Here is a 59,166-nt window from a genome sequence, read left to right on the forward strand (position 1 = left end):
AGCTGAAGAGTTTCTTTTGTGGTGAAAAGACACATCAGAGCAAGATAAACATCAGCAGACATGACAGGTATTGATGCAATGAAGTTTGTAAGTCTTCTAACACGCCTCAAATGCTTTTCTTACTTTCCAAGCTTGTCAAGTGTTATGTATACGCCATTTAGCAGAAAGAATAACTGAAAATGAAATGTGCACAACACAGAAGCTGGCATCTTCGGTCTGCAGAGAAAGTCCTGGGGTCAAAGCTCTGCAAAGCTTGATGCCATCAGACCTACACTAGTATCTCTTCCAATGAACAGGGCTCGTACTCAGAAGCAGTTCTTCACAAGCCTTCGTGAGTATTTGAGTGCACCACCTCCCCCAGCGCAGGCCGCTCAGCTTCCAGAGCACCCAGAGGGCTCTCACTGAAACAGGCCAGCCCACACAAACCACAAGCCCACACCCTGACCCAAGCGCCCACCTCTACCCTCTTTGACTCCAACAGTTTAAGAGTGCCCACTATACTTGAAGCTTACAGATGGAGAAGATTCAGTGTCCAATTCTGGTGAAATACAGGAAATATGCATGATATTTCAAACTAACCCTACTTAAACAAGGATTCCAAGACTGTTAAGTCAATCAGTAGCTTGTCAAAACCTCCACTGAGACAAGCTGCAGTGTAGTTACACCTTGAAGTAACTCACTGAAGTACAAGCTACTGTAAATACAGCATTCTGCTGGGGGAACAAAGAAAGCGAGAGGCAGCTACAGTCAACAAAAAAGTAAGAACACTCACAAACCTATCTATGGCAAAAATTAAATTATATAATATTCTGGGGAAAAAACTACATATTCTGCTGTGAAAGTCAAAGAGGGAATGGAGAGATGAATTTTGACAAGCCAGTTCTTGGAGTTGTTACAGACCTGTCAGTTACAGCTATGCTCTCTTTAGTTTCAGGTCACATTTTCTGTGTTTTCATATTAAGAGAAGTTTCTAGCTGCCATTATCCAACTACACCTGCTAAGGGTTCAGTTCTTTGGCACAGTCTGATTTTAGGCTAAAAAAAAATAAATTAAAAAATTCATTAAAAGCCCATTACAGTGATGTAAGCTGACTTGCATTGCTCCCAGCAATCACGTTTCAAACCCTTGGCCTGAGAAGAACCTTTTCATAGTAAAATGAAAACATTTGGTCTCTAAGGATTGCTTGAGTAATTATTTTCAAGATTTCATGGGAAGAGTGCAATAGCTATATGAATACCAATATAAAGAGCATCAAAAAAGCTTGTGAATCATCAGATACACTGGAATCTATTTGCATTACTCTATGCTCAACAGTTCAAAAAACTGATGATTTCATAACTTTCTTGCACCAAAGATAAAACATTTCTGCCTGTCTATAAAGAAACTTCACTTGTGTTTTTTTGGATGGCTTCCTTAATTTAACTTCAAGCTGGTGTAGTCATACAGTGGAATGAACACACTTGAGTATTTACAAATACTAAATGTAGGCTACTCACTACCGCAGTGTTCAAGTGACAGTCATTTTTTTAGATAAGCTAATGTAATACACATCAGTGTATTTATGGTTTATAAAACAGCAGTTCATTTTAAAGCAAAATTCCAGTCATTCTACATACGCACAGTACTATGCTGATTTGGTGATACAGGGACACAATTTAATGTTTTTCTTTGCATTTGTTTTTACAAGATTCAGATGCCAAAAACAAAACAGAACATTAAGTTACCTGATTTAAAAAAGAAAATCACATACGTTTACAACATCAAAAGAATAAGACGAAATATAAACCTTTGCTACTTACAACTGATCTATACAGATTAACCAAATCACAAATCTGTCACAATATAAACGTTTAATTGTTACAATGAGTAAGAACATACAGAAGATGATTTATTTTTTTTTATAAAATCTTCCTTTGCTTTTTTATTTTAAACTTACCATTAACTAAATTAGCTATGCAGGACTTGTGGGGTACATGACTAAGAAGGCACCAACAGTACAAAGCAAAGACAAAGCAGTTTGAGTATTTTTAAGAGTGCTCTACACTGATACAACACAAGAAAAGGCAACAATAGTAAGTAAACCAGCTGCAACCTTTAGAAATTTGTTCTAGATTTACAAAGGTAGTCCAACTTTTACATTTCCTCCAATGTTTCACTTAGTTTGATCACAGCACATGCTACAAAAACCACTGTAAGCTTCACTTTACTAATGTGCACTTTTCACTAATTTAGTGTCTTGATTTCAATCGTTAACTAAACCATTTTGAACCACAAATGTATTTAAAACTTAGTAAAAGGATTGTTTGGACTTTTTTGTTTAAACCACTGCATTTACAAAAATATTTCCCCTAAAATCTGGGATTGCTTGAAGACATTGCTGTACAAATATAAAAGTACTATGCAAGGGACCAAATTTGTGGTATATGGTGTGTATGTATAGACCTATATTTATACCATATCACTGTGCTGTAACAACACAATAAATTTATCAATAACCAAGGACTATATAAACTACACTAACATAAGCAAATATATATTAATAAAGTTTAAATCTATAGTACAGTTGCTCAGCAAACAACTTCGACATGGTATAAATATATCATAGCATATTACAGTGGGCAGCAACAACAGGTTTTTCTTTTTCTCATTCTGTAAGGAAAACCATGCTCAACTCCTTGGGTTTCATTTGGCCACTGCTGCATTACGTCATCACTGCTACTCCTGAAAGCTCCTAGTGCACCACACCGCTCAGCCCATGTAGTGTGTTGTACACTTCAGATTTGATATAACGTGCGATATTGATGAGGAAGAGTCCGGCGACAGTCAGGGCAGCAGTAAGATGCTTGTTTGCCAAAGCATCCATGAGAATTTTATGTTTGCATATTTTTCTTCAGCTGTAAGGTTGGAATGTTTTTGACAGTGAACCGTTTACATTCCTTATTCCCAAAACATCTTTACCATGAAATATGCATGTCACTTTGATTAAGAGTTGCTGTTCTCCGCTCTAAAATATAAAAACTACATGAAGGGAAAAAAACCCAAAACAATGTAAAATGATGAAATAACCGACCTAACACAGTGTTGTTATAGGCACCTTCTTTTAAACTATTTCCAAAATCTGATAAAAAAAAAATCATGTTTCTGCATTTGATGCATCAACAAATTCAACCCAACAATGTTTACTGAATTCAGTAGAAGATTGGTGAATGTGGTTACCGATAGTGATGGATGCCAACTGGATTCAGCAAGAATAGCTAAGGAAGAAAGCCCCAAAGCACCAGATGTTAGGTAAAGCAAAGCCTCGGCTTCTCACTCGGGGAGACAGAATGGAAGGTAAGTCTACACCTCCCCAAAAATCCAAAATTAAAGAAAGTATTAAAAAAAGAATCAGGAAAGAGAAGGATGAAGTAAGCTGCCAAAGTTCTCCCTTAATAAATTAAAACTGAGGTGTTACAAACTAATTTCAGTAACAGTCGTCTTTCCAACCATGCCAAAAATGACTCCTGTAGTAATGATGATCGTACAAGTAGCAGAGATTCTAGAAATATTTCAACTTTTCAAAACTGAGTGAGAAAAGCATTTTGGTAAAGAAGTGTAGAAATGTCAAGAGAAATTTCTACACTAGTATCAACAGTCAAGTGCATATTTCTATAGAAATGTTTTTCGCATAGGTTCCATACCACGATTCCATGATCACTTGTGCAGTGTCCTGACAATGCTCTTAATATGCTCCCCGCAACAGAGATTTATGTACCACAGGAACTTCCTAAGAGAAAATGCCCTTTAATGATGAACCCTTGCTTATTAAAAATTAGTTTTGGCAGACTAACACTTAAACTAGAGGAAAAAGAAAATTTTGAAATGGAATCTTGTAAGCACCCTTATCTATTGAAGTCTATAGTTAATGGCTTTCTAGATTTCTTTGAAGAGCAGACTAAATGGTATGAGGAAGCCTGGAGTTATTAACCAGCAAGCATCCTTATATACTACAGTAGCAATTGAACCTGATTTCCATTCAAACACATTACCCAAGATGAAACCAAAAATTAATTCTTAATGTTAACGTGAAGATATAAGATTTAAATTTATTTCCAGGAATTACAAGTGCATTTTGTTCATATTAGCAAGCAGTCTTTATACAATCCATTCTTCACTGCTGCCAAAATAAAATGAGAAAAAGACAGCAGAGATATGAAAAGCTAAAAATAGAACTATTTTTCCTAAGTTATTTGTTGAATAGCATTTCAGTTGAACACAACTCAGAGGTAACAATAGATTATTTTTTTCTCAATCATAGGCATGTGGCACTTAGACAATCATCTTTGCACAGAAAGCTTTAACAGTCATGCGAGGGCACAGTAATTATTTTAAACAAGGCAAATTTCTCACCACAGAGAGCAGTGGGGAAAGAAAAGGAGGCACTGCACTGGAACATAACACCTAGTAAACTCCACATTATACAATTTCAGTAACAAATACTTGAAAAGATCATTAAAAGGTATACAATTTTAAACATTATTTAGTGCTAGCTTTGTTTGGTTGTCCTAACTCAGCATTATCAGAAAAGTTTGATAGTACTTGACAACAGAACAGTACTTCATGTCACGAGCTCATGGAGGCTTGATTACAAATCACCATAGTGTAGGTTGCAAGAAATGAACTTGAGATGCTGACATGCTGTAGGAGCAAAAGTAAAATCAAACTTTCTCATTTAAAGATGCAGTGTTCCTCTCTGCAAGAATTCTGAATGTCAGTGATTAGATTCAAATGTAAAAACTATCAATCCTCATTTGAAGCATTTCATTGGTATGCAGGATGCAGACTGAGTTTATTAACATCATATTTTGGTTTCTCGCTTGCCACCACATATGGATGCCTTCCACAGAGAAAAGCATTCACCATTAGATCATCATGCCATTATGTTCTTTGTTAATCTTCCACCACACGGTGAGTAAATACAAGTTGGCGAGCTGCCACTCATTCTCTTTGCACAAGTCTTCTAAACACTACTACGTGGTATGAACTTTGGAAGTACTATGCCTCTAACATGGTTAAACTTTAAATGATCTCTTTTAGAAAAGGCAGGGAGAAAAAGGTACAAATTTTGTCAATACATGGAAAAAATGTGTCTTAGATGAATTCAATTAAGTTGGGTTCCTATGTGGCTCTTACGCTGTATAGAATACCTGTATGTACAGCACAGGACACCCAAACAAGTGCATAAGCAAGATTAACATGAACACGACTTATGCTGTAATCCATAGCATAATGGTATAAACTCCGCTGGATGCTAACCATTTCTATTTAAAAAGGAAGTGCAAAAAAAATCTGGGATGTCACTGACTTAAAGTGCCCTGAATAGTAGCTTTTCTAAAAAAATGCCAGCGACTTCAGTAAAGTCAGAAAAACATAGTTCATGGTGTAAACTTCTTACAGGTTAATGAATGATCTTCTTGGATATTGATCCAGGAGTGAAAGGAACCACTGCATCTTTCAAACCAGAAAGCAAGCAGTTAAAATACGGCCAGCAGTAGGTGCACTTACAGTACAGTACTGCAACAGGTCAACAATGGGCATTACGCATAGGAGTGTCAATTACAATTCTTCAGGCTTAAAAGATTCATTGAAAGCATGAAAAGCCAAAACTACCAGGAACTGCCCTCCTGAATGGCTCAAAGGAGTTAGTGGATAAGCTGAGAGAGGCCACAAGACATGACCAACAATAAAGAACTGGGAAGAGGAACAGCAACGTTTGAGCATGCCCAGTCCTTTAAGTCCTTGCCCTACAAAAAAGAGCAGAGACATATTTCAGTGAAGGAAGTTTTAACATCGCCTTTTAAAACAAGCATATTTTCCTATTTCTATGCTTTAGGTACACTGTGTTTACCATAGACAGCAGTACCAATATATGTTTAAAAAAAAAATAAAAAAAATCCAGAGACAGTGAGTATCAGTACATTACATTTTAAATTAAAATTTTACTTCTTCAAATGATTAGGAAGATTAATCATAACTAATGAATAAAGTATATTATTTGGTTATCTGAAGAATCTGTTATTTCCACAATGCCTCTCAATTCCAAAAACTACAGCCAAGGGGGAAGTTTTGAACCTCAAGAAATAAACACACCGAGAAGGGCTAGCTGATAAAGTACTGGGGGGGGTGGGGGTGGGGGGTGGTGTAGGGGATGCAGAAATGCACAGGAAGAGACCATTACTGTCCATTTTAAGCCAAATCCTGGGGACTGACCTTCCCTAGGATGTCAGCTACTTATGTTTAAACTGTTGTGATGTGGAACAGCTAATAATTCTAACCACAAATGACTAGGACAAATTACCAGCATATCATTATCAAGCTGAGTATAATATTTAAACTTCAGAATCGCATCAGCCAAATCAACTCTTCACAGTACCATTTAAAGGTAACATTTTTAGCAAACCAGAAATTTCCATTAGCACCAGATCACTGATATCTTTATCCCTAATCCCTTTATCCTTTAATCCCTAATACAACCTAGGTAAGTATGGTCTGTGGGCAAAGAGGCAAGCAGGAGAGATCATAAACTATGATTTACCACAATGTTAGCTATTTGCTCTCCCCTCCTTCACACTATGACCCATTAGTAACAGGTTTCATCTTACTCCTCAAAGTTTATGTAATTTTCTTCCAGAACATGTACAGGTACTGCTAGCGCCTCTGGTACAGAATTAGCTTTAGAAAACACAGATGGGAAATAAGCACCACGCATGTTACCGTGTCCCAGGGACTAATTCTATTGGTAATGCCCAGCTAATAATAAGAGCCAGATTTACCTAACTTTTAATTATTAAAATAGTTTCAAATGTTAGCTAGTAAGCTGAAATAAACAAAATACAATATTTCTAAAGATCAAAATGACTTCATTTGTGAACTTCTATACATTTGAATATTCAAACCAGTGGCAACAGAATTTACCCTATCTAAGTAAAAACTGTATTTTTCAAAAGCTTCCTTCACTTCCCCCCCCCCCCCCTTCTTTCACAGATTTCTTGCAGTGAGGAAGTTCACTGGCTCAAAACTTAACCTTTCTGCTGGAACCGCCAACCAAAAAAACAGTGATTGCAGAATGCTGCTGTTGACGAAGAATAGCACAGAAACTACTTTTAAGACCATAAAACAGGCAACCTAGATTAGGCTGTCTTCTTTTGTTTGTTTTTCTTTTCCAGTCACAAAACTTTGATACCTCAAACTATTAGTATCACAGAAGTTTCACAAGACCAGATATAAGGGAGACGTTTTCTACGATGAGGGTGGTGAAACACTGGCCCAGGTTGCCCAGAGAGGTGGTGGATGCCCCATCCCTGGAAACATTCCGGGTCAGGTTGGACGGGGCTCTGAGCAACCTGCTCTAGTTGCAGATGTCCTTGCTCATGGCAGGGGTCTTGGACTAGATGACCTTTAAAGGTCCCTTCCAACCCATACCAGTCTATGATTCTAAGTATTACAAAAATTATTCAAGTCAGTATTTGACCAATCTTGTATGAAACTACTGAGACTTCCAAGCATCATGGTATATGAAGACCAGTTAAGTTCATTGATTAAAAAAAGAAAAAAGAAAGAAAAATAAAAAGTCAGAGACAGTAAATATCGGTACATTACATTTTAAATTAAAATTTTAAATCTTCAGTTTAGGAGGATTAATCATAACTAATTTATGAATATTTAGATACCTATTCCTATTTACTCACACTATTTCAGAGGTACTTAAAACTGAAGTTAAATCATACTGAAGGTTCAGAGGGTTTTTTTTCCCCTTTAAAATAATTTAGGAGATTTCTCCTCTGTACGTTACATTTAAGGAAGAATTTTTTTTAAAGCATTTGAAGCCATATCACAAAATAGTCTGTAACATATGAAGAACATTGCCCCCTTAAAATGTTTTTTGAATAAAATTTGCATTTCAAGGTGTTGAGATAGCTTTTATTCTAAGAAGCACTATTTAAATGTAATTCTTATTCCTTAAATGTAACCTAAAAACTAGGTAAACATCTCAGGCAATTGCTTGGATTCCCTGTAAACACTTCAGTGTTGCAGGCAAAACTAAACACTTTCTTCAACAACAGAACAGGACCGAGGTCAAATGAATAAGCATAAAGCTATCCTTTAACAGGTAGTTATCCTATCAATAGAAAAGGTAAGTTCTACATTTCACTAGTGGTAAGAAAGTTCCAAAATTCTTCCCCCTGCCCAAGTGGTTTCGTATTGCTGTGACTTTACCTATGCACAATTTAAGATCGATATCCTGGCTGGAATCTAGCAGTTTCCTCAAAAATCAGTTCTTTCAGCTTTTCCTTCGGCAAGTCATCCAACTCCATATCAAACTTGAAGGGTGCTTCAGCTACAGGCTTAATAATATAAAGAAATATTATTACTTTTTTTAATATTACTGTTCTGTTGAATCTCATGTAGTTCTTGTATGGGGAAAAAAATCTGAAAATGCGCTTCACAAAAATATCTAATACTGTGCAGCCTTCAAGGAAGAACCCATTCTGTTAATCTTTTGTGTGCATTATATATTAGTTTATCAAATTTTAAATCAAACCATAGTAAGTAGCTACTCAAATCTAAACCACAAGTTAAAATAGTTAAAGGCTAATAACTTAGTATCTACCCAAAGAAAAAATTATCTGCAACATTTGTATTTCTTGGAATAAACATATCTTCCTTAAGGAAAACTAGCTTATTTCCTCCTCCCCTACTTCTTCACTAAAAGTAACCTGAAATCTCATCAGAATTGCATACTGAACTACAGTGAGTTCAGATTTGGGGGTTTTAAATGTGTAATCTGATGGCAAACTCAGTTATTCTTCTCCTTCATCTCAGACATTATGAAACAAGACCATAGCAAGCCAAGAAGTTCCATTTTCAGGAGAGTACACCTTAGCATCTACTTATTGTGTTACGCCTCCAAAATGCTGTACTAGAATAAGAACTACAAGATTTTGGTATATTGATGCAATTCATTCCTCAACTCCATTAGAGCTGTAGAAACACTGTCCTTAAACTAATGAAGAAAATAACCTCTTGCATCATTTAATCAACATTTACATTTTAACAATGTCTTTACCTCATCACTTGGATCATAATACTGCTCCAGATACGGATGGGCTAAAGCTTGCTCCACTTCAATCCGCTTATGAGGATTAAAGGTCAACATTTTATCCAACAAATCAAGTGCTAAGAGGAAAAAGTGAGCAAGAGTTTAATACAGACTCCAAAGTACAAAAGTGTTATGAACACTGGTATTACACAGAAAATACATGCTACCCTAAGTTTTGCACTAATTCCAATGTACATCGGGAATTCCCCAGCTGTGGTAGCAGTAACAGAAACAGCAGATTGCTTCTTATAACTTGGGCAGAGTATCTTCACCTGCCCATCTTATTGACATTCCCTGGTTATGGTTTCCTTTGGCACGATCTGGTCTAATGGAGACATACCCTTTCAAAAGCTGTTCAGCATAAGAATGAATGTCGAGGGAAGAAATGCATAGAACCCTATGGTATAATCTATTTTTAACTACAGCAGAAATGGAATAGGTAAGGCTTTTTCTTCACTCAAATAGATGCTTTGGATTTTTGTGCCAAAAATCCAAACCAAGATAGAGCTTTTCTGAAATGAAAAAGTAATCAAGAATATGTTCTTATTCTGAAAAGAAAACTTGGCTGTTTACTGACAAAAATGTCATCCAGAAGTCATTAGGAGTTCTAGACCATCACAGTGAACTATTCTAGCATAACTAGCAGCCCAGAAGGTACTCTCCACCTAAGATGCAAATATATTCATGTTGATGAGATTCAGGCAAAATCTGTTGAAGAGAACTCGTAAAGAATCCATAGAGAACTTGAAGATCCAGTAAGACAGAGAGTGAGGTCTGATGAAATTCTGGACAAATGTTACAAGTCAGAGTTACTGCAATTGTTCAGTTACTTTGATTGTAACACATTTTCCCTTTCCAAGACAAGGAAACAGAATGATTATAGCAACAAGAAGCCCAAAGATATCTGCAGCATCCTAAATTCCACTCCATTTCTTCTCCTCACCACATCATTTATGACACAGAACTTACATAGAGGCTTCTTACTGCGGCAAAGTAGTGGTAGCTTTGCATCAGAATGAGACGCGTACCAAGCATTGCAGAAGAGACAGACCTTACCACTGCATACAATGGCAGCTTGGAAAAGCTGCAAACTGGCACAGCAATTAATGTTAAATATTCTGACGAGGTTTTCTCAACACTGGAAACTCACATGCTCACTCCGTGCTAAAGCATGTCCCGCACAATGCTTTTTACTGAAATGATTGACAAACAGCTTTTTGAAAAACTGCTCTGTCAAAGCTACTCTGAAGATCTAGATGAAAAGGTGTTGCAGAAGTCATGCAAACGGCATGTTCCCCTAGCAGCTAAGTGCATCAGCATTGCTACAGTTTCAGCTGTCAGAAGCCCACGGTAAAAATTCTCACATTGATGAGCACTATTATGAAAGCAGAATAAATCACTTCTGTTTCTCTCAATGACAAGGATAATCAGCTCTACTCAGTTCCATCTGCAAAAATCAGCTTTTACATGGTAGTTCAGTACCTGATCATATTCACTAAGAATTATCTAAAATTATCGGTTTAAAAAAAGGTGACTTATGAATTGTGTCAGAGCAGGTAAAAGAGCACTGTACTGTGAATACAACCACCCTTAAACTGCGTGAAGTAGAATTTAAAACGCAAGTCAATAGCTATCTAGCAAAACAAAATCATATTTACCCTCTAATAAAGCCTTGTTAAGAAAGGCAACAATTATTACACTCCTTGCTTTTATAACTTTTGCTCCACTTATCATAACTGAATTTTTAACCCATTAAATTTTAACCTTTCATACTACCTAAGGACCCACACTTCGATTGATATTATCCAGTTTGATCTAGAACTGACATGCAGTCTGCACAAACTATACTGAGTTCAGCAATAAGCAGCTATCTCATATCTGATTTTAGAAACAAATTTCAAGATTTGTTTGATGCCTCTCTCAAAATCCAATACCTACGTTCAGTACTTGAGTAATGTATCATGCTTTCAAAGACAGTAACAAGAGTTAGGATTTACGTTTTACACGTAAGTTAATGATCAAACAGCACAACATGTAATCTTAGAGTTACTAAAAATTGCTTTAAAAAGATAAGCTAGTATGAGGGTTTCATGCTGGTTTATGACTTAATATTAGATTTATACTGCCATTTTAAGGGACCTACATGTTCTATTTCCAATATAGATAAATTCTTAGGGTGGTTTTAAAAATCCCATCCTGCCATTACTTTCTGATACAATGTAATAGAGCATAAAATACCTTTGGGGTCAGCATTTGGGAACAGCCTGTTCCATGGTACCTTGTTTTTGTGTGGTAGGGAAAGCAAGTAGTTTCTGGCCTTTAAATTTATTATACAATTCAAATCTTCTTGGGAAGGGGATCCAAGTATACCTAAAAAAAAAAAAAAAAAAAAGAAAGAAAGCAAAACCCACAAACAGTAATGCATTCTGTGAAAAGCATATTAAAACAGTTATATCGCATTTGCTAAAACTCAGTATTAAAACTGCTGGGAAGAAGATTTCAGACTAAATGTTTTAAGAGTACAGGATACTTTAGAATTCTTTTAGAAACCTTTACTAAAGAGGTTTAAGTTATTTTTTTCTTGTAAACAAACAAATGCATTTGATTTTTTTTTTTTATTTTAAAAACCTCTCTGCTGGTGTAGTAGATAAATTGCTAAGTATCCTCTAGTTGCCCCCCAAATCAATGATTTGTTGTAGAAATCACCGCAGATATAACTACAGGGAACAGATGATACACCTACAGAGCCATACGTTATATACTGACCAACAAGAGAAAGAAATGAGCAACCAAGACCACTCTAGCTGGTAGAAAAGGTGGAGAGAGACAGACGGATGTGGAAATGCTACTTTTCTATAAAGCTTACCAAGGATATGGTTAAGTTGGTCAAGGTAGTGTTTTCCTGGAAAGATGGGTCTGTTGGAGAGCATCTCTGCCAGAATACAGCCTACTGACCAGATGTCAATAGACTTGGTGTAACCCTGCAAGTAAAGGGAAAACACATTTTTGTCAAAGAAATTTTTGCATAATTGCAGCAACATGTTACTTTAGTACGTGTTACTTTAGTAAATTGTGAAAGTGCAGGCAAATAAATATTTTTTTCTTAGATGAGTCATGCTTGTTCATGCTCTTTGGTTTTTCTGTACAGAATGAAATAATTAAGAATTGTATATCAAAAACACTAGTTGGAAGGGATAGCAAGAACTGAAGTATGCCTTTCCAGAAGCATTCTCTAAATTTAGCTAAACATATTACCAACCGCAAATTTCTGAGGCTCCCTAATTTTATAGCAAATTTAAACTAACAAATTTTGGAAACAAGCTATTCTTCTTAATTCCATAGCTCCTAACAGTATGCTAAACGTGGAAAAAAAGCCATCCTTCTTCCTAATAGGATATAAATATCACTAAAGTAAGCAGCCTTCAACAAAGGAGTGAAAGTGCAAAATTAGATTGTTCGTTAGCTGATTTGTAAAACATGACAGGCAAGTAAGTAGTAAAGATGATGTGAGAAGGCCAACAATGGTAAATGGAATATATATATAAGAAGAATGGAACAAATGGCCATATTTTCCTGTGTATGGATAACCTGTGTTATCTGTAAGAAAAGGCTCTCATTCAGAGGCACGCTAGTTACACTAGTGCCTGGGTAGCACAGGGACGAGTTTACCTCAAGAGCCCCTGGCCACATGAGCTCCCTTGCCTTACTCTCCCATAGCCCGCTGCCCCCTACTCCCTCTCCCATTAGTAGGGAGCTTCCAACAAAAGCTAGTAACTTTGCTGAATCCACAGCCACCTTGGCTCCAACTTCTCAGGACATGATCACTTGACTTTATTTTCAAGGCACTTTAATTCTAAAAGGAATCAAGCTATATGCCAGAGAAATTGTAAGTTGACCACCTCTTAAGAAACACACAGAATATTTTCTTGTAAAAGCTGCTGATAAAGGATATCCAGAAATAAGGTTAAGTTGCCCTATGTTTATGGCCTCAATGTGAGTTTAAAATACAAGAAGTTGGGAAAAAACCTCCTCGACTGGTCAGATGACTATTTTCTAAAAGCACGTTAGACACACTATTGTCACAACAAATCAAATCCAACAACCAATGAAGCAGTAATCCTACAGAAACAACAAAGTCTTCAAGGAATATAAAATACAGACACAGATGTCACATAGGTATTTTGCTAATGAGCATATGGCTGTAGAAACTAATGCAAAGGTTATGAAGGATACCCATTACTCACACCATACAGGGACTGGATACACCTTAAAACAGCCACAGGAGAACATAAGAATAATTCCAAGTATAAAAAAAAAAACCCAAAGGGATGATTTCATTAAGACTACAGGAATGCAATTAAGATTGACACACAACAAAGATCACATGCCTTCAGAATCAGTTTCACCCTCATTATACATTCTAAACCTAAATTAAGATGTCAAGATAACATTAAGGCAACATTTGCAAGCCTTGATGAAAGCAGCAGTAAAATGCTCTCATTACTAGCACTTCTGTCCTGCTCTGTGGAAGAGCATTTGATGGAAAGAAGCCTCATGATTGGCAAGGAACTAGACACACATGGGAACTCACGCACATGATTATTCAGTTATAGCATCCCATAATTGTATCTGGAATCACAAATTTATTGCAAACCAGTAGCTGTACTGCAAATCCATTACCGCATTTCCTCAAGACTATGCATGCGTTCTGATCCTAAAAAGATGGGGCAGGGTGGGGAAGCAAAACTGGTACTTGCAAACGAATAACCACCAACAGAAGCCTCATAGCAGCGCACTATGGTTCTCACCTTAGAATTCAGCATGATTTCAGGAGCCCTGTACCAACGTGTGGCCACGTATTCTGTCAAGAATCCTGTGTGATCATGATCTGGATCTGCAACACGAGCCAGTCCAAAGTCACAAATCTGGATTTAAAAAAAAAAAAAAAAAAGCAGCATATTAGACATACAGCTTCCAATACTACAACATTACTAATTCACCTTTCCCCAACCCATGATGTAATACCTACAAATACAGTGATCATAACCTGTATTTTTAAAAACAAATTATTGCACTAAGGTTAAGAAAAATGTTTTGGATTAAGTACAAAGAGCATCCGATTAGGCCATGCAGGGGCCAGGAAGAATAAATGGTTTAGGAAAAAAAGATGTTCCTTGTGCACAATTTATGTTGCACTACTTAACACTTTCTCTGCCAGATAGGTGGCAAGATACACTTCTCCAACCTGTTATTAGAAATTTACCAGAAAATGAAAAGAGATTAAAATTTCCAGAGAACAAAATTACCAACCAACACATTTGTAGCAAAGTTCAATACCCTTTTTTACAAAAGCTAGCATCATAACTACATCTTTGCACAAGAAACATCCTATCCAATCATGAGATAATGGTAGACTGGAAAGATTATAGGTTGCTGAAGGAAGCATGAGCTTAAAAAAAAAAACAAAAAAACAAACAACCCCACAAGAAAATATTTCTCAACCTTTATCAGGAATATAGTTTTATCTAACTATGAAAAGAAAAATAAACTCTGATCTAGACTAGTGAGTTCAGCAAAAAAGAAGTGTTTTTATCTATACACTAGTAAGGAGGTTCCATGGCTTTCAGAGCTATTTAGTGTCCTCTCTCCAGAGAGAAATTAACAGAACTGAAAATGTGAAGAAAGACAGTGTTCCTTTCTTACCTTCCAAAAGGTAAATGGCAAGCTTGTTGAGCGGCACATTAGACACATTCATATGCTTTTGCTACCACCAAACAAATACCAGTTTATGATAATGATCAATTTCCACAGAAAGTGTATTTGCATGAAAGAATATGTACTCTCAGAAAAACAAGGCATCAAACGTAGGAGTGCCAGTTAGGAGGTTCCTCTGATGCATACCTTTTATAATAGTTTACTCTTTGATAGTTAATTGTGTACACTAATTATATTAAAAATGTGAAGTAATAATACGTTGTAGTCAATAAATACTGTAATTGATAATCCCACCAAAACCACAGAAACCTCATTGTACCCTGGCAACCTACTCCTTTATTATCCTGGAGGGACAGCGTGTGAAACAATTGATAGATCAGTCATGGAAGAAGTGATTCAGCTGACTAAAAGCTACATCTGAAAGACAAGATTCAGCAGCTGACTGTTAAACAGAGGGACTGAAGAAAAGGCAATGATGAAATTCATAAGTCAGGCTGCATGGGATGACTCCTCTGACTTCAGCTACATAATAAAACAACCCCAAACCCTGAATCCTTAGAAAACAAAACCAAAAAGAACCCTTTTAACCAGGTCAAGGTTCTCCCAGGCTACAGAAACAGAGCAGCTGCCTTGTGTGCAATTAGCAGCTTACATAAAGAGAATCAGTACAAATAATCAGAAGAGTCTCCTATAAAGACAGAAGCAAAGAAACTGTAGAGAACAGCTTTATGGACTTCAGAAAATAATTATGTGGGCAGACAAAATTGTTGCAATCTCTTCCTCCTAACCTCAGAAAAAAAAGTTAGATAAGACTATAGGCAAGGAGGCTTGTGCAGAATTATACTATTACACATGAGCAAAGTGCTAGAATTTGTTATTACTAAGACAAAAGAAGACTGACATTCATGAAGAGAACAAACTGAATTACAGAAGGTGTCTGTGAATCTCTCAACTCAAGTAGAAAAATGCACAAGGGATGGAAAGTAAGATTAATGACAAAGAGAGCTCATTAAAATGACAAAAAGCCCCTGCTGACTAGAGCAGAAGCAGGTTAAGCAGAAAAGAAGAAACACCATTAGTGAGAAAGGCATCAAGGTTGAAGCTGCAAGAAAGAGGCTTTTGGCTGTTAGCAGTGTTTTCACCAGCTGCAGAGCTGACCAGGAGCATTAGCAGGGCAGAATAAAAGAGAAGGTGGAGAGGCCAGCATCCTGCCTGAAGTCCTGGGTGCAAGGGACAGAGCACAGACACTGACTGTACCCTGGTGAGGGCAGACGGTTCTTGCCCTGTGGCAACAGAACACATTTAACAAAGCAACTACCCTATTTATGGGAGGGAAAAAGAGATTGCGAGTCCACTATGCCTGTTCAAATAATAATTGGTAAAGGTCAAAGCACCAGAAGAAGGTAGGCTTCTCAATCCGAACTTAAACAAAAAAAGAAAGAATCTGTGCCAGCAACATAACGACAGGCAAAATATTCTTGGCATTTTGACTAAGTCACAGCAGATAATAAAAAACTGCATAATGAAAGACCCAGGTATGTCAGTCAGTGCTTCATGCCTTGGAGAGACAGAACAGATGCTACTGAGAGAGATGGAATAACCTCCCCACTAAATAAATAAATTTAAAAAATGCCAGCATCCTATTTATACATTTAGCTTCCATTTCTTGAAAACAATGTTCTTGTAATCAGTGTCAGGTATGCTTTTTTTTTTTAAAGAGATGGCTTAAAATTGGATGAAGCTATCAAGCAGATGGGAAGATTTATGAGGATCATGTACATATGGCCATTTACTAAGCAAATGAAATGACATCCAACAGTGCTACTAATATACTGAAATATCTGAAGTTGTATTGTTGAGTAGCCTGTGTGTATGTATATATTTATATAAAAGGAAAAGGAGAGACTTCCATTAAGTTTAGGTGTTAATGATAAGATGATAGGTGAAACAGTTGCATCTCTAGAGTAATTGGTAAAATCCTGAAACAAACAATAACTTGTAATCTTCCTCAAAAAAACCCTCTCATCAGCCTCCTTTCAAGTCTTTCAAAGTCTCTAACAATTCTTGAATGTTTAATACTTGGCAGTATTCACTATGTGGATAGAAAAACACAACTGTATTGGGTTTGTGTGGCAAGGTTTGGGGGGGGGGTGTGTGTGTGTGTGTGTGTTACAGAGGTGGCTTCTGTAAGAGGCTGCTGGAAGCTTCCCCTGTGTTTGAGAGAGCCCATACCAGCCGGCTCTAAGATGGACCCGCCGCCAGCCAAGGCCGAGCCAATTAGCGATAGTGGTAACGCCTCTGTGATAACATTTTTAAGAAGGGAAAAAAGTTGGGACAGATGGAAATGGCAGCCAGAGAGAGGAGCGAGAACATGTGAGAGAAACAACCCTGCAGACACCAAGGTCAGTGAAGAAGGAGGGGAGGAGATGCTCCAGGCGCCGGAGCGGAGATTCCCCTGCAGCCCGTGGTGAAGACCATGGTGAGGCAGGCTGTCCGCCTGCAGTCCATGGAGGTCCACGGTGGAGCAGATCTCCACCTGCAGCCCGTGGAGGATCCCACACCGGAGCAGGTGGGTTCCCGAGGGAGGCTGTGACTCCGTGGGAACCCCATGCTGGAGCAGGCTCCTGGCAGGACCTGTGAATCTGTGGAGAGAGGAGCCCACGGAGCAGGTTTTCTGGCAGGACTTGTGACCCCACGGGGGACCCACGCTGGAGCAGTCTGTGCTCCTGAAGGACTGCAGCCCATGGAAGGGACCCACACTGGAGCAGTTCATGAAGAACTGCAGCCTGTGGGAAGGACCCACAGTGGAGAAGTTCGTGGAGGACTGTCTCCCGTGGGAGGGACCCCACGCTGGAGCAGGGGAAGAGTGTGATGAGTCCTCCCCCTGAGGAGGATGAAGTGGCAGAAAATAACGTGTGATGAACTGACCGTAAACCCCATTCCCCGTCCCCCTGCACCGCTGGTGGGGGTTGGTAGAGAATCCGGGAGTGAAGTTGTGCCTGGGAAGAAGGGAGGGGTGGAGGGAAGGTGTTTTAAGATTTGGTTTTATTTCTCATTACCCTACTCTGGTTGATTTGTAATAAATTGAGTTAATTTTCCCCAAGCTGAGTCTGTTTTACCTGTGACGGTAATTGGTGATCTCTCCTGTCCCTATCTTGACCCACAAGCTCTTTGTTTTATTTCCTCTTCCCTGTCCAGCTGAGGAGGGGGAGTGATAGAACGGCTTTGGTGGGCACCTGGCATCCAGCCAGGGTCAACCCACCACAAAAACTTATAAATAAAATTGCTATAGTGTGTTAATGTTTTAACCCAGTCAGAGGAGTAGATCCTCAGGCAGAGTAAACTGCTACACTGAAGACACTGCAATATACTAGTTGAGAACCTGTTTAAAACAACTTTGACCTCATTTTCTGAAATATCAGTGCCACTGGTCTAGGATAATTATATGGTCATGAGAGTTTTTATGTAACTTATTTCATTTACAGAACTGCAAAACAGGTCAAATTGTTGGGTGCAGATAATCATGAAAGCATGTGAAAATATTCCTAAAAATGTTAGATACCATTTTAGAGTATATTCCAGCCTGCAGCATGTCAGTATACATTAATCTCATTCATGGGAAAGATGCCAGGATGCAAAAGAGAAGAACAGTATCTTTATTACCCAGGACTCTCGTTGGAGAGAGATTCCAAGGTAGTAGTTTTCATGGACTCTCAAACCTAATCTTTCACTGAAAACATGTAACAAGAGACAGTAGTTAAATCAAATGATGTACTTTCACAAACTTTCATTCACTATGTGATAAGTCATATTTAAGGTCTCATTTAAGTCTGTAGCATAGCCTAAAGAAACAGAAACAGCTTTAGGTTCTGCCCTTCTGCCCTGAGCCTTTCAGCTGCTTAGGCCAAGCTATAGGGTTCACAGACAAATTTTGTCAATAGAGACTCATACATTCCTTTCCTGGAAATGGAATCTGTGATCCAGAGGTCAAGATCATGTTCAAGGGAGAAGAAAGAAGGAGCTCTTGTTACAACCTGTAGGATTCTGAGCTCCAGAAAAGATCAACAGCTTGCTCTCATAATGCATTAAAGAAGCTAACAGCATTACCACTGAAGATGAACAAACTTTCTATTTTCCTTCTTCCAAAAGTGTGATTTGAAGTTGTTCATTTTCACAGTATGCTGTGTTTTGAGTTTATGTACAATAAACAACTTTGTAAGCATGCATATGTACATAGCTGACACAGACTTGCAGAACGGCCCTAAAAGAAACAAGTTAGTACAAGTTCAACATTCATCAGACAAGGCCTAACATGTACTAGTTTTCTCTCCAATTCTATTGTTTAAAATTTAGATGTGGTATTAATACAACACCAGAGTTCCCTTTAGGTTATGAAAAAGCATATGGTCTGTCATACAGACTACCATATTCTGAACTAGGAAGCACATATTACAGTGGCATTCTGTTTTTTAAATCTTATAAAGAAATTGTAACAGTACTCACTAAGGTCATATTGTATTATTTTGCCATACAATGAACTTACCTTCTTTTTCATGACCATCTTACTGGTGTTAAAACATTGCCTTTTATTATTTCATTGTCTTTAATTGCACATAACACAGAGCTACACTCAAACTGTTCTTTCCTGCTTCTATCACACAGTCATTGTAGATTTTACTCCATTTCTTTCATGAAGAGGTTAATGCCTTGAAGGGATCTGATGTAATAACAGCTGCTGAAATCCCATAGCAAGAGTCAGAGGTGACCAGTCCAGCAGTACGATACATTAGGAAAAGCTGACAAGTAGCAGTGGGAATGTAAAGCAAACTGATAGTGTAACCAGTATTTAGAATGGACCAGCATATGAACAGCAAGGACTTTTCTTGGAATTGTGACAAACTTGTACAGCCAGCAACTGGTTTACATTTTGAAGAGGGTATTTTTGGTTTGCCCCTTTTTTATTTTAAATGAGAAAATTAGAGCTACTACAAAAAACAAAGTGTAATTAGGTGCAACACAGTATGCAACAAACACAGTTGTACCACCTCAGATCAAAGTAATGTAAGTTCCGTAATCTTGCTCCATTAGTGGCCAACAGCAAATACAAAATGTAAAGTGTAAAAGGGAACATACTCCAATGCTTCTCTACTAGCCTCTCTCATCTTCCATGGATTTGCCACCATAGGACTCTCAACCAGAGACAGCATTCAGTAGCTTTTTCTTCTACTAACTTGCTTGGTGTTAAGTCACATTATCTGCAATATCTACAGTGCTCTGTGGTACCAAATACCACAGCTTAACAATGCTGCAAGTTAACTACTATGTCCTTTCACTCTGAGCATGCCACCTGCTCCTTTCATTCCTCCCCAGCCTTTTTAATAGGTAAAGACAGTGAACAATTGTTCTGTATTCACCCTCCCTATGCCAGTAACAATTTTAGCAAATTCTATTGTATTCCTTCATTTCCTCAAGCAGTATCTTCCAGCAGGTGAGACCTAGGCTAAATAGTTCTTCCTGATACAGAGAGAAGTACCTTTAAGTCCTGGTCTCCTCGTTTTAAAAGGATACCATAGGGAGAAGTGTGATAACTATGGTCACACAGAACTGAAGACTCAAAAACAACAGAAAGTTACAGAATGGCATGTTTTCTGTTTTATTCCCTATTTCTGTTCTAATTCTTCACACTTGGTTTCCTTTACTGAATGCCACTAAGCATTGAGCTGACATTTTCCAAGAATGATAACAGCTCTAAGATCATCCTTCTGTAGTATTAACTAGTAGAAAGCCCATTACAGGAAATATAAATTAGGAACGTTCTCTCTCCAAGTAATTGCTAGGCATTTAATCAGCACTGAATTTCACACACCATTTTAGTTGCCCACTAATATGAAGCCCTTTTCCAACAATGAACACTTAGCAGTTTAAACAGAGAAACCAAGACTTGAAACATACACAGTTTTGAGTTTACTTTCTAGGTAAACAAAATTCTGCTTCAGATAAGTATTTTCACCTAGCTTTCACTTCTACTAACTTTGCGTACTGTGTTCAGTTCTGGGGCCCCCAACCTAAGACATGGACCTGTTGGAGCAAGTCCAGAGGAGGGCCACAGAGACGATCAGGGGGCTGGAGCACATCCCCTAGGAGGACAAGATGAGACAGTTGGGGTTGTTGAGCCTGGAGAAGAGAAGGCTCCACGGAGACCTTATAGCAGCCTTCTGGTACCTAAAGGGGGCCTGCAGGAAAGATGGGGAGGGACCCTTTAAAAGGGAGTGTAGGGATAGGGCAAGGGGTAATGTTTAAACTGAAAAATGGTAGATTTAGATTAGATATTAGGAAGAAACTCTTCACCATGAGGGTGGTGAGACACTGGCACAGGTTGCCCAGAGAGGTTGTAGATGCCCCATCCCTGGAAGTGTTCAAGACCAGGCTGGATGGGGCTTTGAGCAACCTGGTCTAGTGGAAGGTGTCCCTGCCCATGGCAGAGGGGTTGGGACTAGATGATCTTTAAGGTCCCTTCCAACCCAAACCATTCTGTGATTCAAAGAGGCTGTTTCAAAGTCAGCCTCCAGATGGAAACAGTGATGCACTCATTAAGATAGCATAACAGTGAGTTCTTAGTCACTCAAATCTTAATAATTATTTTATCAAAACCAATAAAGTTTTGACAACCTTTCCACGATAAAAATCACATTAATCCCCAGTAACAAAACCACATAAATGGTTATAGCAGGTAGTTTATGAAGACCATGGGAGCAAACTTGTAAGAAATTTCAACCAACCTTGAGATCACAAGTGGTGTTAAGCAGCAGATTTGAAGGTTTGAGGTCACGATGAAGCACATTGGCTGAATGGATATATTTTAACCCTCTCAGAATTTGGTAAAGAAAATAACAAATGTGGTCGTTGCTGAGGTGTTGAGTCTTTAAGAGCTTGTAAAGATCTGTCTCCATAAGATCTTGCACAATGTATCTGTAAGGCATCAGATGTAAGGCAGCAAAACAAACATGGTGTCATATTAGATATCAACATACAGTACCCCAGTGAAACTTCTGTAACAATTTTTCTCTTTTATTTTCCTGTTTCATGACAATTATGAAACTATGTAGTTGCTTCTTGCAAATCAATCCTGTTACATTATGCAGCCCTTTACAGAATTAGGAAGCACCAGCATGTGGTCCTCTCAAATTAATCATCATAAACCTCTATTTCTTTATATTAGAGCCTGATTTTTATTGGAATCTTGATATGATCAGATTCCTATCCTGCTTGCCAAGAAATAAAGGCTGGGTTTCAGTTTAATGAGTAATAAGCTTCTGAGGTACTTGCTTCTGGTTGCATAAAAGCATTAAGGTAGAAGATCTGATCATTTCTGATGAGTCTTCTCCGCCACCTCTCCATCTCAGAAATTCAGCTGTTGTTCTCCTTTACTATATATTTATTATGCTACATTGAACACAACAGTCCTTTGCTTATCAAAATTAAATCCTAATATTTTTCAGTCAGATAATTTTTTTTTCCTCCCCCTAAGATTGAAATGAACTTAAAGAGAAGGGAATTTTTTCTGCTTTGTCAGGAATGAGTTAAGTAAAATTTGCTTCTCCCTTAATTCAGTTTGGCTGCAAAACCCTTGGGGTGTAGTTCCATGATCACTTTTCACCAAAATAGGATTTTGTGAAAACACACTACTATTGCCATTCCAGTTGGGCGTTCCCATCCTATCCTCTGGGTATTCAGATTGGATCACACAACTAGGACATCTTTTTACAGGCAGCATGCACTTATATTAGTCAAAATGGCCACAGAAATCCAACCTGAGAACCCCTAAGACCAAGTGAACTCAAACAATATCTTGATAATTTATGAAGTGAAAACATTTGACCTAGATTCAATTCAATTTCTGCCTGCATGCACTTATGCCTTTATTTGGCAGATATCTGCAAAGACCCGCAAAACCGATAAGAACCAATGCACACGGACTTGGGGAAATTAAGCTGGTTGACTCTAAACTAGGCCTTGTATCTCACATTGAGTCTCCCAGCTAAGACTACTTCATACATTAGATATCCACATGAAGTCATACCTACACAAAGCCAAGTTTACCATGAAAAAACAATTAGTATAACAAAAAAGCCAGATCTGCACATATTAATCAAGCATGTTTACCTGCCCACATGCAGTTTCAGACTTTTCACATATGCAGAAAGCACTGCAAAACTGCAGGTTGTGTTTTGCTTTACTTTAAATCCCCCCCCCCCCCCGATGTATTGATTCTATTCTTTAAGAAAACTGTAGACAATTATAGCAGAGTCTGGCCGTTTGATTTTCTTCTCAAAGCAATCAGTTCTAACAACAGCTCTATTAAGAGCAAATAATAGTTTTAGGATTAAGAGACTAAACTAAGTCATCTCCACAATGTTGAGTTCTTTGCCTTGGAAGATAAATTATCATTTTTTAATTTTCCTAAAAAAGAACAAACAAAACTAGTGTTCACCTACATATCAAATCTATCTATGTATCTATAAACTGATCAAACACTAGGAACTTCCCTCTAAATTTACAATAGTAGAAGCCAACTTTTATTAAAATTTAGTAAGGAAGAGGATGAAAAGGAAGAAATAGTCAAAACAGAGAAGGCAGCAACCATCACTAACTACGCAGGATAGCTTAAAACTTCAAAAGGATACACATCTTTCATTTGTTCAATAGTTGGAGCTCTGATAATATCATTTATTCCAATAATATTCTCATGCCTGAAGCGCAGTAGGATCTTAATCTCTCTCAGAGTTCTCTGGCAGTATGTCTGATGCTCAAAAGGACTGATTTTCTTTATAGCAACTCGAACTTTGTTGACGTTATCATAGGCAGAACTAGAAGAGAATCAATAACGTTAGTTAAAGGAATATTAAATTCATTCAATTCAGAAAGCCAAGAATGTGAATTCAACTGAATATAGGGGTGGTGCATTTGTTTTATGTTTATTTTTATCAAATAAAGAGAGGCGACAGCAGCACATATCTTTTTGTTTGATGAGCAGACAAAATACTGTTGTTCTATCACCAGCCAATTTGGGTATCTAGAGGTCACTAGCTTTCCCAACTTACTTAAAGCCTGCTGATTCTCAGGTACCTAAACAAAGAAAGAAGTATTCATCATCTTTATCAGCCTGCGGAACAAACAAGTTTGAGTCTCTTTCAATATGCTATAATCAAGAAATTTGAGAGAAAAAGTTCATCTTGAGTTAAGCCATTGACTTTGTGACGCAGAAAAGCCTTCAGAAATCACCTTTCAAGCAGCAGAATTCCACATCCTGTATCTAACTCCTGCAAGTAATTCCAATTGTCACAACCTTTTACTCCTCCATCGAGCTACACTGTCGGCACCTCCATGAAGAACATGGAAGAACAAAAGGGATGGAGAATTTGTGAAAACACCTTTCCAAGTTCAATTCCAAAGATAACAGAGTTTGAGAAGAGAAAGAATGTATCCAACTACACACATTAAGTGAAAGCAAGCAGCAGTACAACAAGGTAATATGCTGATTGTGACCCACATTAACAAACATGCTGGCTGCTACATTTACAGCACTGTCATTTCAGAAGCTCAGAACAGCATTCCTAGCTATACCAATAAAGCAGTCTCAGCATTTCTGTTCAAAATGCCTATGCATTTATGAAGAATATCACAGCCTGAGCCTAATAAAAAGGCTCAGTAAAACATACATAATTGTCTAAAATTTGGACTCAGGTTATTATTTAGTAAAAATGTTATGAAACCTTACAAATTTTAGGATGCTTTCTATGGTCTTGCTTACATGAATGAAAAAGTATCTCATAATAATTTCTCTTTGTATTAAAAGTATATGGTAATTTAATTAATTAGAATTTAAATGTGTATATATGATTCTTGTTCCTTTCAAATTTCTTTTTGCTCACTACTGCATTGTTTGGAAATTAAAAAATGATCAACCCTACATTTAAACATTTCTGTTAGCCTCAACAATTTAATATAAAAATATAAACATACTAGCCAAACAGGCGTTACATTCCACCAGTTTTCTATAATCAAGTCCCAGAACATTCTTTGAAACTCTCTTAATTGGCCTTTGCTTAGATGTCCAGGTATCTGGTGATCAGGTAAAGCAGAATGAAATATGAAAATCCAATTAGAAAAGAAGACCTAAAAGGAATTCAAATGCCTGGCCATGTCAAGTTTCTTCTACCACTAAGCAGATTTATGGTACAACAAGCTGTTTTTGAGACAGTACTGTTACCACTGTAAGCAAAAGTGTTTAACATTTCCCACTTTCATTATTAAAAATGACATAGAATTTGTGCCGCCAGTAAGATCTTCATACAGCTCATGCATATGTAGTGACATCCTTTTTGCATGATTTTTCCGCAGATTCACTTTGACCTGTCTGCATCTGTAACTCTGGTCTATAACCACAGACAGACTGCACAATTTATTTGCCTCTAGAAACACTGAACTCAAATGCTCTACAGGGTGCTTTGAAATTCCACATGCTAAGCAAGTATTCATTACAACTGTTGCTATTACATATGTATAGATAACACATTAGCAGTTCATAAGTCCCAAAACAGATAATAACAAAGTGCCACAAGTGGAACTTGGCATAGCCTTCAAGAGCACTTCATCTACAGTAATTTTCTTAGTTAATCAGTTAATCACCTGCGGTGTTTACAATATAACAGTAAGATAAGTCACAAGCAGAAAACAAAACTAGAAATAATTCTGAAACATGAACAACCCGTATTTGGGAAAGAAATGAAAGAGTCCTATGGAGCATTTTATCATTAGAAACAAACCTCCTACCTCCTTCTTTGTATTGACTTAAGCATATTCTTTTCTCCCACAATGCAGAATCTTACTTCCTTTCAAAGTACTGGACAGCAGCAGCTATGCAGAGCAGAAAAAGGCAGTATTTACCAGTTGATGCTGCTTAAATAAAAGGTCCTAGTGTCTTACAATATTTGATAAATCTCTAAGTTATTGCTTCTCAAGCAAAGGTTGGTTATTGATGAAAAACATGCATCCTTCCTTGTACAGATTCAATGAACTTGAATCCATCAATTAAATATACCAAGATTTCCTCTCTTGTAGCTATTTCACTTATAGTTCTTGAAGCATTTTCTTAGCAAAAGGTTTATGCTGTTATTTAAAAAAGGATGGGTAATTTTGCTTTCAGATGGTTCAACTATAAAACATATGATTCGGTGTGGAAAAAAGCTGACTATTTGCCGTAAAGATGCAATCAATTTCCTCTCCAGTGTACATTCTGCACACAGTCATTCTTCTGTTCATATCAGAAGATCTCACCATGCTAATGTAGCTAAGCATGCATTGCTGTTATCACTTCAAAGTCTCAGCTAAGAAGAGCAAAACCAAAATACTATCTAGTCGAACAGTAAAAGAGACACTGGATTTATTTCTGTTGTCACGCTTTCTGAAACATAAGCTTTTCTGTAACTTCATTAAACGTATGAAAGATTATCTAATTGCTATGAGCAAGAAGCTAATCATACAAGTAGTTAGGTACACTTGCTCATGCGTAGTATTTTAAATATCATGCATAATACAGGTACACAGAGGATATGTATTATAAAGTTAACACCATTTCACATAGAGTCAAAGCCCTTGTCCTGGTTTCAGCTGGGATAGAGTTAACTGTCTTCCTAGTAGCTGGTACAGTGCTATGTTTTGTGTTCAGTATGTGAAGAATGTTGATAACACACTGATGTTTTCAGTTGTTGCTCGGTAGTGTTTAGACTATAGTCAAGGATTTTTCAGCTTCTCATGCCCAGCCAGGGCACCTGACCCAAAGTGGCCAACGGTGTATTCCATACCATGTGACGTCCCATCTAGTTTAGGAACTGGGAAGGGGCAGGCAGGGATTCGCCGCTCGGGGACTGGCTGGGTGTCGGTCGGCGGGTGGTGAGCAATTGCCCTGCGCATCATTTGTACATTTCAATCCTTTTATTACTACTGCTGTCATTGTATTAGTGTTATCATTATCATTATTAGTTTCTTCTTTTCTGTTCTATTAAACTGTTCTTATCTCAACCCAGGAGTTTTACTTCTTTTCCTGATTTTCTCCCCCATCCCACTGGATGGGGGGGGAGTGAGTGAGCAGCTGCGTGGTGCTTAGTTGCTGGCTGGGGTTAAACCACGACAGCCCTCAAAGCAAATATAGCTTTGAGTAAACTCTGTGACCCTTTAAAAAACAGTGCTTTTACAATTTGACACATGCTATAGAAAACTGTAAAAGCTACATATTAGACTGAACTTCAGTAGAACTGAAGAGTCATGTGTTCTCTCATGCACATATGCTACAATCAGGCACCTATTTGGCCTATGAAACCATATAGCAGTATCTATTTCACTACCTAGGAAACACCATAAACTAACAAAATTGGGTCCTTTGTAGGTCAGGCTGAACCATTTCCCAAAGCTTTTCCCATCCCTGACAATCTCCATCCAACCGCCATCAACACCAGATTTACCCACTACTCTCCAGAACTCTGCTGAAGAAATATGCTGCTCATACACAGTATCCATTTGTAGTGTTCACAAATGAAACAACTATAAAAAGTGCAAATCCAAACCTTGATGCATTAACTCAGTGCAGTTAATATAACAGCTTATCACTTAACGCAGGATTCACCTTGCTTAGCCTTAGCTAGAATTAGAGATCTAATTTTATGACTAATAATCACCTGTGCTCCCCCTACAGTCCAAAAAGGAATAGCTCCACATATACATCCCATCCACCCCCCAGCGCATCCTAAATTTAGATTATTTGCATTCTGGAAGTGCTGTCCCAGTGTGCACAGTCTAACCTAGTTGTCTAGACTTCTACTAGAAGCTCCTGTCAGCTTCTACTAAATCTCACAACTGTTTAGATTTTCACTGAAGCAGGTAACTGTGACTCCTTCCAAGTGCAAGAACCTTCTATTACCTAGACTTTTTTCCGGAGAAGTTATAAATCTGTAAAGTGGGAATAACAGTTCACAGACTAACAACTTTTAAAGCACTAATTTATAGCTTTTAGTTTCTAATCATTAACCACATGTACCAATCACTGCACATGGAACTTTCTCTTTAACCATCTGTGCGTTATTCACATTATGATTAATCTAGTTACTGACACTTTAAATATTCAGAAGGAAGGATTTCTTTCCACCCCAATGATGTGCAGCTTCACAAGCTGATGTAACCATTCAGCTGTGAGTGCTATTTATCTGTAATGTGATAAATTTAAATATAGATTTTGCAACTGCCCAACTCTAGTATACACAACATTATTCCTATTTCGAGCTGTGGTTACTATCCTGTGACAACCTGCAATAGCACCATTATTTAGATATTTTTAAAGACACCACACAAAAATCAATACAAGCCCTAGCAGTACAGTTTATCATTCCTAATATTAAAGTATCTTGTAAATATATAACAAAGTTTTGACTAAGTAAAACATCTTGCACAGCTGTACAAAATAAACAAATGAGCATTTATAACCCAAGAAGCTGTGCCACACAACTTTTAAAGCCAGTATTTTATCCTTCTACTGCTTCGGTACTAACTTCCTTTTTAAAAAGGAGTCCAGGGTGGGGCTGCTTCCAAATGCGGTAACCAGAAAGTGCACTGCAGTATCTGAGCGGCCTACAAAGAACAGCATGCTAATTGCTCAGATGAACCTGTAACATGTAGCCCCTCTCCCATTAACTCCTCCTCAAGGAAGGAAAGATTTTCACCAGACAGATTGGGACAAGTGCCAAAGCTTAGCTCCTTCTACCCACAATGGCTGCTGCATGTTCTTCCATCCATTTCTATTCTTCACATGTTTCATTTTGGAGCAGAACTGGAACAAGTGAGAGCATGCTGCAGCTGCCGGGAGGAAAGGAGCCAGCTCCTGGCAATAGTTACATCCCACAGAGGGCTATTTCTTCATATAACCATTGAAAAACAACTGCCTACTCTGTCGGCACCCCCATCCTCAGTACAGTCCTCTGCCATGCTGCCTGAAGGCTTACCCCATCCTGGGATATTCTTCCAACACTTCTAGGATTATTCACCTTATGGCTGTTTTACAGGCTGCTTTCAGCATATGCATACATACACATAAAAATACACAACGCTACTGGCAAACATCCTAATTACAACTCTAAATAAAAGACTGATTTGAAGTTTAAAAGGGATGTTTTATCAGTAGCTTTGTGTTGCTGTGGAAACAAGATTCCAAGGGCATATCCAGGGATAAGAATCTTTCTGAAATACTGAATAATTCTGCTTGCAACCAGGAGAGGAAAGGCAAAAATAATTCCCAGCAAACAAGATGATCCGTGAAGATCTTCAATCTTTTTATTCAGTCTACATTTAGCTCAATTGCGGACATTTCTACAACATGCTGACATTTATCAAGTTACAATGCAAATAGCTTAAACTTATTTTTAAGACTGCTGTAAGTAAAATAACACAGTATTATGATATAGTAATAACCAGCAGTACCATAACAGCCTGTTCAACAATTTTTGCGGGTGGGGGAAGGTGGTGTTATGGGTGCAGATTTGTGGAAGGGACTGTTTGGGTTTGTTTGGGGTTCTTTTTTATAATCAGGTATTAACCCTTTCAGATTCTTCATAATAATTAGTTTCTGATTCTAGATTATTGGAATACAGGGAGCAGCTATGCTGTATTATCCTTTTACCAAAGAGGAAAGACTGGAAAAAGAAAGTAAGTAGTCAAAGACAGTTTCAGATTTGAGGACATCCAGTAATGTGTCATTTTTATACCACTGAATATACTTTTTGTCCCCAACTGTAAACACCTATGTTTACTATAAATATTTGTTACTTTGTTCCATTTATTCATAATATTTTTGAAGATAAATAAGTATATTATTCATTAGACCTTTTTTATTAGCACTAACTTCCAGAACCTGGTTTTAAAAGGAATAGGTGCCCATTCATATTAGGATATATTTGCCTTGTTTTAACAGACCTCAGTTTACGAAAAGACTGCCCATGTCTTGCTCAGAGTTTTCATTTTGATTTAGTAGCTTTCTCTAAAAGAGCTTCTCCATAATGGAACACCTCCCAGCCTTCTCAGTTGTGAATTCAGGAAATAAACTATACAAGTAAGGGCATCTTAAAACGCTTCTAATTTTCTCCATTAAAGATTTAATTTTGCAGACTAATTCCTACCATATAGGAAAGTTAGAAGATCGATGAAAATGGAGAGCTACCTAAATATTAGATTCTTAAAAAACAAAACAAAACACAACTCAGCCTTGAGGCTCTAGTTGCTTTTCAAGCCACAAAAAGATTATAACAACTTTAAGAACACAAGCACCACATACTTTTTTATCCTACTCTGAGGGACAAAAGTCAAATAAGTTGTAATTCAGCACTCTTGAACTATCTATGGGCATGCTGCAGACACTCCCCATTGATTATTAAAAGACAGCTGTATGTATTATCTTCTCAGTCTTTGGGAAAAATGCATAAGCACTAACAGCTTAGAATGAAAGAGGCGGCCAAAAATCTTGAATTCAAAATTGAGATGCTTCAGAGTAAGCTTAAATACAAGAATTACATACTGAATTGCCAAAAGTTTGAGTGTTTAAGAAACGGACCTCTTCTCATAATTATCTGATTGCTGAATTCTCCACCATTTGTCAAGTGTGTTGGAAAACTACCTCAAGTTACAAACTGCAGGATGACCTCAGATTTATCTTAAGTCTTGTTTCTGCTAAGGAAAGAAAGAGCATATGCACTGTGCTGCGACATACGGCTGCCCACAGACACTGAAACTCACCGACAATTTCTCCCCATTTTCTTGCATCTCATGCCACAAAAATGGCAGCAGAGGGAGACTGAGCAACAAGAGAACATTAAAGTACCTGTATAGTAAATGTGATCCAATTTGCATTAGTATTAACCTGGGCCTACCTGAAAAATTCCTAATTGCATGCTATTTGAAAATCTTGGGTTTGTTTTGGGGTTGTTTGGGTTTTTTTAAAGCAGTTTGTCATTTGTCAGGATTCTAGTATCAGTGGATAGATTATTGCTTTGGGGCGAAGAAAATATGTATCCCTGTTTCTAAACCTTTTATCATGACCCCTCTGCAAAGCAACTGTCATACATTACAAACTCCTCATGAGTTTACCCATATTCCTAACCCTTCTTGTATGTTGCTCACCACTGCTATGATTTTGTTTTGTTTTTATTATAGAAGATACCTAAACAAACTATTTTTGTTTGTATTTCTAATAAAGTTGATTATTTTTTCTTTTCCAACAAGGGGGAAAATAAATATCCTTTCTAAATCAGTGCCCTTTATTTTATCACAAGTCCATAGCAAGGTGCCCAAGTAATCACTGCAGACTGCCCTATCACGCTTTTAGTTAAGCTCTGAAGCTTACTGGGTCAAAATGTAACTACATTACCTTCACCTTTACCACCTACTTTTTCTGTCATCTTTCTCATAACGTTCCAAATCAATCCTAATATTAAAGGCTTCTGGTACAATTATGCCAACTCCCATGACAAAAGTGAGTAATTACTCATAAGTGATTTTACTCTTCGTCAGTTTCTGATCTACTACAGGTTATTGCCCTTCACACCACAAATTCTCAAGGCACTTTTGTAACCTCCTATAGGAGATTTGTTTTCATGTATCTACTTAAAAAATTCTAATAGATTACAAAGGCACAATTTTATTTTTCAGAATTTGAAAAGCAGAATCTGATGGAACCTTCCAAAGCATTACAATTTTAAACTATTTACTATGCACATAATAATGACTTAATAGTTTAATTCCTTAGATCACTCCTAGTATTTTGAAAACAAATAGCTAGTCCTGCAAAATGGAATCTGTTAAATAAATTACTTTCGCCAGAAGCTCAGGCAATTCATAATCCCGGGTGTGGCAGACCAGATGATTTGTGTTTTGTTAGCACTGACTAAGCAGAACCATGAAGAGCAACAATTCTAGAACTACACCTTAACATTAGTATTAGAAAAATATTAGCTATTTCACCCAGGGTTCTGTACTGTTTGGCTAAAGATGTCATTTAACTTAATGATGTTTTGATCAATCTTAGTTGTTCAGTGTGGTGAGGGGGGATCACATTTCTCAATCTCTTCCAGTATGTATTTTTCTTTCTATACCTTTAGCTGTGAAGCACTCTGACTTCAAATCATCATATATGCCTACTATATTTTATGCCACTTCAGTTGAAGTTGGTCTTCAGCAAATATACAACTCTTACATCTTAGTATTTTGTCTACTTCTTGCCTTCCCACTTATCCTCCCCATTTTAGATTTACAGGTTCTCTGCTGTCCATATTTTCTTCGGCAGCATCTACACCAAATTTAACATTTAGGCAAACTTCACTGTTATGTTTAAAGGCCCTCTGGCTATCTGTGAAATAAACCCCTCATTCCAAAAGCATCTATTGCTTTTGATAGGATATTATGATATTAAATACCACTATCTTTCTTCTCTCTATATAAACTTAAAGACAATTCCTGCGGGAATCAATTTCAGGGTAAAATTGTGAGAGCTCAACAACACCTGAGACAACCTAAGAGCTCAGTGTACTAAAAGGAGTGGCTGTGGTTCACTCTCCTTTTTGTGCCTGACAACCCTGCCCCTTTCTCACTTTTTTGGTTGGAGCGGTGGCTTTCTTTGTGCCAGTTCAGAGAACTGAAGCAGCTCAAAGTCAAAACAGCTTACAAAGAGGAACAGTAAAGAAGTCTTTACCTGCGTATTCCTATTCCCTTCCTGCGTCAGCACTAGCACACAGGGTTTTGCGTCAGTCACATCAACTTACCACCTTTAAATTTTATTTTTCATGAAGTAACTTTTCAGGTAAATCAGTTTTCCAACACAGCTAACTCTACAGGGGTGTAAACATCAGCACAAGAGTGGAGGAAGGAATGACACAACCCAAGGCATGGAAGGAAAGGCTGCCCCTTTAGAAGCAGCACAGCTTGAGATCAGCCCAAGTCAGTCATGGAAACCACAGCCTAAGTGTCTAGGCCCAACTGTCATGAAAACTAAACCTCCACACACGAGCCGATGAAATGCTGACTTCCTCCTCCTGTGCTTATGGCTTCTCAAGAGGCATCAAAAAGCCACCAAGACAGGGACAGCAGGTCAGTTACATAACCAGTTACTCCAGAGCCTGGGAAACAACCACCACCACCCCCCCAGCAGCAAAGCAGGCACTATAAATGTGCGTAGGAAACATTTCCCCTTTCCTAGAGAGAAGGGAGAGCACTACCAGAGAGCCGTGAGTGGTAACGGTTTTAACAAAACCCCCAAGGTGGTTTACTCTTTTGTTTAATAAGTTTCTAATTCGACATATCCGAAATACTCCTCCTAAAATCAGCTTTAGAAAAAAAGGAAAAAAACACAAGATCTAAGCAATTACTGTAATTTTCAGTAATTAGCTTATTTAATTGATTCCACACAATCTAAATCTTAAGAGAGAGTTCACAGTATTTCACTCCAACAGAAAATAAAGAAAGAAATCACTGAAGAAAATCATTTATGCATACTTAGAAGCAGAGGTTTTCCTAAATCCGAAGAAACATCAGTGCAAAATGAAAACTATCACAAAGCACTAGAGAAAGCAAGCTCATTGCTACTGTCCACGCTGCCATGGTTAGTTCAGTATTCCACTTGCAAAACAAAACACAAAAAAAACCCAACCCACTAGCAGCGAGTGTGCATCTTACCACTATCAGAAGTTACTTCCCTTCAGTATCAACTTACAAGGCATTTTTTGCACGTTTTTTCCATCTTTTTAGAAAGACATACCAACAGTAAATCCTAGCCCCTCAACATATTAACAGTTTTGTGTTTTGTTTCAGACAGGGTATCAGCATTAAGACATGTTCGCTACTGTAACTAAAAAGAAGATATTTCACAATTATGAAACACTCAGAAAAATCCAATATAAAAAGTCAGCCTGAATGTCATTTGGGGTACTTTGCACCATTCAAATCCCAATAAAATTGGGCAAATTCTGGACTGAAGCAATTTGGGGAGTATTGATTTGTGGTGCTGAAATGACTTCAAGTTTTATTCTGGACACATCAGCAATATTTGATGGAGCAAAGTGCCTTCCCTCCAAACAAGTGAGAAGTAAGGTACTGCAGTGACAGCTGCTAATTTTAAGAAAAACTGCAAAATGAAGTAATTGCATATTATAAACTGTAAACCTAATTGCAAGTTGCTGGTACTTAAAACATACCGACAACACAGACAAATTACTGTCTACCATGTAACAAAAACTCTCATTTGCATTCTAATCACCACAGTGTATTTCAGTATTTTATGAAAATTCTCTTAAAATACAAAAGAAGAACTTCCAAGAGAAGAGATTTTCCCTTAATAGAACTTTGGTTGTTGTGGTTTTAGGTACCGCTAAGCAACATAGATAGCAAAACTCATGCACAACTCCACCAAAAACTGGACCGTCATGAAGATTCTGCCCAAATCTAACAGAACACTATTTCTATTAAAGCCTTTCTACAAGCCACATATTATTTTTATTTTTTTATATATACACACACACACACAAATCAGTATTTCATCCACTGCTGAGAGGCAACTGGGCCTGGGGAGGCACCCAGCAACCTCTCGGCAGCCCTTCCTTCAGCCAGCGTGCAGGGGCTGCCAGGGCACCAGCAGCCTCCCGGGTGGGAGCCTGGGCACAGTCCCTTCTGCGGGGGACACGGGGCTGGCTCTGCGTTAGCCCTCACCAGCAGACAGGGGCGGAGGCAGGAATGCTCTCTGAAACAGAAACCGACCTACTGCACACCAGCGCGGTACGGGAAACCTCGTCTTGCCAAAGTATGTGCCAACATCTCATCGAATAACCCCATCTGAATTAATGACATTTAGTACTACTTGGATCTGATTAATCTACCTGGCCAAAGCTGATAACTGATAAGTAATGCATATTTGGCTTCTAATGTACCTTGCAAAAGGATGAGTTTGAGAATAGCTTCTTTATATGCCTGAAAGTTGTAATAAAGCAAAGCTCCCTTCTGAAAAGGAGATTCATTCACAAGCAAACAACTGTCTTTAATAACTGACCTAGCAATTGATAGCATCTAGGTTTTACACAGATAAATCACCTGAAACAAACTACTCTTTGCTGCATTTCACATACACTATTAATTTAATTTACCTTACAACACAGTAAAAGAAAAGTTATATTCTAAAATATGTTTATGGCTCCATACGCTTCATTTGAGCAATTTGGAAATCAAAATCAAATACAATTGAAATCACTTAATAAAATGTTGCAGGGTTTGTTTGGGGTTTTTTTCAGACATTATTTGAAAAGTTCCTAAAATACTTCACTTTAAGTGCAAGTAAAAGTATTTTCTAGATTACCAGAACACCACTCAACTTCATCCATTAGCAGCGCCTGCTCACAGCGATGAAGGCTAACCATGGACTGGGCTGCGTTATTAAGTGTGTGGCCAGCAGGTCAACCAAAGTGATTACTGTTGTGAGGCCACATCTGGAATACTGCATCCAGTTTTTCTCTCTCCCAGTACTGGAGCAAGTCCAGCAGAAAACCATTAGGATGCACAGGGGGCTGACGGACATGTCATACAAGAAAAAGATTGAGGAAACTGGGGTTGTAGAGGCTAGGAGGTGGAAAAAAAGGGGGGTGGAAAGCATCTAATTGCTCTTTTAAGTTACATAAAGGGGGATTACAGAGAAAACTGATTCAGACTCTTCTCAGAGGTAAAAAGTACAAAGGACAAGAGGCAACGGTCACAAGTTGTGGCAAGGGAAACTCTGTTTTTAAGGGCAAAAGTTTCACCGGGCAATTGGTTTAACAGTAGAACCAGAAGCTGCCCAGAGATGCTGTGGAATCTCCACCCCTGGAGTTTTTTGAAATATCGAGTGGATAAATTGAACAACTTGACCTAATTTTGACATCAGCCCTGCTTTGAGTAGGAGGTTGGAATACATGACCTCAGGAAGTCCCTTTCAACCTACATTATGCTCCGAAATATTCCACAGCAAGATGTCATAAAATATTTTTCTTAAATATCAAATTGATCAGTTAATTTCATTTTTAGATCATAGCTGAAAGCTATGACAAAGCATCAACATAAAAAGCATTTAAAATATTACTATGTTGGCGACATATTAGTTTCCAACTTAAGTTGAGCTGTACACCTACTCAGTTGGTAAGTATTAACTCTTCTATGGGCTGTAGATCCCCACTCCTAAACAGGGAGCTCGCTGAACTAACAGAGCCTGGTGTCCTACAAATGCGTATTTCTGGTCTCGAGAGTACCAATAAATCCATCGGTGAAACTGGGGCATCTGTCATGTCTCTTTGGGGGAGTCTGACCTCTCATATGTGACCTCCTGACGCAGTCTCTTCCTCAGTGGAGCAGCATATAGGATCTCTTCACTCTAGCAAAATACCTATTTTTAAGAAACTTGCAGAAACTTGCCATCTTTAAGACTTCTACCATTTGTCAAATTTGATGGAAGGCAGGCAACAGGTTCAAGAATCTCATGTAGGGGTACAGGAAACAAACTGATGCAACCACATACAGATACTGTGAACACATAAGCCTTATTTCATAAGCCATAAATCATGCCTAAAAAAAAAATAACACAAGTTATCTCTATCTGTTTCCGTGGGCTGGACTATGCTATGTTAAGAAAATGTGTATTTATTTATAAAATGCAACTGTCCCTGAGCTGCACTCTTCAACTGTTAAGCCAGTATCCCATTACTTTGGGCAGACAGGAAAAGTTGCTACCTCTCACCTTCCATAATTTTAAAGACAGTTCTGATACGAACAGAGAGCAAGTAGCTGCTGTCCCATCCCCGATTCCTACGGCACAGCTTGCCGACCACCTGTCCCATCACAGGGGAGAGCAGGAAAAGCAGCTCCAATTGCTCCTTTCCTCTTTCCACATGAGGTTAAGCAAGTGCTAGAAGTCTGAGTGACTGAAGGGAAATGCTTACCTCAGCCTTCTCCCCAGAGGGAAGAAGCTGATAACTAGCCACCAATTACATTCCTTAATTCTCTACTCTGATCCTTGCACTAAGGAGGACATATTAGTGTTGGCTAACTTGTATCAGCTCCCTGTTCTCCTTATCACACAGACCAGAACATGTTAATTACCAGATATCAACACCCATACACAACCTGTGCTCCCTAGAATCACATATAAACAGTGACATGAATCTCTATACTTGCTCTATCATTAAAGGATACTCTCTCCAGATCAATGCCATAGTTAACAGAAAAAAATTACAGGCTGTTTCTGATCCTTGCCACTAAGCAGTCCACCCAGATCACCAATCTGACCCTCACAGAGGGGTGCAAACGCTACCTTGCTACCTTTTTGTGTAATGTCGGACAGTCTTGAAAGAAAATATTATGCAACCATCAGTCCCATCAAGTTGTTTATTTTCATCTTTTATGTAAATATCTATGCCTTGCAGATCATTCTATTCCTGATTTTTTTTCCTGTTTCGAGTCTTTATGAATATACTTCTCATATTTCATTTTAAATTATCCATCCTCTAAAAGTAGGACTCTTCTGTGAAACAGTAGAAGGGAGCAGAATTTTGAAAAAACTACTGCCAAATGTTTTAAATATTCTTTTCAGTATCACTTTAACATTCTTCTGTTGACTACCTTAACTTCTAATATAACTGTTCTATAGCACATCAGTAACACAAAGATGTCTTTGTAACAACACAGTCAAATTCAGGCCAAGAAATGCAAGATTTGAGCTTCAAGATTGTTTTCTTCCAACTGCATTCATCTTTATTATTGATAGGCAGTTATTTGCAGCAGTGATAATACTTCACATTCACATTAAGGCTGATGACAAGAAGGGCTTCCAAAACCCAGAATATAAATCAGAACATCCCTATCACATTCCCATTTACCATTTCTTTCCAAAAAGATTATTTGTTTTATACTGTCAGATTATCATCCTCACCAAATTACCACTGACCAACTGGATGAAGAACAAGTCACACTGGAAATTTAAAGCTCAACACTATCATGTTTTTATCACTGTTTCAGTGTGCTTAAAGTATGGTCTGTTAACAGGTTGCCTTTCTGTCCCGGCCCATCCCGTGCCCCGTGCCCCCCGCTCCCCCCCCCCAGAAGAAAACAAAACCACACATTTGGGGAGGAGGAGACAATCTCAAAAACCATTCACATTTTATTGTGTCTGAAAGGTAGTTTTGAAACTTTCAGACTTGGTCTGAAAGTCAGTCCCAGCTGACTCTGAGGTTGATAATCCCCTATCACTGAAAGACAGGGAAAGTCACATAAAGAACTTCACACCAAAACCCCTCAAAATAACTCTTAAGCGAAAGAGAAGGGGGGGGGGGGGGGGGGGGGCAGGACACAACACAGCACAACATCTGCATATATTTGAATAAATTAATTCAGAGTAACAAACACTACTGTATGACTAACTAATTGCTCAAAGAGTGTCCTGCAGTCCTAGGAAGTGCTGAGGATTTTGGCTAAAACTTTGTTTGCACTCTGGTCATCCCCTAGTTTCACATGCAGAAATACTGAAAACAAAAAATAGGTTAGAAAGGGACACTGACATGGATATCCACTGATTAACCACTTCACCCCCAGCAACAAAACTTCCGAATAAGATGCAAGCCTGTATCAAAGGATGAACATTTTTAGCGGAGCCTAACTGAAGGACATTAAGATGGGGGTTTGCCTCGTAACATGCCTTTTCTGCTTACGAAGCTGAGAAAGTACAGCCACAACATAGCAGTAAATGTACTACTCTGTTAAGTTTATTTTTACTCAAAACTTGATTATGTTAAAAATGACTGCACTAGGGAAAATAGTTAAATGCCTTTAAGGGTTTTTAAATCTAGATGAGAGAACATTCACGTACAGTCTATTCAGTCAACATCTTCCTCTATTTCCTGTGCTGTTATTTTATGTTGTGATCAATATTTCTCAAACGTTATTCTCTCTGCTGCAAAATCAAAATGGAAGACCGACTGTAACAACACTATCCTAAGAATACTTCGTTTGCCCTTTTATTACTATAATTAAAAGAATATTACTGTTTTTAACTCCCTAATCCAATCATCCAGAAAGATAAGAATTAGGAAAAACAAGGAAAAGAATGAAGGATTTTAAGAGTTAAGTCGCTTGTTTTCCATTTAACAAGCCTTATGGCACAATGCACTTGTAAATAACTAGCATCTCCCAAGTCGTACACATTAGCTGTGGATCTAAAACAAAACCATCAGAGCCTGCTTTGCTTTCCTTCAGTGTACAAATGTGTACAAATTTAAATGGATTTTGCAGTTGCAAGAAACATCTACTTCTGCACACTCACAGCTTGCCCTCTACCCTGCCCCCCAAGGGAGAAGCTTCTGCAGATCCTCACTGTATTAGCAATCAAAGCAAGATAAGAAACATACAGTATTAAACTGCATAACGTATACGCCTGTTGATTGATAAGTAACCTTATTTAATCATAGTAGCTTGTATGTTAAGCACTACAATACATTACAGTTGCTATGGCATTTAACCGCAAGTGCATCCAACACTTTCCTTATCAAGTATACAATATAAATTGAGACTTTGTTCCCTGTCATTTCACACCCAAGCCAGAAGAGCAATAATTGAGAGCACAACATACCGAATTTAGTATTTCACATTAGTAATTTCACAGTAGAAAACACAGGAGCCAAGTTGATATTTCAACTAAACCAGAGATTTGCATTTTTTGTTAGTAATCTTGTACAGCATTCATAGCAGGCACAATTTATTAGAGTAAGTTTTAAAATAAAAGATAACCTTATATAGTTTTGGGGAGGAAACAGTTTCAGTATAGAACTTAACATACCGTTTGGAGGGGCAGAAAGTGGCCCCGTTTCGCCTGTATCTGCTCACTAGCATAGTGATGCCAAAAAAGGGCATCAACTGCCATCATACTGCTTCTTGTAATCTCTGATCTGTTGTGGAATATTTTAGCTTTAACATGTTGCCTGTTAAACACACTTTTAACACCCCGTTGATATGAACTGGACTATACACAGCATACATCTTGGAAGTACTATTCCCAAGTACCTTCCTAAATCAGGCTGCAAGTGTAAAACCAGCACAGTTAGCACTGAGATTATCTGCATGGGTTTACTTGTCCTAGCTCAGATGATAAAGTACACTGTAATAAAATACAGCCTGTACCATAAGCTACATTAACAAGTTTTGGACTGGATATATTGCTGTGATTTCTAACACTAAAACAATAACAAGGATATTTTTACACCATAAATAGGTTTTCTGATTTACATTTTGAAGGTTCTTCCCACAGCAAAAAAGTGAAGGCCGCAACTCAAAACTTTGTAAGAGGCTCATCTCCCAGCTAAATTCAGGCCTAGATGAAAGCTTCCATCCTGACATACAAGATGACTTCATCTTAACAGGCCAGCACAATTCAATGACTATATGTAAAAACCTATAGCTATAAAAATCTGTAACATACAGCTGAAGGCTGTGAAGAGCCTTAGCTGGGAAATGCACTAGTTTACAAAAGATTGAGCATCAGAGAGAGAAATTAATGCTGATAAAGCTTTCGTGAAGTCATAGCCTGTAAACCTCGTTTAGTACCTCTGGTCAAAAAACATGGTGAAGAAACAGAAGCAGCATTGGAAGAAAGTTGACAAAACGTTAACAAAAAAAGTTTTTCATCTGCATCCCTTAAATAACTTCAGAAGTAAGTTTCGGTTTTTCTAACCTGCTTTACTAATATAAGACAGAACATGAAATCCTAAGCAAGGTCACTGAGCATGTCAAATTTATAACCCAGTCACTAGATATATCATCACACAGCATCATCCCAACTCATTTAGATTGCTAAAAAAAAACCCCATCTCACACTCTTAATCCGGTTAGTTCACATTCTCAGTACTTTTTAGTTCATTCACCTCGCTCTTTAAGACTGGTATTTACCAAAGCAAACACACGCAATCACTTTTTAGTGAGACTTAGTACCAAAGTCTTCGTGATACAATATAACCAAGAGCTAGAACGGCTGAAGAGAACTTTCACCTGTATACATGTTAATTTAGACACTAATCTGGCAGGCTATGCAGCACAGACAGCACGTCCTAAGAGAAGGCAGGTAGGGGCAGCAACTTGTATGCACAGATTCACTTTTTTTATCAACCGTGACCTCAGGGACACGCCGCCAGGTGAGCCCTCGCACGGGCACAAAGAGAAACGCGGAGCTGCGAGCAGGATTTTACGACCTTTTCCCCTTTTTGAACGCCTGCAATCACGCTACAGGGACGGCGAAAATAAAGAGAGCAACCGATTCTAGAGGCAAGGACAAAAAAAATACTCAAGAAAACAAACGCACGACTGAAAGGAAACGAGACGTTCAGCTGCACCCATCGATGGAGGAATTTGGGGCGGGGGGGGGGGGGGGGGGGGGGGGGCGGCAGCGAGGGAGAGGAAGGGAGATGCCGGAGGGACAACCTCGGGAAGCACGAAGGGAAAAAGCAGAGCTGAGGAGAGCGAGGCAGAGATGCTTGAGCCCCAGCTTCCCCTCTCCCGAGGGCAAGGAACAGGCCTCTCCCGCCCCCCCCCCACCCCCCCGCAAGGGCGGGCCGGAGCCCGGGGCCGGGCCCCGGGGAGGCTGCGGCCGGGCAGGGCGGCGGGGAGGGAAGGAGGGAGTTGTTCAGGGCAAGGGCGCTGCCCCAGCTGGGCTCGGCAGCCGGCACTCACCACACCATGCCGTAGGCCCCCTCGCCGATGTAGGAGAGGTTGGTGTAGCGGGGCCCCACGTCGAACACTTGGCCCCGCACCATCTCCGGGCCCCCGGCGTTGGCAGAGCCGCCCGCAGCCCCGGCCCCCGACACCGCCGCCATGTTGTCCGTGCCGGGAACCGCGGTGACTGCGTGCGGGGGGGGGGGGGAGGGGAAGGGGGGGCGGAGGCGGGGGAAGGAGGAAGGAGGGGGACGAGGAGAAGGATGCGGGAGGGAGGGAAGGGAGGGAGGAAAAGAGGCGTCGCCCCGCTCCGGAGCACCGGCCGCTGCCGCCGGTTCCGAGGCCCCGTCAGCGCCGACCCCGCCGCGGCCGCTGTGAGGAGACGCTGCTGGCCGCGCGCGCGCGCATCGACCCGGGCCGGGGCGGGGGGAGGGGAGGGGAGGGGAGGAGGAGGAGGGTGGGGGCTCGCGCGGAGGGGGAGCGGCGGCGGGGCGGGGCCGGGTGGGGGGTGGTCAGGGGAGGGGCGGGGTCAGGGGCGGGGCCGGGGACTGCGGTAACCGCAGCCGCTGGGGAGGGGAGGGCGCGGCGGGCGGGTCACGTGGTGGGCGTGCCGGCTCTGCGGGCGCGCGGCCGCCCGGCGCCATTAGAGGCGTCAGGTGACGGCGGGGCCGCGGGCAGGAAATGGAGACCGGGACGGGCCCCTCCGCGGCCGCGGCCCGCCGGCATCGGGCAGAGCGGGAGGCCCGCGTGGTGCCGAGCGAGGCTCGGGCCTCTGGCCGAGGGGCGCCGGCCCGGCGGAGGGCCCTGAGAGCGGGGCTGGCGGGCCCGGTGTCCCGCGGGGCCTTGCGCCCCGCCTGCGGCCTCTCGTCGGTGCCCCGCCGCACCACGGGCTGACCGCGTCCCGCAGGCTGCGTGGGGAGCCGAGCTGGCTGCGGAGCGCGGGGTGGCCGGCAGTGAGTCAGCGGCAGGGAAAGAAAGGGCTGCGCTTGTGTTCGAGGCGCCGGTGGGAGAGGCAGGAGGGCCGTGCGCCCGTCTTGGCCGGGCTGCGGCCTGCTGATGTCCGGCAGCACGAGGTTATTGTGCGCGAAAGCCGAGTTACCGTAGGGAGGGCAAGCTTGTTTCTGACATTTCCTAACTTCGGCGCGTAGTTTTGCAACCTCTGTTTAGCATGCTGGATTCGTATAGAATTATACTTCCCTGTTAGCTGTTTCCCATAGAAATGTAAATAAACTGAAGGCCGTGAATGGGAGGTGAAAATGTAGTTGATGGTTTGTGTCATACCACGGTCACCTCTTGCAACAGCGTCTACCTTCTCTGTTTTCCTAAAACAGCTTTTGCTTGATCTGGAAGTTTGCCAAAGTTATGCACGAGGATCTTAACTCCTTGAATTTTTTCTGCAATTCTCTAACGATCTTGACCAAAAGTATTAACCCCCGATCCAAAGTCCTGCTGTTACTTGCTTCAACTACTGTTGCCACAGCTGCTTGAGATGAGCTGTGTCTTCTGTTCCTTTGAAAATTTGTTCAAATATGTATCTTTATACATCTTAGTGTGCCAGTGTCCCCATGTTTATGCCCATCCCAGTCTGTCAGAAGACCCCAGTGCAGAATCATCCAATTACCCCTCAGCTATCAAGCTTTATTATAAGTAGTTACTAATTTTGCATTCCTGTGTAAGCTCTTGTCCGGAAGCTGTTACATGACAATCCAGTTGCTTTCAGGTTCTCACTGGTTGTACTTTGCCCTCTTCTTTCAACATTCCTCTCTCAGCTCTGCTCTCTCTTTCTATTGACATTTTTACTATTGACATCTCTGCTGGCAACCCTGCTGCTTCATGTCTGTCTTTGCCTTGAAGGTGCCCCTGCCAATGTACTCTCTGTCTTCCTTCTCCCAACTGCCAGAGGGTCATTTTTGGCATCCCACCTTCTTCTGTCTCTACTTAACTGCAAGCCAGCTTCCTTTGCCATCAGCTGAACAATTGCAGTTTTCCGTAGCTGCTTCCAAATACTGTACAGTCTCTTGATTACAACTTACTAACCCCCCAAAGCATCAGGCTTGCTGTTTGACCAGAATTCGAGAAGGAAGAGTTACTGGTTTCAGTTGCAGCCAGTCAGCTAAACTGCAGCCCGAGGACTCCCCTTTGAAGCAGACCTACCCAGCAGGGTCTGGGCTTCGGATGCAGCCCCAGCCTAGTTTGATGGAGTGAAAGCTGTCATGGATGACCAACATAATCTAATAAACTCCTTTCTGTGTTTAACAGACATTCAAATATGCGGCTTAGTTTTTTATGTATTTGAGTGGGATAATGCTTCTGATATATTTATTTGTATATAATGCTTTCCTTTCCAACGTGTTCTTCTGCACTTTAGAAACACAGCATTATTTTTCTCAGAAATTTTAGACAGCAATAAATGTGAATAAATGTTTAAATTTTCTGAAACCAAGTAAAATATTATTTAAAAGGTTCTCAACTCTAAAAATGAAATTATGCTTACAGTTCTGATTACATACATAAATAAATCTGTCATCAGCAAATGCAAAACAAATTATTGTGGAGAATCTAGCTTAAACACAACCTGTCATAGCCAATTTAATTAAAAACTGGCGTGTACCTAGATTATTTTCTACCTTCACCAGGCTGTGTCTGATCAAAAAGGAAACCAACCAGGCAGACCAGGAAATCGTGGAAAGACTGTCAGCTCCTTTGAGTGCTGTGTTCAAATATATGTCTAATCCAATTAAACCCAAGTAAGCGGTCAAAGACCTATGGCAAGCTTTCCCGACAACTTCTCCTGTGACAAAACTTAGCATATGTACTTCAACGAAGCACTACAGTTACTGAGATAGGCAGACCAGACAGAAGTGTTACTAATTGCTTTTCAACCTATTTAAATACAATGTCATTATTTCCACTTAACGTTGGGTCTTTTGCCGTAACAAGGTGACATTAAAGCCTCAGTTCTGGAAAGAAGAAGAACATAAATGCGTTTTAAGAAAATTATTAGTTCTGTGATCAAAATAAAGGGAGGTGATACTAAAAAATGATAGCACATAATGAAAAGCAGGAGGGGAAAAAAAAGCTTTTATTTCAAACAGAAATAAAAGTGCTGCCTAGAAGAGTTTGTCCAAACAGAAACGCAGTATCTTCAGTTTGAGAGCTATATTAGGAAACAGCTAAGCCATACAATCGGTCAGTTTAAATATGCCATGGTTTGGACTATCTCCATCTTCGTATCAAGTTCAGGAGTCACATGGATGAGTTCATCCTACAATCAGGGTCTAGAAAGTCTTTGTACTGTTACACATATCTACTTTAACTGTTAACTTCGTGTTCTGTAAATAGGTCTCTTGAAAAGTAAATGTCATCCTACGACAGGCCCTATGAGTCCTGGAAACAGCATTATCAGGTTTGGGCAAAGGACAAACACTATGTAGCTGTCCTACAGTGTCACTCGTTATTGGGGGTGGGAGTGATTTCAAATTCTTATGCTAATTTAAAACTAAAGCTACATGTCCCCAAATCATCATCATTATATTAGTTGTATTATTTGCGTGGGGACGTAAAGACACAGTTTTCTCAGTAGCTGCTGTAGGAGCATGGCGTTTGCTTTCAAAGTACCTCAGCATGACCCTGAACCTCCCCATCATCCCAACAAAACGCAGGAATTAAGTATATTAAAAACAGCTTTCCCAGCGTTATTTAAAAAGACCTCAAGCCTCTGTGCGGGGGTGACAAGAGAGAGAAGTAAGACGTGTAAGGTGTTTTATAAAGATATATTTTAACTTCTAAGGCACTCAGGAACCATGGTGATGAATGTGACACAAACTTAAATTGCTTAGATATGAGCTCTGATCCACAGGGAACTATCCTAAGATTCATAAAGAGCATCAGATGCTAATAACTTCCCATCAGTACCTACCTGGGCTTGATTTAACTGGTGACATACAGCTGAAATCCCTTGAGACTGACTTTCATTTAAATGTCGACCACTGCTTTGACAGCATAAAGTGACCTCAACAAAATGAGGATTTCGCTGTAATCTTACGCCATTGGGAAGTTAAAAACAGTCTCTCACCCAAATTGCTGGGCAACTGATGCCAAAACAAATTTACTTTTTTCCCCCCAGTATTTCCTTTTTTCCCCCCATTCAACATTCTGACTGATTTTGCAGGAAGCTTATAGTGGCTTATACACCACAGTGTTAAAACTAGTAAACAGATTGCTGTGTTTGTTTTGTGCATGCCAAGGGGAGCACAAAAGATTATTAATTGCAGAACTATAGTGTCAGTAACAACCTTGATCTTGCACTGGGTATCATTCTGTCACTGTCAGAATCTGTCGCTGTTGTAGGAGATGTCTTGTATTATCTATCACGTTCTTGTGAGATTTGCTGTTCACAAATACAGCTTGAAAACACAGTTGCAATTTCAAGTCATTTTTACGTTCTTTAGTTTTGTACAAGTAGTTTACAATTATACTCTAAATATTTTAAAAGGGATCCATTTTTCAGCAACCTTAAAAGCTTATTATATAATTCTAACAATTTTCATTAATATACGGACATTTTGTTGCTGTCTATACAAAATTAAGTTGCTTTTATTTTTCAACTGCAGTAGCAGCAGTATCCAGGCACTGTCCTGCACTTCAGTAATGGAAATTTCCCAGCCTCAAAGCGCACTCTGTCTCAGTCAGCTGCAATAAAACTCTGATTTCAATATTGTTGTGTGCTTTACTTGTCCTCAGTTATCTGGAGCTTCTATCTTTTGAAAACCAACTACTCCTCATGAGCTTGCTTCACTTTGCCCAAGACTTAAAATTCAGTAAACAAGCTGGGGATGATAAGAGAATTGAACCACCAGATAAAAAGTTATTTTAGAGGACTGACAAAACAGAACATACATATAGTCAATATTTATACAGAATGTTACAGTGACTTGTGAGGATGCCACTGAAGTCCCGGTATATGACCGTTGTTTCCTTGTGCCGAAGCTTTACGCGCTGGGAGGCTATTAAGTTTTTACAAATGGATTTAGCTAGTGCATAATATCAGTCTCTTGATCTTAGTATTTCTGATATCATTGATTGCTAGGAAAATACATGAAAATACAAAAAAGGAGATAAGACTATTACAAAAACCTCAGAAGTCTAATAATTTACAAATACTAAAATATGCAGTCTGTTTTGCCCACTTGTTCTCAGTTCAGCTGTAGACAGGACAAGTGATGCCTCCAACAGAGGCAGAAGTCAAAGAACGTAAACCAAGATTATTAGGGTTTTATGTTGTTCAGATATTGCAGTAACTCTGGTTTTAATACTTCTTGCTCATAGCTAAAAAATTAGGGACCATGTGTGATGAAGAGGTTGGCTGATGTGAGGGCAGAGGAGAAAGGATGAAGAAAGAAAGAATAAAAGGGAATATGGGAGGTGTGTGGGGGGAAGAATGTAAAACAAAAGTAAAATGACAGGTAGTGGGAATGAGCTATGGGAATAGAAGGGTTGCAGTTGGAGGGGTGATATCCAGACCCTACTGCACCTGGCTTTGTACAAGTGAAGCACTTGGCAGACACACAAGTCCCTTCATGGAGAACCAGTTTGGGGAATGATACCAGACCTTCCAAAAAGAGCTTACCAGGACTTGCTTTCACTGACATTGTTGTCAGCTGGGGTGATGTTCATCACAAATACACATGTAGCTAATGATTTTGTGATGGCACACGTATACTTCCTAGTTTTCTGCTGTTATTATATTTAGTCTAAATGATGGGCAGTGGCTGAACAGAAACAAGCGATAGGGAACAGTATACTAACGGGATTCTGAGATTTTCATGTAAAAGCCACCAGGGTTCAAAATTCAGCCAACACTGATACAACATCACATGACAAGTGCACAGCAGCCTTTATGAGCAAGTTGGAGGCCGTAGCACAGTTATTCTGCGTATAAGGTTCCACATATGAACTGTCATACTTAGCTTTCCTGTTGCTAGTCTTGGCAGAAAACAAGGAAACAGGACTGCCTCTTCTCTTTTACTGGCCAGATCCTGGCCTTGCTGACACTGAACTGCAGAAGAGGCACCTCCAGCTTTATGGCCGAGACACACTTCAAGCACCTGCAGGGAAATCTGCATCTTTGCTCTCTAAAGCTGCACCTGTGCTGCGGGAGGGAGGGAAGGTATCAGTTTCTTCTCCTTGTACTTTGTTCAATCCACTGACCCGAGAGCCCGTACTGCATATTTTTAATAGATATTATATAAGTTACAGACATCTGTTTCTACAGTCCAAAATTGATGAATCATCATTCATTTTTAAAACAACCATTTCTTTTGCAGTTTTGCATATCTATGGCAGATAAGAGCTGTGCAGACAAGAGAGATTTCCTGAAGGAAGTGGTGTCACAGTATTTTGAAAAAAAGAGCCAAGCTGTTGGAATCTGTGTTGCGTTACAGGGGCAATGCAATACCTCTGAGCGCTTCCTGTTTATCATGAGATACAGTTTTCACCACATCATAAAACTTTCAAGCATTTGTTAATAAACACTCCTAGAGAAAAAATAATATCCAAATATACAACCCCCTGTGGCATCTGTCATTATAAACAAAAGAAGGTTTTCATTACATATATCAGGGGACTATTTGTGTGAGAGAAGCAGATTCTGAGGGCCCCATCCACCTCCCGCTGAAGTCCACACTGCATCTCTCATTAGGTCATTGGACCCCTGGCGTATGATTTTTCTTATATGTAAACAGCAAGATGTTTGAATCAGCAAATGTAATTTTTTACTATCGGCATTTGTCATTTTTTTAAACGATGTGGGTATTCAGAGAATGAACACCTGCAGAATTACAGCACAGAGCCTTATATAAAGATGGCAAAAGTAAGATTTGCTTCTAACAACAATAATCTGCAAGTGCCAAGGTACCTAATCAAATATACAAATTGTGCAGATGTTCAGAGCAGCGCTGTCTCGCTGTGTGGCCTTTCTCACTCGACAGCTTTGTTGTCTCTATTAATTCTTCTGGATAAATTAACCTAGCCTGAAAAGGTAGATCTGGGGAGCAGAAGGGTGCAAGATTTTTCAACACCAGCAACCTTGATGGTGCAATTCTCACCCCCAGCAGATAAGATCTTTGGCAAGGAAATGCAAATTATTGAGACTGATTCAGGATGTTCTTGTGATCATGGCTAAGACTTGGTCTGCAGCTGACAGGCACACGGGGTGGGGGTTGGGGGCGAAAGTCAAGGGTTCTGCCAATTCTATAGGGAATAAGCATTTTGATAGGTAACTATACAACAACAGTGCAAAGACAGGCCTTGGGTCTCCCACAGCTTCACCACTGGAAGAGGCTCGTTAAGTTAGGAGCAAACTATAAGGTTTATCTGTTCAAGCTTTCTGGGACAAATGGGAACATCTGAACTGCAGTTTCATGTGGTAATCCTGCTGCATGGAAATTCAAGATGGGTAACGACTGTACACAATTCTTACTTCTTTAAATGGCTATAATATTTTAACCTCTGCCACATAGACTGTTATCAGGTAGACCAGGGGAAAGACTGAACCTCAGAAAGATGTTCCCTCCGGCCACCAGCACTACATCTAGCTAAATAGAATTAATAATTAAGGCATTTCTAGCTTTTTGGATTTTGAAAGTTTTAACAATGGGAAAATTTATCTGGCTGACATTACTGTTGTCTTACCTGACATATGGTGGTTATTACTCCAGATATAAAAGGCATCTTTTCTGATTAGGCTCTGTGTAAGTGCAATACATCCATTGTAATCAAGCACTACATTTATCTTACCGCATTACTGAGTCTCTGGGTTTTGTACAAGTGACACAAAATTGTTGTGAGGATCTATTAGCATCCTGCATCTCAACTAACTTTTCAGTATGATATTTCATTTCCCAGTGGTGTTAACAGAACCACACTGAATCCCTGGCCTGGAAATCCTGAGAGAAAGACCAACAGCAATGAAAAATATTTTTTACTATTACAATAAAGACTGCTTAAAAAAAAAAAGAAAGAAAGAAAGGGCAAGAGAGAGAGCACCGCTCTTTTTGAAAGATATGGCAAAATATCTGTAGGATGATGCTCTGCATCCAATTTCACAGGTATCATTAATGGTGGTAGGGTAAGATTAAGTGATTATGCTCTGCCAAACAGTATGTGTGGGAGAGCAGACAGCAGATGTCCAGCTGCTTCGGCCTATGCCTTGCACACCAGACCATGGTGTGGAAATGCATGTGGCTATTTAATTGTTATTCAACTACAAGTTGCCTGGATTTATGAGTCTGGGAAGCGCATTTGCTGCAGTGAGAAATGAGTGTTTATTAGCACAGTAGCTGTGCCGGCCTTTCCCGCAGAGAGGCAAAGTATCCTTGTCTATAGAAAATGGATTAAAAGGGGGCAGTGTACCACTCATGTCCCATTTACCTTTGTGAAGTGCAGCTGGATAAATGCCAATATATGGATACATTTCCATCATGAACTCTGAACAGCTTTTACTGCTGCTTGTCACAGATAATAAAAATGCAGCAGCTGTCCTCTTATCAAATCCCAATTTGGAGAAATGCATATCTAAATAAGGGACATAAACAGGACTCCTCCTTCAGGGACAGCTACATGGATACACGAGAATAAACCCTGCAAGAGCTAGATTAGGAAGATGGGACCATTGCCCTGTATTTAAGCATTTTTCCGGTGCTTGTTGCAGCAGCCTTCTGTGGTCACTCTGAACGTATCCTCTGTCCTTCTTGGTTCCTCTTCCACTGCTCTTACCCATGACAACATCCTCCTGGGCTCCTGCAGTCCCGTCCATTCCTTTCTCTGCCATGTGGGCTGGTGCTACTGGATGACCTCCCTTCTCTATCCAGTCAGCCTCCCTGATCAGGCCGTCTTCATCTCATGCCCTTTTGAGGGAAGCATCACCTAGGAGGTGAAGTGGGAGGTCAGACGTAGAACAGCAGTGAGGCATCCCTCAGTCCACCCCAAATCTGCAGCAAAAAGGCTGATGTCTCTACTTCTCCCACCCATTGCAGTTCCAGTCTCCATTCTCAGAGGGTCCAACTCTCCTCCTTTCCTGGGCCGGTATATTTTTTACTGAATTCATTTTCTTACAGTTTATTGAGCTGCATGAGCTCATCAAAGGGCCAGACAAGCACCAGACCTGTACAAAGAAAGCAGCAGGGCTGGGAGCAGAAGTGTCCTTTTTGATACCAGCAGTCCATTAGATTTGGCTCAGTTGCCATGTGATATCACTCCCTAAGACTAGTTTCATCTGTGAAACAGGGAGGTTTGACTACACTGCTGAGAAGCCTTCAGACACTTCTTTTGCCTTTGCCATCCTTTGATGCACTTTTCTCCGTTCTTGAAAAGTGCAGGAAAAAAAATTGTCAGGAGGGCAGTTTTATATCAACTTCTTTACCACCTCATTTCTGCTCGTCCTGTTCCTCTCCTGTTTCTGCCATATACCCTTCCTGAAATCTTTCTGCTGTAATTCTCTGTACTCCTGGTGATCTTGTCCTACCATCTCACAAGCAGCTGTTGACCTCTAGAAACACACTCCTGATCCAGGATCTTTTTCCTTGCAAACACACTGCACAAGCAAGACAGACAAACGCAGGCCTCCTTTCTCAGGACAAGCGTTAGAAAAAAATATTACACAATCCACAAGACATGCGCATTACTCACCAAAACAATCATGGGTATCCTATTTCTGCAGCCCTGCCTCTCAGTGCTTGTTTCTTTCCAGTATTGTGCCAATGCACTGAAGCCAGGACCCAATAACAACCATGTATGTATAAACCTAAAGCCTGCAATGGAGGGGACTTTCTTGTACAGCTATAGTAATGATCAGGGGCTGTCCTACTGTGAAGGACAGAAGTATCGTGCTGTGTTTGTTTTGTGATGTGGTCTGATCATCTATACTGTTGAATTAATAAAAATAACAAGATAGAAGCTTTCCAAATGGAATCCATTGCTAACTGTCGTTCATTGCTCTATTCTTATTCCACATACATTAGGAAGTGCGCATTATCTGATAAATCAAGACATAAGAAACAAATAAATGCCTTTATATCGTAAGAAAAAAAAACTTTCTAGAAATACTGTAGAAACATTCACATCCTCTATTTCTGTCTTTTGTAAAAGGCAGGCTGTGTCTTATTATCATCAAGGAAAAAGTAAACAAACGTAATTTAATCAGTTCTGTCTTTCGTTGATTTGCATCAGCAAGAATAAAAGACAAAGGCAGAATGGAAAACAGCAGCTTTGTGCTAAAAGTTTGAATGCACAAAATACTTCTTTCTCCAGCTGTCAAACATTAAAAAACGCTATGCATACCAGTAATAATAAAAGTGTCAAACAATTGACCACAATGGGAATCACAATGCTTCATTAAAAGCTCCAAAGCAGAGTAGAAAAGCTTCCAGCCATTTGTTAAACAGAACTAAATGCGAAGATACTTTCCAAAAAGTGTCAGAAGATGCTTTCATCTAGTCTCGTCAGTCAGATAAATATCTCCTTGCTTATTTTAGCCCGGTCTCGGAGCTTGCACCGATTCAGCAGTAACAGCTGTATGTACTGTTTGTTTTCCTGAGACTGGGGCATCTCTCAGTAAAAGAGAAAAGGTTAATGTCCTTTCCAGTGACCAGGCCTTCATTCCATGTGGTGCAGGGATATAATCAGTAATTTTCTATTTACATATGTAATTATGTATTATTTGGAGAACCGAACCTATTTGTTCAGCTGACAGGCAATGTTGTGATAAGGAATTTCAGCAGACAGGATATTTATAGACCCTTTATCTCTACGTACAATCAGAACTAAAATGTCAAACAATACCCCGAATGAAGGGTTGTTTCAGTTCAACTTTTCTCCATTGTTGCTTTTTCCTTTTTTTTTCTCCCTCTGTCTGGTTACTGCCTAAAACTTGGCAGTGAAAGAAAAAAGGGAATGTGACTCACACTGACGACTTCATTTGCTGTAAGAGACCTCAGTAATTGCTCTAACCCACTTACAGGAAAGCTACCCCTCCTCTTTCTCTCTTCCTCCACCCTTAGATAGACAGAGGCCATATTTGTAACAGGAGCAGCCCGGCTGATCTCAGAGGTCATGCTATCACTTATGAAGTAACCAGGCCTCTTTCTTTCCACTTTTCTTCTTCTGGATTCAAGTTAACCCCTCACAAGAACTTAAAGCAGCTTCAGTTTAAGGGGCAGCTTCCTGCCACAGATTTCTCATGAACCTAATAACCAGCCTTTGCAAAGGACTCACAGCTCAAACACAGCAGGGTTGAAGTAGCTGCTCCCACGACATGCACCAGCTTGGCAGCCAGCACCACAGCTCCAGGATAAAGCTAACGAGGAGTCAAACAATTGTCGCCTTTTCCTTTTCTTATGGGATGGGGGCAGGGGACGGTAAATAGGAACAGGAGAAGAATCAGCACAGATGCCTATGCAGCACTCTACCAAAATATATTTTCATTTTTAATTACATAATCAACATAATGAGAGTGGCATTCCTAGTGAGGTGGCGGAACAGATGGCAAAGACTTCGTTTTCAGCAAGACGTTAATTAACAACAACTCTGGTTTCTGCTAGAAAAGGGGGTTTGTTCTGCTCTAGCAGGGTTAAGACGGCTGCTTACTACGTAGGACAAAACTCAGTTTCCAAACACAGAATTGTAATTTATTTTTTTTTTTAACCTACATCCCTGTTGAAATTTCCAGGATACTCTCTAAAACACAGCAACATCCTACCTGCAAAGCCTTATTAAAAACCAGCACAGTAGCTTGGGGTTCTCCTTGCAAACACTTTTGCATGCTCTGGGGATATATAAGTGCAAAGAGGAAAGGGAAGAAGAGTTGATATGATTAAGTGAGAGAGCTTTGTGCAACTTAAACTGCAGGTGAGGCCTGTTCACGGCGATGTGGTTAAAGCTAAAGCTTTCTTAGACGCTCTACATGAAGTCCTCTCTCCTCTTTCCTCTGTTCCACACGCTCGGACTTAACATCTTCAGCACACTGATGCAGCTGAGTTGGAAAGAGCTAACCCAAGGGGGACTGAAGCAGAAAGTAGCTATGAAAGATGTTTATTAAAACCACAGGCAGAGAATACATCACCCAGACACAATGAATAGGGAAATAGCACATGCAGCCGAAAAGTCTAGCCTCTATTTTTTTGTCTGATAAGCTGGCTGGACAGCCAGACACACCGAACAGCCCACAAACATCCAGCTCTTCCCTCCCTGCGCTGCCAGGTGACGTGAGATTGCTTTTTCCTGCTTCGCGTTCCCCATCAGAGGCTCTCTGGAGTCACACGCCCAAAGTCCTGCAGAGGCCTGTGGGCCACATTCCTCTGGGGATTACATCCATCCCCAGCAGGAGAGAGGGAAGAGAGATGCAGGCCAAAAGGGATGGGCAAGCAGTGGGGAGGGAGGAGCAGGGGGGAGGAGGGGGAAGGAGCTAGCTGTAGAGAACGTCGAGATGAACATAGGCAGGAGCTGGAGGACAGTGCTGCAGGAAAGGGAGAGGGGAAGCAGTCCTATACTATAGCAATATTATATAAAACAGGGCAACAGGGCATCTAGATTCATGTGCTGTGGAGCTTGGAAATGAACCCATTATTCCCACGTCTCAGCACTCATCCCTGTGCTGCCAGCAAATATCTAACAGCTGACAAGAAACGTCTCTGCCCATTCTAGTGACATGCACATCTAGAAAGGATGCTTCTCCATTACTCCCACTTACTCCGTGCAGGCAGTAGATGGTTGTGAGTCTGCGCTGTAAGCTGAAAATCACACCCCTGCCGATTACCCAGGGGGAGTGAATGATATGATTGCAGATGATTTTTAATTTTCTTTCAATGTGCGTGTTAAAAACATAGTTGGGATGAGTTAAAAATTACATTACAAGAATATTGCAGTTAGGAAGTCCAACACTAAAAAGTGAGTATATGCCTGAACTAAGAATGTCTGTTCCACCTTTCAGCAGCTACTTGAATTCAAAATATCAGGTCAGGCTCCCGTGCCATATTGTTCTCAGCCATAAGAAAGTGCATCCTGACATCGTTATACTGAGCATAACTAACCTCCAGAACTGCACGTGATTTGGGCCTCCATCAGTTCACGTTGTGTTAAACCAGAAATGGGCCATAGAGAGGAACTCAGTATCTTGCAATACATCAGATGGCAGAGATTCTTTGCAGGATGATTTTCAGGAGGAGTGCCAGATATCACCGAAACTGTGCTTAGGAGGTGCAAAGTAGAGGAAAGAAAAGAACACAAAAAAAATTATATTCTGCTTAGCCTGTCCTCCTTTCACAACGGTTAAGAGGGAGATGTGAGAATCAACAGAACTGCATTTGTACTTACAGCTACTTTTTTGGGGAGAAGAGAAGGCTGACTAAAAACCCTTTGCAGATATTACCTTTAAAAAAATAAAATCAACATAACAAGAAGTTAACTCTTGAAGAAAAAAAACAGAAAGAAAAGCGACCAACAGATGCACAGACAAGCAGTGACTTCAGTGGAGCTGCAAGGCTGAATTTGGCTTGAATTCTGTGAAGTACTTTCAAAGCAGGAGCATACTGCATACAAATGAGCGTTAAATAATTCGCATCATTAAGAGAGCTCCGAGCAGCTCATCTGGACTTTGAAAAAAGCTAAAGCAAATGTACATTGTTTGAATACCATTAGGGACAGTCATTAACTAGCATTAAGACATCTACAGTATCGACACTTAGTGCTGTAATAAGAGACCCATCCTCCTTTCCAGGTTATTTTCTTTATTGATTTGTAGAATTTCTTATACCCAAGCTTTAGAGTTCCACAGAGCTCAGCAATTCACGTAGGAATACCCATTAAAGACCTATACAATTACTTCTTTTTTGTATTGCATCTTTTAATTTTCATTTTCCAGAAACATAGTCCTGTTTGTTTGGTGTAGATACCGTAGAAAATTTAAACATCAATGTATATCAAAGAAACAAAGACAGAAATAGGTAAACGGATTTATCCAGGGTGACACAGAAGGACACCCTGTAACAGAAATAGACTAAAGGGTCCGGATGCCCAGTTTCCTGGTTTAACCATTTCACTTGATCAGCTCTAAGCAGAGCTGCTGTAGGACTAGGATAAACTATGGCCTCATGCCATATCTCAAATGCTTGAAAAGATGTTTCAGAAGTAGCAGGGACAGTACAGAACAGGTCAGGTGAAGAACGCAAGTTGTGCAAAGAACCAAAGGTACAATATAGTTTAACATGGTTGAAGGCATTCGAGTGCCAGAGCTGCAGAAGTTGAAGGGTGATGGAATACCGAGAGCTAAATACGTGCAGCAGAGTGCATAGGGGGAGGCAGGGGCAGACTACAGCCTACAGGCAGTTGAAGGGGAGCTGGAAGGAATCTTTAATGAAGGCAGAAATCGTTCTGGGTGACTCAGAATATTGGTATTCACAAAGAGAATTGAGAACAGGCAAAAATAAATAAAGCTGAAAGCAAACCCCAAAGGCCAAATCCCTCTCAATAGCCAGAATGCTGATATAATCTGAGCAACCAAACAACAGGTCCTTGTGAAAACCTCTCTCCGGCTGCTTCTCGCACACCAGCCTCTCTCCACGGCTGGCAGTGGCTGCAAGCAGCTCCCACTGCCCAAGCCAGGGAGCTTTGCAGGCTGCTGGTGTGCTGACACCATTTTTCTTGCACAAGGCAGCCCTGGTGGTCTTCCCTCCACACCCCCAGCCCTTGGCTTCCCCGTGACATCTCAACTAGCGCATTGTGTAACTTCGCAAACTTCCCTTGAGCCCCGAGCAGCTCAGCTCGGCTTTCATGAGCTGCCAGCTTTTGTACATGTCACAGGCACACACATTGGTCAGTGACAGATTCAAAGTCGCAGTAGTTTTATTTATGAGGGGAGTTACGCTAGCCAACTTCCAGATCCTGCTGCCATCAGCCCAAAATGTATGCAGGCAGCATTTAACTAAAAACCCAAGTTCTACAAGTTTTACAGTGGAGACTGAAAAACAGATTAGTTTCAATTTTTCATACAGGTGTGATGGCTTTTTGCTTTTCTTTTTTGATTTTTCATTAAAGAGTGGTCAAAGAAGTTACAGTTCTACATATTGGAACTGAGATCAGTAAGACTGAAGGACAGGGAAGACTTCCTGACTGAGATCTATTAGTCAATGGAGCAGTCTCCCAAAGGAGGCAATGGGAACACAAGAAGTGCTTTAGCAGAGCCAGTATTAAGTGCTCCAAGTGATGCAGCCAACTCCTAGAGGATTGCCATGAGACACACAGCCTTCAGCAATGCAGGATGCCTGCTATTAGCCTGCTAATGCACATCCTGGCTTGGCCAATTGCTGTTTGGGAATAGCTCATTGACTTAAAATTTCATTAACAAGAAAATATTAGAAGACAATTTTCTAATGGTAGGGGCAGGCCTTTGCAACATATCTCCCCACTACAAAAAGTGATTATTAGTAGGGGTAAGAAATGAACAGTTTTCATTAGTATTTGTATTAGGATTGATTCATTAACCTTTCCTTAAACTACTTCAAAGCAAAAAAAAAAAAATACTGAATCGCTTGGATCCCCTTTCTGTCTCTTTTACCCTGCAGAAAACAGCCACTTTCCAATCTCTTGCTAGCTTTACCAAATAAATAAAAAAGTAAAAGCCACCAGTTACGAAGGGGCTTAAGATTGAGAATACAGATCCATAATTTCTTTACCTTAGAAAGCAGACAAAACTAAGACTACAAATTGAGATACTAAAATTAAGGCAAAAAACCAGACTTATAAACATTTCCAGGAGGAAGAACATAATGGGGGATAAAAAAATTAGATTAAACTATTTTTCAAAGGTTTTAATGTCAGTCCAAACCCAAGCATTTGAAATGCTTTCCTCATAATCTTCTCATTAGTATACGCTGCACTGTGTAGCAGGAACATTGTTTCAATGGTTCAGCCAGTAACTTCCAAATACACTGTACTTAGACTTTAAATGTAACCTTAATACTGAACGTCTAGGGTTTGATGTTTACTTTAGTATCCTCATCAATCACCAGTACAGGCAATCAGCTTTAGATCTGTAGTGAGAGGAAGGTCTGTCCATGTATGATTTGATATTTCTAACATTTTGAAGGGATGAAAATCCATCGAAGGGTGGGACAGAGAGGAGAGGATTACTTTTTTGTTTTTAAAAACAGGCTTGCAATGCAACAACAAAGCCTGCCTACACTGTTGAATTTGACCTCTGCCTCAACTGCAACGTTTCATTTCTTCAGAAAGATACGACACTTCAGGTGACTGATACGATAGAAAGGGGGAATTGGCAAAGCCATTTCAGTGTCTAATTCATTCTCCCACCTCGAGTCCCTCAATAGCACGGGTTCAACAGGAGCAGTGCTAAAGCAGCTGTGCTCCAGGGAGTCTTCTGAGAGCCAACACTAAGGACATGGCACCTTTAAAGACCAATGACATTTGGCCAGTTAAGTCTGTCAGGGAAAACTGACATGCATCCACGCTTCACCCCATGCCAGTCATTCCAGCTGCTGGAACAGTTGTGTGGAATTAGCTGCATCAACAGAAAGCAATTGGGTGAAATATCTGATGTCAGTGGCCCAACTCGTGTTACCTGTGCCTGTCTGTAACCTAACAATTAGATCCATCGTTAGCAGCTTGGCTTAATTATAACTTAGAACTTCTTCAAGCATAGACTTTGCACAAGATTTTAAATGACTATAATTAATTATACAGAAAGCCCGAAGTGTCTTCTGGTCCATTGTTAAAATTTATTTTCCTTTCCCCACAGTGACACCAGAACTTGGTTTCGTAAAGGAACTGGGCTGTAGACTAAAAGAGAGGTATCTCTTATAGCCTGATAAACACACAGAGAAATACCTTTTATGTCTTTATATAAAGAGAAACAAGGCTTCAGATATTTTTAATCTTGACTAAGAGATGAGAAAAGAAATATTATTCTAACCTATACTTGTTTAGTCCCCACTCTTTACATGAATGACTTCTTTCCTGCCACCCATGTAAAAGGCTTTTTGCACTCTCCCCACATTACTGCTGTTGGCCATTATCAGAGATCTGGTATTGGACAGCTGTACCCCAGCCTGAGCCAACTACTTGAATTTTAACCAGTAAAAAGCAAACCACAGAATTAGTGCCAGAAACACTACAACATCTTAAAAGATATGGGGCAGGAAGGACGATATCATCATGCAAAAAAACTTTTCCCACTCAGCTTTCCAGTGCCTACCTGCCAGATGAAAATATTATGGGAATGACACAATACGCAGACGGCTCTTCTGAACAATTTGTGGCAACGGGCAACATCACGTACCTTTTCCTCTTTGTTCTGCTTTGGCCAAAGGAAAGAGGGAGCCCTCTAGGGGTAGAAACACAAAGCCCTGAAGGAATATTCAGACACCTGCAGAACAATTTGCCTTTTCCATACCGAGACCCTCCTTGCCTTACCTTGAGATAGGAGCGGTTCCCTGTCCTGTGGAAGG

The 59,166-nt window shown here is 39.9% G+C and overlaps 1 protein-coding gene across 1 annotated transcript; it reads right to left on the reverse strand.

The window, feature by feature from the left end:
* Nucleotides 1-1,633: 1,633 nt before the first annotated feature.
* Nucleotides 1,634-42,086, reverse strand: MAPK1 (mitogen-activated protein kinase 1). The gene is made up of 9 exons (XM_075041587.1): nt 41,669-42,086; nt 23,539-23,721; nt 21,634-21,823; nt 13,948-14,064; nt 12,006-12,120; nt 11,378-11,509; nt 9,107-9,216; nt 8,257-8,384; nt 1,634-5,783 (listed from the first exon to the last, which is right to left on the reverse strand). Exons 1-8 carry the CDS (start codon nt 41,809-41,811, stop codon nt 8,268-8,270), a joined length of 1,107 nt encoding a protein of 368 aa, XP_074897688.1. The 5' UTR covers nt 41,812-42,086; the 3' UTR covers nt 1,634-5,783; nt 8,257-8,267.
* Between the last annotated feature and the right edge of the window lie 17,080 nt (nt 42,087-59,166).

Source organism: Buteo buteo, chromosome 11, assembly GCF_964188355.1.
Source record: "Buteo buteo chromosome 11, bButBut1.hap1.1, whole genome shotgun sequence".
Taxonomy (NCBI): domain Eukaryota; kingdom Metazoa; phylum Chordata; class Aves; order Accipitriformes; family Accipitridae; genus Buteo; species Buteo buteo.

Excerpts from the sequence above, each read along its gene's own strand:
- MAPK1 (XM_075041587.1), bottom strand. The coding sequence starts at position 41,811 with ATGGCGGCGGTGTCGGGGGCCGGGGCTGCGGGCGGCTCTGCCAACGCC. Across the intron at positions 11,510-12,005 it reads CCAACTTAACCATATCCTTG|GTATACTTGGATCCCCTTCC; the intron begins GTAAGCTTTATA and ends TTTTTTTTTTAG. Across the intron at positions 9,217-11,377 it reads CCCAAATGCTGACCCCAAAG|CACTTGATTTGTTGGATAAA; the intron begins GTATTTTATGCT and ends TTTTCCTCTTAG.